This window comes from Benincasa hispida, chromosome 7 (assembly GCF_027475165.1).
Source record: "Benincasa hispida cultivar pf3 chromosome 7, pf3_genome.v1.1, whole genome shotgun sequence".
In the NCBI taxonomy this organism is placed as follows: domain Eukaryota; kingdom Viridiplantae; phylum Streptophyta; class Magnoliopsida; order Cucurbitales; family Cucurbitaceae; genus Benincasa; species Benincasa hispida.
This window is the reverse complement of record NC_143484.1, coordinates 8,085,979-8,158,067: the sequence shown is the minus strand read 5'-3', so window position 1 is coordinate 8,158,067 and position 72,089 is coordinate 8,085,979. Positions and strand designations below refer to the sequence as shown.

The 72,089-nt window shown below is 38.3% G+C and overlaps 1 non-coding gene across 1 annotated transcript; it reads right to left on the bottom strand.

Moving 5' to 3' along the window:
• Positions 1 to 46,938: 46,938 nt before the first annotated feature.
• LOC120068977 (small nucleolar RNA R71) lies at positions 46,939 to 47,045 on the bottom strand. Its single transcript, XR_005479412.1, has one exon. It is a non-coding gene; the product is annotated as a small nucleolar RNA R71 (small nucleolar RNA).
• Between the last annotated feature and the right edge of the window lie 25,044 nt (positions 47,046 to 72,089).

The window sequence follows — 72,089 nt, the reverse complement described above, 5'->3', positions numbered from 1 at the left end:
CTTGTATAAGAGTTCCTTCAATTGGTATCAGAGCCAGGTTTCTAATATTCCAAATTCATTGATGCAAAGAATTGCATTTACATTCTCGGGGGGTAAAAGCTTGTCTACTCTCTATTTAAGCATTAAATCGTTTGTGGATGTGTGGATTAATAGAGTTTCTGGGATGAAGTCTCTGGATTGTTTAAATTCTTTTACATTTCAAGTTAATTGTAAGGGCCCCTGTGTTTTTGGGCATATTAACTGCTATCGAATATGTAATTTCAAGAGATTGAGTCAATGAGTCGTTCGTGAAGAAGCTTCGTAGCAAGGGTTGCTGTTCTTTGAGGATGAAGACGATCAAGCGTTGGTCAGGTCGTGTAAACGATGGGTAGACGATTTTTGAGTATCAGATACTCAAGAGCTGGTTTACGCGCGCGTACTAGATGATCGTGTAGCTCAGCAAGCTTCATCGCTTCGTTACTGATTACACGATCGCGGAGTAAATCGTTTACCTTATCACGTGTTAAGTGATCGTCTAGACGATCGAGCTTCACAGCTTTGTTGTCGCCTAAATGATCGTGTAGCAATCGCGTGTTTTAGTCTTGTGTGCTACATGATCATTTACCCGGACGCGTTTACTACACGATGGGGAGCTTTGCCCAGTGGTTCAAGACCCGATTCGTCTGTGAACCGGTTTGCTCGATGGAAAAATGTAATAGATAGAGTTTTTTCTTTTCGGTTTTGAGGTGGTTCATCCCGGTCCATTAATCTATGATAATATACATATGATGTATGTTTTATTTATATGTCATATGGTATGCCACATAGAAAAATCTCACCTTAGATTATGCACTGGTCATGCATCATCTCTTTATTATAAATGTTATGATTTAGAGAAGCATGATTTAAATTATGCAAGAGCATGCTCATGCATCACATAATATAAGAGTTATATTTATGCATGCATAAAGCATTGGCATGTATCATCTTTATATTATAAGTATTATTGTATAAGGGTGTATGGAAAGCATGTGTGCTTGGTTCGTTACTTGTATGTAAAAGTTATGTATAGTAATGACTGGACATTACATGAAGCATGACACATAGATTAAATTTATAAGAGTTATAAATAACTCATTGTGTGGCAATGTATGGTTTTAGTTGTTTCTTTTATAATGGTTATAAGGAATTTAGAACTAAATCCAATAAGGAAGACATGCGTGCCATCTTAGGTTTAAATCATGGTTTTAAAAAGGTTTTAAAACTTGGTTAAGATAAACTTAAGATCACGGTTCTAATATGATTAGCTACCTTAGGCTTTAATCTTTTAATCAGTTTAATAGGATTAAATTGACTAATAAAAGGTTAAAGTGTAGCAAATCTATCTATAAGGGACCTTTCGTCAAAGGCGGGTTCTACCTAGGCTGGGGTATTTAAGGCGATGGAAACAAACCACCCCTACTTGGGAATCTACCTGGAAAGGTGAATTAGATAGATTTAATGCATGCATGCAAGGTTAAGGATAGTCCATTAAAGAGTTTAACGTGACTATTTGAACTTGCTTTCAAAGACAAAAGTTGTTTTTGAGTAGATTAAAAATGACTTAGACTAAAATCAGTAGTCGAATTGTCTAGGTTAATGAACTCCTAGGTAGAACATTCAGTGGGAGATACTTGGGGCATCTGATGCTTCATTTAAACCTCTCGCATTTCTCCCTTATTGTCCACACTGTGAGATCTATCCTCGACCTCGTGGCACCCTGGGAGTGTCCCCCTAAAGGATGTTGTTTGGGTAGGTCAATATCAAGGTGGATGAAGAGAATGTTCATAGTAAGTGGGAGCGGAAGTGCGACAGCATATCCCACGGTCTCTCTCGTTAAGTTGAATAAAGTTTCTATGCATCGCCTCGAGACACCCTGGGAGTGTTCCCCCTATAGAATTGCAACTTTGCGCGTTTCTTTATTTGATATCCTATATGGGATAATGTTACTTAGTCTCTTGTCCTAACTGATAACTTGTAGAAATACAAGTTATTTATGCTGTTTTATTTAGATATTGCGGCAAAAAGAAAGGAAAGTTACGTTGATAGTATAAAAATTGGCTAAGAAATATGAAAATTATGAAATGTCGTAAACACACCCACTAACACCATTGCGATGGTGAATAGAATGTTTTAGTCACTGTTTTGTAGAAAATAGGTCACCGCATGCGTTCATGGCTCGAAGACAAAATAAACAACGCATCTACGTCACATGCGCTCATCATTCAAGAACGAAGAGATGATCAACGCAATGACGGCGCCTGCGACAATCGATTAAGAGCTTTAGCGATCAACACATTTCAACCGCATGCGGTAATAAAAAACAACACCGCATGCGGCAATAGATCGAAGATGTGAAGAGCAACGCATTCGCGGACGATTCTGCCAAGTGTACAGCTTTTAGTTGTGCATTTCTGACGGATTGATTACGTAACAAAAAGGAATTTTCTATTCCGCCATTTCAGGAACTACCATAACTAGACAGTGAGGACCACAAATTCAAAGAGCCAAAGTCACCTATAAATAGCTTCTTTAAATTCTCTGAAAGATATACTGGTACATAGAGATATACATGATATATACTGGTACATACTGATACTGAGAGAGAGGCTGGTCTGAAGTGACTTTACAGAGTAAATCCGGGTGAGTCTCCGAGCAGAGAATTCTTCCAATTCCCAAAGCTGAAGCTCTATGCAAAGGTCAATTCTACCGGGAAAGCAAGCCTGAGAGGGAAGCTTTCCTCTCCACCACTTCCATATGTCGACAAGCGCAAATCTCCGATCGGGATCTGTTTCAAGACGTTGACACTCTTTTCGTATTTGTTTCTATTCTCTAATTCATCTTTTGTATTCATCTTCTTTAGTCCCTCATTCACAAACATGTATCAAATGCTTAATTTTAGAATTAAATGTTATCATCGTCACCATTATCATCTTTCTGTCTCTTTCCATACGTTTATCATCCATTTTCTCCATGATGTGTTCTTAATCCCCGGGTTAAAAAGCGAGAATTAAGTAAGTGAATTAATCTGTGTCAAGAAATCAATTAAGTTTAGCTAAAGCATGCTTGACGACATCTTCACCTTTGAGAGTAGAAGTGAAGATGTTATTCCGCCTATCGAGAGAAGGTTGGAAGAATGCGTTAACTAAAGCAAGAAGTATTTCCAGAGATGGAAACAACCTTGCGTTCATCACATTCATCTCTGTTTCACTATAGACATATGGGAACGCAACCGATCACCGAGAGGTGTAAGCTAAGGGAAAGCGAAACCTTGGTTGCGTCCTTAACACGATTGTCGAACTTGCAATGTTTTTACTTTTTACTCTTTCTCTTTCTGCCTCATTCATAAGACTTTCCATCGCATTCATCGACACTTTTGTACAACTTCACAGTCAGTCCTCGACCTCAATATCATGTATCTTGTATCATGTATCATAGTAGTTTAGGACTTTACTTTATCAACGCATATTTACTTTACAACGCATTTTTACTTCATCACAATTTATATTTCTGTACAAACCAACATTCTTTATTCATTATTAAAACCAACTGCATGTATCATATAAGTATCACATTAATGACAAAAATCCCCATGTTCGACCTCAGATCATTCTGAGAAACTTGTGTTGAAATTATACTTGGTTTCAGCGCAAGAAAACTTGTGACACACACTACTTCATCGCATACTACGAGCATATCACTATCAACGCATACTCTCGAACGTAGTATCGCAAAAATTATCTTTATCGCAGAACACTTAAGTGCATTTAGAGCATCATTCATTCATTCATCAGCGCAATAGATAGACAACATTCCATTCGTATCCTTACAAGTTTATGGCAACATGAGCTTGTTCATTCATATTCATCATTGTCTATCTCCATAAAGATAAAGAAATATAAATTTTAGTCATCACTAACCTGCTTCTTCCCTACGGTGGGCGCATTAGGGTGGGGTAGAAAACTAGGGGTTACAGTTATGCGGAATTGTTAAGAGTTAACAGTTCTGGACCAAACAAGGTTCAATTCTAAGAGTTGGCTCTACCTAATGGTTGAGAATGTCTCATCCCAGTGAAGGGGCATCTGATCACCCCACCGGTGACGTTTGTCCTGCCTCGTTGGGGCATCATTACAAATTATTAGTCTTATCACTTAGGGTACTTGGTAACTGTTTTGCTGAAACTAATTGGTTAAAATGTGGTTTAGCAAAGACTTATAAAAGTTTGTTCCTTTTTTAGCAACATTTTTCAAAATGGCTACAACCATAATAGCTTGGCTAAGCACTGAAAAACTGACTGGCGACAATTATTCTAGTTGGAAACATATGCTTACGACAATACTAATCATCGAGGATCTGATGTTCGTCTTTATGGAGGAGTGTCCTATTCCAGCTCCAAACGCCGCTCGAAATGTTCGAGAGGTGTACAAGCGATGGATATGGGCGAACAAGAAGGTCCGAGCCTATATCTTGGCCATTTTTAGTGACGTGTTGGCCAAGAAGCATAAGCCCATGGTCTCAACGCGTGAGATCATGGAGCCCCTATGGGGGATGTTCGGACAACTGCCTGGACAACTTAAGTACGAGGCTCTTAAATACATCTTCAACTCCAAAATAGAGGAAGGCACCTCTATTCGTGAACACGTGCCTAATATGATGGTCCACTTGAATGTGCCAGAGATGAATGGGTCTAGAATCGACGAGGGCAATTAGGTGAGCATAATCTTACATTTATTGCCGGAAAGCCTCCTCCACTTTGTTAGCAATGCGATTCTTAACAAAGTGGAATATACCCTTACAACTCTCCTCAATGAGTTGCAGACCTATCAATCCTTACTGAAAAGTAAGGAGAAGAGGGGAGGTGAGGCAAATGTTGCTTCATCTTTAAAGACGTTCCTATTGGGTTTTATGTCCTAAAACTCATGGTTTCTAAACAATAGAACTTATTCTGAAAATTCAATAAGTTGTTATTGAATATATTTTTTTTCCCGAAATTCAATAAACCTAAAGTCCTTTGTTTATTACATGAGTACTTGAACTTTATGTGGAGACATACAAGTGAATCAGGTTCGAGTAAATAGTCAAAATGATCTATAGTATATGAATAAGGCTGGATGCCTTATTCTGATAACACTATTGGCTGTGGCCTACTCTGTAGTTGTTACAAAGAGTTGTAAATTGCTACAAACGATGTGATCCTAATTCGTTCGTGTTGGGACATGAGAAGTGGGGGCGTCTTGTGCAAATGAGTTTTGTACAAGATCGGACCACAAAACTAGTCACTCTTACTTTATAACGTTGTTTACTGTTTAAGACTGACTATTTCAAAGCAATGACCTAGGTAACTTGACCTTAATCATCAGCTAACTATGAACTCCTATTTGTTCGGGATTATCCTTTGATCTACAAATGGTGAGAGTAAACCAACGTCTCTGCTCAATAAGCCTCCCATTTTGGGGATAAGACTAGATGAATAGTTGGGGACATAGGGTGCAAGACGGAATTCACTCCTTTCCGATTAGGGTTAATAGAGAGGTTGTTCCCTTTAAGTGCTGATTCTGGGTCTTGAACAAGAGGCCTTACCCTCTCATTGGTCCGAGAGGGATTCGATTTATTGATTGGATCAAAAATCAATTGTTCATTAGGGGATCAATGGGACTTAAGGAACAAGAGGTAATTTCGGGGGTAAAACAGAGATTCGACCCAACCGTTATTACGAACAACCTGTGAAGGGTTAACTTACTAATCATGGTTATATCGAGTGGACATAATATATCTACAATGAGGGGAGTTCAACTATGGGCTTTAGTGGAATCACCCATTAGTAACGAATGGGGGTTAGTTCGGTCTAATGAGTTTAGCCAATTAATCTTGGATTGTTGGAGCCCATGATCTGTAGGTCCGCGAGGTTCCTCTACTAGCTCGTAAATGGATTAGCTCTAGAGTAGCGTGATAAGTTAATTTGAAATATTCAAATTAGAATAAATGAAATTGGAGAAATAATATTTAAATATGATTTAAATATTTGAAGATGGAATTGTGTAAAAATTAGTTTAATATTTGATATTAAATTAATTAGAATTTTTAAAATTTTTAAAATAATTATTTATTAATTTTATTAAGAAATTAATTTATGAAATTAATGTCGTAAAATTAAAAATATTTTCAATTTTATTAAGTAAAATGATTTATGAAATCAATTTTGAGAAATTGAAAAATAAGAAAATACACAAAATGGAAAATTAGTTTTTTCCATTGTCTTCATCAAGTAGCTCACTAACAACCCACTTCTTAAGTCTTCATTAACTCCAAGCATGAGCTGCATCTCATGCAGTTAATCTTTTTGCATGAGCGTTTACAATATATTGAAGAGATTGGAGTGATTTTGAGGCAATGCAACCTTAAGATTTTCTCTGAAAAATTTGGGTGAAGAAGCTGTTTTTCTGCTGGGTTGCTACTGTGAGTTTGTCTGCTCTTCCCTTAATTCAGCTTGATTCTGAGTCCCACAACTCAATCTAGAGCACTAAGAAGATAGTAGGGAAGATCTTGGGGAAGTTCTACAAAGGTATGTCACGAAACCCATTTTTTTCTACTTAAGCATGCTTTCATTTCTGCCAAAATTAATGAATTAGAGTGCTTATGGATCCTGGTCACTTCCGCTACGTGATGGTATTTTCCAATAGTTCCATTGAGGTTCGACCTCAAGGATGAAGTCTGCACCTTCTACTTTTAACTCTGGAAAGAGGAAGAAGAATAAGGGTGGTAAGGGAAAAGGGAAGGCACTTGCTAACCCGCCACCTGTTGCCTAGAGGAATAGGTGTCCGGTGCCAGTTGCCAAGGGAAAATGTTTCCACTGCAACCAAGACGGACACTAGAAGAGGAATTGTCCTCGCTATCTGAAGGAAAGGAAGGTAGCCAAGGCTAAGGCCAAGGCGAACAAACGTAAATATGATTTACTTGTACTAGAAACTTGTTTAATGGAGAATGATGATTCTGTTGGGATAATTGATTCGGGCGCCACTAATCACATTTGTTCTTCTTTTTAGGGGATTAGATCCTGGCAGCAACTAGAGGCTGGTGAGATGACGATGCGAGTAGGCACCAGACACGTCATCTCAGCTGTGGAAGTGGGAGGAATCTAGTTATCTTTACAAAATTTATTTCTTGTTTTAAAAGATATATTTGTAGTTCCTAAGTTGAAAAGGAACTTGATTTCTGTAAAGTGTCTGTTACAATGTAATATACTATTTCGTTTAGTGTAGAATAAAGTGTTATTCATAAAGATGGAGTTGAGATTGGTATGCTCGGGGTGAGAATCCAAGAATGATGGGTTCTATCTATTTTGGTTAAGAGGGTATTTGTAAGTTTGGAGGAGGAAGACGGTCGAAGAAGATGACTATCGCATAACAAGCTTTTCGATCATGTAGACTATCGCATAGCCAATTAGGCTTCCTATCGCATAGACAAAGAGCCTATCGTATATGCTCTCTGTTTGTCGTGTAGACTATCGCATAGCCTATACCTTGCATTTTCGTAGTTATTTTCTTTCTTATCAATCTTAGGAGAAAATGAAAAAAAAAAAAAAAAAAACTCTTTTTCATTTTATTCCAATTACCATAAAATTGCATAACTACCTACTAAGGTAGTTTTTGAGAAAAAGAGATTATTATTCAAAATAATAAATAATATAAATAAATATGATAACCAACTTATCATGTTATATTTATAACCTATAGTTTTAATATTGCATCGCATACAATATAAACTATAGTTCTTTTTCTCTATTTTATGGAATTTAATATAAATTAACAACTATTTGAATCTCATTCAATATATATTCCTCCAATTAATATATCAAATATATTATATCAATTATATCATCTATAATTGAATTAATTTAATTATATCACTTATTAATTTGAACAATTCAAATTAACCTAAAAACTGATTCTCAACAAAATCTTTTTGAGCTAACAAGGGGACCTTATGAACCTGTAGCTTGAAGCTCCAACAGTATGTGAATAATTAATTAAACTCTTTAATTATATTATCTACCATCCGTTAACTGTTGGACACTCCAGTAAAGACCGATAATTTCACTCTTCGCAGTACATATATATTTATGTGTCTATTTGATATAATCAATCAACAGTACGATGACCCTTTACAGATAGGCCAAAATGTTGTTTTGACCCTGTTGTTACATCTAATTTCTTAAGTACCACTGATTTCTCTAGTCAACAATAAGTCATAGTCCCACTATGACTATGTTCTCTTGGGCTAGGAGAGGGTGTGGCCACTATGTCCAAGACCCGGAATCAACTCTTAAGGGAGCGATTTATCTACTTACCCCTGGATTGGGGAATGAGTGAATTTCGTCTTATGTAGCTGAGTTCCCAACTCCCCAATCAGACGAATCCTTAAAATGGTAGGCTTGTTGAGTTGGCAATCTGGCCACTCTCACCCATACAAATTAAAGGACCACCTTCATGAGCAGGAGTTCACAACCCACTCAAGATTCAAGTCATGTCACCCATGATCATCCTAGTGAAATGTAAATCTTTATTCTTAACGGTGTTATATAAAGAGACTAATCATTTCGTGGTCTGATCTTATACAAACTCTTTGTATAGGATACCCCTGCTCACATGTCTCCACATGAATGATCAGGATCAGATCATTTGTAGCACTTTACAACATTTATAACACCTACAAAGCGGGTCGTATCCGTAGTGTCACCAAGAGGTACCTAACCTTATCCATCTACTACAAACCATTTAGATTATCATTTAAACAAGATCTACTTATATATCTCTACATACTTGTTTAAATTTACATAAAATAACCTCAGATCTTAGTTTATTGGATTGAGTATATGCTTATAAAATAACACTTATTTTATTGATAATGATATGTTTATATAGAGTTTACAAAGATGATATTACAAGGAGATTTAGGACACCATTCCCAACAATTTTAACATCTTATGTTCTATAATGGGATATGGAAGAGGTTGTCACAGTTCATGAGAAACCAACTTCATTTATGTCAGATAGAGACCTTCATTTCACATCTACTTTTTGGAAGACATTATCACATCTCATGAGAAAGCGTAAGGTACTCAGCTAGAGTTTAGTACAGTTTTTCACTTACAGATTAATGGTCAGATTGAGCGTTTGAACCAAACTCTAGAGGATATGTTACATGTTTGCACATTGGTTTTGAAGCAAGTCAGGGTTCCCCTTGTATCTTATGAAGTTTACGTGTAATAATAGATATTAGGATACAATAGACATGACACCATTGAAAGCTCGTTAAGGAAATAGTTTTAGATACCCTATTTATTGATATGAAGTTAGGGAACAAAAATTGTTGGGACCTAAGTTAGTGAGAACTACTAGGTGAGGCTATTAAGAAAAGTAAAGCAAGAATGCAAACAACATAGAGCAAACAAAAAGGTTACGGTGATTCTATATGACGAGATTTAGAATTTGAGGTAGTTAGGTGATACAGTGATCTTGAAATGGCATATATGAAAGTATTATGAGGTTTGGGAAGTAAGAGAAACTAAGTTCAAAATTTATTGGACTATTTGAGATCCAAAGTGAATTGGCCATGTAGCCCTAGGCAAAGTGAATGTGGTGGTAGAAGACAAAAGTAGTTGCACGCAGCCCTAAGCAAGCCATATAAGCCTCCATCTTCTTACTTGGACCCTCCCTCTCCAATCTCACATTTTTCTTCTTCTCTTCTCCCACTCTTATCTCCATAGTTTCGCTGACAGTCTTTTCCATGCAGTTGCATTGATTGTTGGCCACTACTTAAGTCTGTCGTTGATGTTGATGACTCACCGTCGGTAGTTGCACATTTTTTTTCTTACTCTATCTTCTTTCCATCAATATCTCTCTCTCATCTAATTTCGTCGATAGCTAAACATTGCCACACCACTACCTCTAACCAAATTTTTGGGTTGTATTGTGCGCTATTGCCATCAGCTATTGTACCGCCGTGAGCTGTTCTTTGAAGATCTTGATTATTCATGGAATCTTGATTGCCCTAGGTAGAACATTTAGTGGAAGGTACTTGGGGTTTATGATACTTCACTTAAACCTTTTCACGTTTCTCCCTTTGTGTTCACATCGTGAGATCTATCCTTGGCCTCGAGGCACCCTGGGAGTGTCCCCCTAAAGGATGGTGTTTGGGTAGGTCAATACCAAGGTGAATGGAGAGAACGTTCATAGTAAATGAGAGCATGACGTGTGACAACATATCCCACGGTCTCTCTCGTTAGGTTGGATAACGTTTCTGTGCATCGCCTCGAGGCAACCTGGGAGTGTCCCCTTAAAGGATGGCAGTTTTGCATGACTCTTTATCTGATCTCATGTATAGTATAAGGTTGCTTTAGTCTCTTGTCCTAATTTGCTTTTTCCCTAGGTGGGTGCATTAGGGCAGGACTCTAGAGTAAAAAATGAGGGATTACACTTTCGTGAAATTGTCAAAGGTTAACAGTTCTGGACCGAAAAATGGTGACTGTTAGAGTCAGTTACAGGAGTTGTTTCTGTCTAATGGTTGAGAATATCTCATCCCAGTGAAGGGGCACTTGATCACCCCACCAGTGACTTTTGTCCTGCCTCGCTGGGGCATCATTGTGAAATAGATATCTTTTCACTTAGGGTACATGGAAACTATTTGCTAAAACTAAAATTGGTGTTAAAAGTGGTAATGCATAGACTCATTAAGTTTGTTCATGTTTTTTAGCAATGTAAAAATGGCTATAGAAACATTAGCTCTTTTAAGTGCAAATAAGTTGACTAGTGAGAATTACGCTAGTTGGAAACACATGATCACTACTATTTTGATCATTAATGATCTAAGGTTCATCCTTATGGAGAAGTGTCCTCCTATTCCGACTCAGAACGCCACTCGAAATATTTGGGAGACTTATGAGAGATGAACACGGGCAAATGAAAAGGCCCGAGCTTACATCTTGGCCAGTCTAAACGATGTTTTGGCCAAGAAGCATGAGCCTATGGTCTCAACACGTGAGATCATGGAGTCCATGTGGGGAATGCTTGGACAATCGTCTGGACAGCTCAAGCACGAAGCTCTGAAATGCATCTTCAACTCCAAAATGGATGAGGGTATATTTATTCATGAACATGTCTGAACATGATGGTCCACTTCAATGTGGCGGAGATGAATGGGTCACGCATTGTAACGCAAAAACTATACAATGATGCACGCAAGGTACAAATCCATGTGATACTACTTCTAGATATGTGTTAATTAACAATGTTCTTGTAGTATGCTGTGCATTGTCACAAGTTTCCTTGCGTTGAAACCAAGTATAATTTCACTGCAAGTTTCTCGGTGTGATCCGAGGTCGAACACAGGGACTGTTTGAGGTTATTGCGTTATGTTTGTGATACATGCGGCTAGGGGTTTTCAATTAATAAAAGTTATTGTATACAAGAATATAAACATGTGATAAAGTAAAGTAAAGCGGTAAAAATGCGATAATAACATAAATTGCGTTAAAGTAAATTGTGTTAAAGTAAATCTAAGCTAAGATGATACAAGATACAGGATTTATGATACAAGATACTGAGGTCAAGGCTGGCTGTGAAGATTATGCAGAGATCGTGTAATACGGTGACAAGTCTTATGTATGAAGCAGAAACAGAAAAGATAATTAATACAAACATCACAATTGCGTTAAAGACATAAATACGGTTCCGCTTTTCCCTTGGCATACACCTCTCGGTGATCGACCGTGCTCCCACATCTCTGTGGTGAAACAGGAACGAATGTAATGAACGCAAGGTTGCTTCCATCTCCTGAAATACTACTCGCTTTAGTTAATGCATTCTTCTAACCTTCTCTTGACATATCAGAATGGAATCTTCACTTCTGCTCTCACAGGTGAAGATGCCGTCTAACATGCTTTAGCTAAACGTTCTTATTTCTTTAGGACAGAGTAAGTTATTTGTTTAATTCATATTAATTACCAAGGGATTAAGAAGACTTTATGAAGAAAGCGATAAACGGTGGAATGGAAATAGACAGAGAAGAGGATATGAAATCGATCGAGACATTCAATATTCAGCGTTTGATACATGATTTGTGAATGAAGAGATTAAGAAGATGAAATATAGTGATGAATAGAGTTAGAAACAAATACAAATAAACGCCAACGTCTTAGCGTCGATTTGGATGGAAATTTTCTTGCCAATGTGGATGGATCGTGCGGACGGATGAGCTTCCCTCTCAGGCTTGCTCAACCGGTAGCAGGGATCTGAGTATAGAGCTTCACGGCAGGGATCTGGAAGAATAGTACTGAGACTCACCTCTCAGCCTTGTCTCTTTTCTTCTCGGATTTCTTTCGATCAGTACTAAGCTCAGCCTCTCTCTCAATAATTCAGTAGCAATTAGCCCTCGTATCAATTATACCCGTAACAAGTATATTTTCTCTGAATTCTATGGGGGTATTTATGGGTGAAAAGCTTTGACTCTTGGCTGGTGGATCCCTCTTCTTGTTATGAAAATTCCAAAGATGGAGGAATAAATATTCTTTTTGTTATGCAATCAGACCATCAAATCTGCATAATGGTTAATTGTACACGTGTCGCAATCCTCTGCCTTTCCATTACTTAGCCGCATCTTTCGATCCGTTGTTCGCATGCGGTGTTGTTTTTATTACCGCATGTGGTTGAAACTCAGCTCAGGATCGACTGTCGCATTGCATCGTCATTGCCTTAATCGTCTCTTCATTGTTGATTGATGGGCGCAATGTGACAAAGATGCGTTATTCAGTTTCTCATTGAGCCTTGATCGCAAGCGGTGAATTAGTTTCCTGCAAAACAGAGTAAAAATATCCTCTTCTACCATCTTGACAATGTTAGTGGGTGTAATTGCGTTAATTCATAATTATTGTATTTCTGAGCTAATTTTCATACAATCAATGCATATTCCTTCTCTTTTGGCCGCAATATCTAGATAAGGCAGCATAAATAACTTGTATTTCTACAAGTTATCACACCCCCAAATTTAGATATATGCTTGTCCTCAAGCATATCTTCTACTAAGACAATAATGCTAAATTCCTCTCCTATATTTTTGCGTTGATTGGCTGCTCCGAATGTTACACTCAGGCACATTTCTTAACAACGCAATTTCCTTCTATCCTTGCTAATTCTGAACAAAGCCCTAGTTTATTCTTCTATATAACAAAATTCTACTCAAAGATGCTATTCTAGTTTTGAAAACAGAATGTTTATCTCTTCTTTGTCAAAACAACTTGATATGTCTATATGCGGTGGTCAAACTTTGCGTTATTTAACAGAGACTGTTGGTCATGGTTACACTCTTCGTTTTGGTTTGTTCCCACGGGTGTCATGCGAACATCCAACTACGGTTGTGTGCCAATTTCAACTTTAACTCATGATATTCAGAGGAGTTGTCTCTTATACTATTTTATTTCCTCTTTTATTGCGTTGTTCTTGGAAACCCACTTTCGTTTTGAGTTGCTCCTACGGGTGTCAAACGAACATCCAACTACGAGCAGACTCCTTTCACAACTAAACTCTTATCAAGTTGGGAACATTTTTGAGGTTTTCCCTTACACTGACATTGGGGTTTGGCATAAAAAATATATATTTTTTTTCAAACGAAAAATGAACACATTTTCTTAATCATCGCGTATTCTTGATCTTATCTGCTCAGACCTTCCCCACCCCCAAATTTAAAGATAAGCAAGGTCCTCATTGCGTTGTTTGGATAGACTAGACAAACACTTAGAATAAAAATTTCAAAAAGAAGGTTTCAGCAGAACTTTGAAAGATAAAGGGTAAAGTACTGCTAAACTAAGAATTAACTAAGTGTTGGTCAGAATTTACAAAGTACGGGAAATGTTTCTAAGTTGGTCAGAATTTACAAAGTACGGGAAATGTTTCTAAGTATAAACATATATTACATCATGGCAACGCAATGAATAATGCAACAATAAGAGATCAGAACATCGCAAATATTGACAAAGGATGATAAAGAAAAAGGCATAGGTAAAAAAGAGTGAATATGTACTCAATTCTATTGAATATTAACAAAGTATACAAAGATTTAAAAATTAATGCAATACAAAAAGTTTTGCCTATACAAAGAATCAAAGAATTTCATTAACTTTTTAAAATTGATTCAGATGGGTGCATGCTAAAATTTGACACCATGCTTCTAATAATGCAAATACATCTTTGCTGAGGACGGGAAACAACGCATGCACCCCCGCAACACACCCCTTAACTAACACATTTCTGGAGGATACCTCAACATAATGTATTTGGCTAAGGACGGGCAAAGGACATATACGCGTGCAACACACCCCTTGGTTTCAATGCATTTGAGTTGGATGAACGCAAAGCGTGTCTCATTGGTTCAAGATGCGTCCATTATCGCCTTGCATACTTGTTGTTAATTGTTTCATTTTATTTATTTATTTTTATTTTTTTTCATCAACACAAGTTGTTAAGACTTGCGGCAATAATTTTCTCCTTATTTCTCAATCATTCACTAATTAAGGACCAACGCATTAACTACAGAAAAGTTAAAAGAATTAATGACGGTATAAAAATAAATGCAAAGGAAATAAATGAAGAGTTAAATTCATAAAGTCAAAATATGAATTAAATGAAAAAGTAAAGACACAATTCAGGAATTCAATAAGACAGAAATTAAAGAAAGCATTAAACATAGTTGTGAGATATGGATCGGAAGATGCGTTTCTTCGAATGGGCGCAATCCACATCCCTGCAGGCGGTCTGGCTTGCCTGCCCAATGTCCTAGGGACATTGTTCCTTTCCATTGGATCCTGGGGCTTCTGAGTTGCTGGGCAACGTTCCTGGTGCTCTATTTCTCAGCTCAGATGCCAGCTGGCCCACTTGGATCTCCAAGTTTCGAATTGAAGACGCCTGCGCTTGCATTACTGCGTCATTTTTGTCCATGTATTGTTTCAGTAGGGTCTTCAATGAGCTTCCAGAGGTGTTTGATGATGAAGGTTGCTGGTTATGCAATTTCCTTGGTTGCCCCTGGTTCGAGTTATGGTGAAAAGGAGGATTTCCTCGACTACCACTTTGATGGCTGATTGGCCCCCCTTGGTTAGGATTGCCTCCCCACCCGAAGTTAGGATGGCTCTTCCAGCCAGGATTGTAAGTGTTGCTGAAGGGGTTGTTTTGGATGGCGCATACTTGCGGGAGATTTGATGGGCACATTTATGCTACATGAGCCCCTCCATAATTAATGCAACTTATTGCGGCCACTTGAGCCGGTAGAGCGGGTTGCACTGATTGTTGGGAAATGGCTCCTTGATTGATTGCCATCGATTGAAGGATTGAGGTCACCACGGCCATCTGAGCAACCAACGTGGTCATTGTCTCTACAGGGACAATGGCAGTTTCATTCTTTCTTATTTCAGCGCCTCGGCCTCCATAGCCATCATCAATCCAATCATCCATGTTCTGCGATATGCGATCAAGTATAACTTTAGCCTCAGTATACGTTTTGTCCATAAAACCTCCTGCTACGGAGGCATCAACAACAGCCTGCGTCGAGGAGGCACCGGGCATGTTATCTTAGCTATAGCAGTGGGAGGTCTCAAATTGACTTTACATAAGAAATTTATCATTTTGAATGATGTGTATGTTGTTCCCGAGTTAAAGCGGAACTTAATTTCTATAAAGTGTTTGATTGAATGTAAATACACTCTCAACGTTTCGGTGAATAAAGTGTTTATTCTAAAAGATGGTGTTGAGATTTGTTCAGCAAAACTAGAAAACAATTTGTATGTGCTAAGGCCATTAGCAATAAATTCACTCCATAACATAGAGACGTTTAAAACTGTTGTAACTCAAAATAAACAACTTAAGGTTTCTCCAAAAGAAAATGCCTAACTTTGGCACCTTTGATTGAGGCACATCAATCTCAATGGTATTGAGAGGTTGGTGAGGAATGGACTTCTAAGTGAGTTAGAGGAAAATTCTTTACTTGTGTGTGAGTCATGCCTTAAAGGCAAGATGACTAAAAGTCATTTTACTGGAAAAGGTTATCGAGCCAAAGAGCCTCTAGAGTTGGTGCAATCAAATCTTTGTAGTTCGATGAATGTGCAAGCCAAGGAAGGCTATGAGTATTTCATCACTTTTACTAATGATTACTCCCGGTATGTGATAACTTGTAGAAATACAAGTTATTTGTACTGCCTTATCTAGATATTGCGGCCAAATGAAATTAAATATGCGCCAATTGTATGAAAATTAGCTTAGAAATACAATAATTCTGAATTATCGCAATTACACCCACTAACATCGTTAAGATGGAAAAAAAAGGAGATTTCTACTCTGTTTTACAGGAAACCAAGTCACCCCTTGTGATCAAGGCTCAAGAAGAACTGACCAACGCATCTTTGTCACATTGCACCCATCAATCCACACTGAAAAGACGATTAACGCAATGACGGCGCAATGCAACAATCGATCCAGAGCTGACTTTCAACCGCATGCGATAATAAAAACAACACCGTATGCAAACACTCGATCGAAAGATGCAGCTGAGCAATGCAAAAGCGGAGGATTGTAACACGTGTACAACTAACAGTTGTGCAGATTCAACGGTCTGATTGCATAACAGAAGGAATAATATCCCTCCATCTTCAAAATTTCCCTAACAACAAATGGGGACCATAAGGCCAGAGTCAAAGATCTTCACCTATAAATACCCTATAGCATTCACAGAAAAAAAGGTTACTCGATACAGGGCTAATTGCTGCTATTATATTGAGAAAAAGGCTGAGTTGAGTGTTAAACTGAAGAAATTCGGGAAGAAGAAGAGGCAAGGCCGAGAGGTGAGTTTCAGTGTTCATTTGCCAGATCCCCATTGCGAAGCTCTTTTACTCAGATCCTTGCTACCGGTTGAGCAAGCCTGATAGGGAAGCTCATCCATCCGACCAATCCATTCAATCCGGCAAGCAGATCTCCATCCAAATCGGTGCCAAGACGTTGACACTATTTGTATCTGTTCTATCTCTTTTCATCATTGTAGTTCATCTTCTTTATCTCTACATTCACACACCATGTATCAGACGCAAAATAGATATATTGAATGTCTTGATCGCTTTCATCACCACTTTTCTGTCTATTTCCGTTCCTCCGTTTATCGCTTTCTTCATGATGTATTCTTAATTCCCTGGTAGTTAATATGAATTAAACGAGTACATAATCTGTGCTAAAGAGATAAATTGTGTTTAGCTGAGGCATGCTAGATGACATTTTCACCTGTGAGAGCAGAAGTAAAGATGTCATTCTGATCTATCGAGAAAAGGTCAGAAGAATGCGTTTAGAGTGAGTAGTACTTCCAGACAAGGAAGCAACCTTGCGTTTATTACGTTCGTCTCTGTTTCACCACGACATGTGGGAACACGGCCGATCACTGAAAGGTGTATGCTAAAAAAAAAATGGAACCGTACTTATCACTTCAACGCAATTAAGAACTTGCGATGGTTATATTAGTTATAAGTTCTGTTTCATACATAAGACTTGCTGCCGCATTACATGATCTTTGTAGAATCTTCACAGCTAGCCTTGACCTCAGTATCTTGTATCATAAAGCCTGTATCTTGTACCATTTTAGCTTAGGTTTACTGTACTTTATTTTATTATCGCATTTTTACTGCTTTCCTTTATTTTATCGCAATTCTTATATACTTGCACAGACTATACTTTTATAAATTGAAAAACTTGGTCGCATGTATCATAAACGTAACGCAATAACCATAAACAGTCCCTGTGTTCGACCTTGGATCCCACCGAGAAACTTGCGATGGAATTATACTTGGTTTCAATGTAAGGAAACTTGTGACAACGCATAGAATCCTACTAGAACATCCATGAATAACACATATCTAGAAGTAGTAATGCATGAATTGAGTCAAGTCTGGGCATTATTGTATATCAATCGGCTTGAACCGTGCGTGCATCGTATAGCATAACTCCAACGTTATAGTATGGGTATGTTTACTTGATGCAACGGAAGTCAGAATCCTTTGAAAAGTTCAAAGAGTTCAAGGCTGAAATTGAAAATGTATTGGATTAAAACACCTCGATCAGATCGGGGTGGAGAGTTTTTGGATTATGAGTTCTAGAACTATATGATAGAGCATGGAATCGTTTCCCAACTCTCAGCGTCTGGTATACCTCAGCAAAATGGTGTATCGAAGAGGAGAAACAAAACCACATTGGACATGGTTCGATCGATGATGAGTTACGCTTCCTTACCAGACTTGTTTTCGTTGGGAATGTTCTAGAACTCACAGTTCGTGTTAAACATTATTGAGTATTTTATTCAATAAAGTTGTTGATTTGCATTTTATTATGAAAATCCATTAAATATATCCATGGATATAGTATGAATACTTTAACTTTATGTGGTGACATAAATAGGATCAAGTTAATAGCATATAGCCTAAATGGTCTAATAAGTATATGGATGAAATTGGGTATCTCATCCTGGTAACACTATTGGATGCGACCCATTTTGTATAGGTAATCCAAATGATGTGATCCACATATCATTCATGTAGAGACATGTTAGTGGGGGCATCCTATGTAATGAGTTTGCATATAGACTGGACCACGAAATAGTCACTTTTCTTTACAAAGACCGTTTACTGTTAAAACTAACTTTTTCATATTTAAAGTAACCTAGGATAATTCGATCTTAATCCTGAAGCTATAAACTCCTGTTTATTTAGGATTATCCTTTGATCTACATGGGTGAGAGTAGTCCAACAACACTGCTTAATAAGCCTTCCATTTTGGGGATAAGACCGAATAAATAATTGGGGACATAACCTTGCAAGATGGAGTTCACTCCTACCCATTTGAGAGTTAACAGATAGGTTGTTCTCTTAAGTACTGATTCTAGGTCTTGAACAATCAGGGTCCCGCCTTCTCATGATAGAGAAAGGACATGATTCATAAGTAGTATTATGAATCGAATTGTTAATTAGAGGTCAATGGGAACTTAAGGAACGAGATATATTTACAGGGGTAAAACGATAATCTTGACCTAACTGTGATTACGAACAATTGTGAAGGATTGATTTACTGATTATGGTTTATATGGACAGAAATATATCTACTGTTAAGAGAGTGCAACTATCGAGCTATAGTGGTGTGTCTTGATAGTTAACGGATGGTAATTAATTCGATTAAAGAGTTTTAACGAATTAATTACAGATCGTTGGAGCCCATGATATGTAGGTCCATTAGGTCCCTCTATTAGCTCATTAAATTGGAATAAGAAATTGAGTATTGATGTATGAATTTAGGGTTTTCGATTGATTGTATATGATACAATTATAAACGTTTAATTTAATTGAAATTAAACGAAATTGGAAAATCAATTAATATTTAAATTATGATTTAAATATAAAATTGATTTATTGGTGATATTAATATTTAGATATTAAATTAATTAAAAATAGTTTTATTTAAATTAACTATTTTAAATTATTGCTATAAAATTAATTTAAATAAAATCATTTTATGAAATCATTTTATGTTAATGGGTTTTTCCAATTTTAGGAAAACCCCATTAACATGTATATATTGGAGAATCACCAACATCCATTACTAGTCTTCAAGTTGGAGCTGCCCAACATGCAACTTGATAAAATTGCATGGTTTTTACCTATATATAGAAGCTTCATGCATGAAGACCAGTGAGAGATTGAATGAAATAGAAATAGTTCTACATTGTTAACCCTGCTCTCGTTCCTCATCAACTCAATTTGATTCAAGTATTTCCACCACACATTCCAGCTTGAGCATAATAGAAAAGATCTTGGTGGTAGTCCTCTCGGTGATTCAAGCAAGATCTTGGTATTTTTCACCTGATTTTGTGGAGGAATCTTCAAAGGTAATATGTGTTTCAAACCCTCTTTTAAATATCATATGTACAACATGCTTAAAACTCAAATTAAATGTAGTTTAAGTGCTTATTGATTCTGTAGTCTTCTGCTGCATGATATATCATTTCTACAATTGGTATTAGAGCATGATTTAAGTGCTTAACTATTGCTAATTTGAGTTTGGTGGGTGTTTTTCCATGAACTACATGAAATAGTATACTGATATGGCTTTTTTCTAATGTTTTGGCATTTTAATCCTTTCAATTATGTGGTTTCTCTTGTAATTAGCTCTTGTTTGATGGGCCTTAATATATGTTTAAGAGTCTGTAATTCATATGGAGTCATTAGAAGTTGAAATTAGGCTGTAATTGAAGAAAGAAGTGAAGAAGGTCGAGTTGCGATCCCAGTTTTTCAGTATCTGTACAAATCTCGTTGTTGAAGTTCCAGCAAGATTTCCCTTTCCAGCGAGAGTGAGATTTCTCTTGCCAACAAGAGCGAGATGTTGATGTAAGTTCTAGTGAGATTTCATTTCATACGAGATTCTGATAGAATTTTCAAGCGAGATTTCAAGTTCAAATGAGATTTCTAGATCGAACGAGATTTTATTGGAATTTCGAGCGAGAGATCGAATTGAGCGAGATTTTGAATCAAGTTCAACGAGATTTCGAGCATGGAGCGAGAGATCGAGTTTGGGCGAAAGTTGAACCGAGCGACACCAGAGCTAGTGAGAGTGGCCGGTTCAATTGGTTTGTCTCTTGAGATCTTGTTCGGTTCGGCCTCAAATATTTTGGCCGGTTCGGTTCAAAAGAAGTTTAATATTATTATAAATATAAATGATAACCAACTTATCATACTATTTATAACCTTTAGTTTTAATATTTCATCTCATGAAACATATAAACCATAGTTCTTTTTCTATTCCATGGTACTGAATGTAAATCTCATTTACATCAATCCTCCACTAGATGTATCTTATACATCATATGATTATATCATATATAATCAAAATACCTCTTGTCAATTTGAACATTTCAAATCAACACCAAGAACTGATCTTTCAACATGAATCCAAGCTACTAAGGGGACCTCATGGACCTGTAGATCCGAAGCTCCAACGGTACGTGAATAACTGACTAAACTCTTTAGTTTTGGGATCCACCATTCGTTAACTGCCAGGCACCCCACTAAAGACCAACAGTTGAACTCTCTTCACTACAGATATATTATGTGTCCATCTTAACCAATGAGCAGTGTGAAAACCCTTCATAGATCGCTCATAAATATAGCTAGGCTAATAACCGTTATGCCCCTATAGTTACATCTGTCTCCTTAAGTACCACTAATCCTTCTAATGGACATAAGTTATAGTCCTACTATGACTGAATCTTCTCTTCCAAAGAGAAGCCGTGGCCAATATGTTCAAGCCCCGAAATCAGCCCTTAAGGGAGAAATCTCTCTACTTATCCCTGCTTCGGGAAAGGAGTGAATTTCATATTGTGAATTGAGTTCCCAGATCTCAGATCAGACAAGTCCCCAAAAAGGTAGGCATGTTGAGTTGGCAATCTGGCCACTTTCACCCATACTAATCAAAGGACCGCCTTCAAAGGCAGAAGTTCACAAAACACTCAGGATTGAGATCGTGTCACCTATGGTTGTTAAGGTGAGATGCAAGTCTCAAATATCAACAGCGTTATACACAGAGTCTAGTCATCTCGTGGTCCAGGCCTTATACAAACTCTTTATATAGGACACCCTCCCTCCACGTCTCCACGAATGGTCAAGATCTATCATCTGTATTAGTTTAACACACTTGCAAACCTCTAAAAAGTGGGCCGTATCCGTAGTGTCAACAGGATCAGGTATCCCACCTTAATCCTCATAGTACAGACCGATTTAGGTTATCACTTAAGGCATGATCAACTTGTATATCACATATATATGCTTAAGTTCACATAAGATAACCAAGGAGCTTTGTTTATTGGATATGAGTAAATGCCAAACTTAAATAACACTTATTTTATTCATTGAACAATGTGTATCTTTACAAAACAACGAGACTCCGGGAGAATTAGGACACCAATCCCAACAATCTCCCACTTGTCCTAATGACTCGGGAGACTAATGTACAATATACAATATACTAAGGCATACCCCAGTATCATCTCCCACTTGCCCTAGACAAGATGTTGCATGTCCCACAGATCCAGACTCTCCAGGTGACCCTCGAACACTTTAGCCGTGAGGGCCTTTGTAAAGGGATCAACAACGTTGTGCTCCGATACGATCTGCTCGACTATCACATCACCGCGACACACAATCTCCCTAATCAGGTGATATTTCCGTTCTATAGGCTTACCTCGACGATGACTCTGAGGCTCCTTCGAATTTGCCACAGCCCCGCTGTTATCACAATAAAGAGTGATAGGCAAATCCATATTTGGAACATCTTCCAAATCTAAGGAACTTCCTCAGCCAAACAGCCTCTTTAGCTGCTTCACAAGCCGCTACGTATTCGGCTTCCATAGTGGAGTCCTCGATGCATCCTTGCTTGATGCTTCGCCAAACTACAACCCCTCCATTTAGAGTAAACACTGACCCCGATGTCGATTTGCGAGAATCTCGATGGGTCTGAAATTCAGAGTCCGTGTATCCTATAAGGATCAAATCCTTATCTCTATACACAAGCATGTAATCCCTCGTTCTCCGAAGATACTTGAGGATCGTCTTGATCGTCGTCCAGTGATCAAATCCTGGATTGGATTGATACCGACTGACAATCCTTACTGCATAGCAAATATCGGGTCTGGTACACAACATTGCATACATCAAGCTTCCTACAACAGAAGCTTAGGGAATCTGTCTCATCTCCTTAACCTCTTGAGGTGTCTTAGGACATTGATCCTTAGACAGAACGATTCCATGCCTGAAAGGTAACAAACCCCTCTTGGAATCCTGCATCCTGTACCTGATCAACATTTGATCAATGTACGATGCCTGAGATAGGGCTAACCATTTGTTCTTGCAATCCCTAATGATCTGGATCCCGAAACATACTGTGCCTCACTCAAATCTTTCATTTGGAACTGGGTAGCTAGCCAACTCTTAATGTCAGTTAGATATCCTACATCATTCCCAATGAGTAGGATATCATCCACATACAGTACCAGGAAAGCTACTGAGCTGTTGATGATCTTCTTGTAAACACAAGGCTCATCAACATTCTGGTCAAAGCCAAACAACTTGACAGCAGTGTCAAATTTGATGTTCCAAGATCGAGATGCTTGTTTCAGCCCATAAATGGACCTATTAAGCTTGCAAACTCTTTGCTCTTGATCTGGAACTACGAACCTCTCTAGTTGAGTCATATAGATGGTCTTCTCAAGATTACCATTCAGAAAGGAAGTCTTGACGTCCATTTGCCATATTTCATAATCATAAAATGTGGCTATGGATAGGTGAATCCTGATAGACTTAAGCATGACAACAGGTGAGATAGTTTCCTCATAGTCAACTCCCTCAACCTGGGTATAACCCTTTGCCACAAGCCTAGCCTTAAAGGTTTGCACCTTTCCATCTACACCTCTCTTTTGCTTATAGATCCACTTACACCCAATAGGTTTGATTTAAGGAATGATCCATTTGTATATCACATATACATGCTTAAGTTCACATAAGATAACCAAGAAGCTTTGTTTATTGGATATGAGTAAATGCCAGAATTAAATAACACTTATTTTATTCATTGAACAATGTGTATCATTATAAAACAACGAGACTCTGGGAGAATTAGGACACCAATCCCAACAATATCCCACTTGTCCTAATGACTTGGGAGACTAATGTACAATACAATATAAAAATGTACAATATACAATATACTAGGGGATACCCCAGTATCATCTTCCACTCGCCCTAGACAAGATGTCGCATGTCCCGCAGACCTAGACTCTCTAGGTGACCCTCGTACCCTTTGCCACGATCCTAGCCTTAAAGGTTTGCACCTTTCCATCTACACCTCTCTTTCACTTATAGATCCACTTACACCCAATAGGTTTGACCCCATCAGGTGGATCAACAAGCTTCCAGACGTTATTGAAGTATATAGACTCCATTTCCTAGTTCATGGCCTTAACCCATTCATCTTCGTTAACATCCTCCATTGCTTTCTTAAAAGACAATGAATCCTTGACCCCATCATTTGTAATGACGTTTTGGGCTTCAGTTAAACCCATGTAGCGATCTGATGGATTTATAACCCTCCCACTACGTCGAGGCAGTCTCAGCTCTTGAGCTTGTTAACTAGACGTTCTAACCTCAACAACTCTTATTGATCTGTCGGCCTGTTCAACAACTCTTCTTGAACCCTCAACAGTCTCAATCTCACTTGAGATCTCATGTAAAATGAGCTTACTTCGTGGCTTATAATCCCTCATATGATCTTCTTCCAAGAAGATAACATTAGTAAAAACAAACACTTTTTTCTCACTTAGATCATAGAAGTATCCTCCTTTCGTTTCCTTGGAGTAGTCCACAAAGAAGCAAACCTTTGAACACGGTTCCAACTTCTTTGGGTTAGTCGCTAGCACATGTTCCGGACAGCCCCAAATCCTGAAGTGGTGTAAACTACCTTACGGCCTCTCCATAACTCAATAGGTGTTTTAGAAACACTTTTCGAGGGAACGTTGTTCAGGATATAACATGCAGTCTACATTGCATAACCTTAAAACAAGTTTGGAAGATGAGCATAACTCATAATAGACCGAACCATGTCCAATAAGGTCCTATTTCTCCTTTCAAATACACCATTCTGTTGAGATGTACCTGGGGCCGAGAGTTGGGACGCAATCCCATGTTCTATCATATAGTTCTGGAATTGGAGGTCCATATACTATCCACCACGATCAGATCGTAGTGTTTTTATCTTCTTACCTAAAAAGTTTTCATCTTCAGCCTTATACTCCTTGAACTTGTCAAGGGCTTCAGACTTACGTTGCATTAGGAAGAGATACCCAAACCTTCAATAATCATCTACGAAAGAGATGAAATATTCATACCCACCTCGAGCTCTAACATTCATCGGACCACAGAGGTCTGAATATACAAGCTCCAAAGCTTCCTTGGCTCTGTAACCTTTTCCAATAAAAGGTCGTTTGGTCATCTTGCCTTCAAGGCATCATTCACATACCGACAAGGAATTTTTTTCTAAACTCTTTAGAAGTCCACTTTTCACCAACTTCTCAATCCTATGATGTGACCTAACCTTAGATGCCAAAGATGGGCGTTTTCTTTTGGAGAATCCTTTGGTCTTTTAGGTTTTGTTGTCGTACTGAACATTTTAATATTAAACAAGGCTTTTATGACTAACGGCCTTAGTACATATAAGTTATTTTCCATTGAACCAGAACCAATCTCCATTCCATTCTTGAAAATAAACATTTTATTCTGAGAAAAAGAGACGGTATAGCCTTGTTCAATGAGAGAAGAAATCGAGATTAAGTTCCTCTTAATATGAGGAACAACAAAAACATTATCCAGTAACAAATAATGTTTCTTGTCAATAAATAACTTCAGCCTGCCTACAGCAACAGCTGAAATAACCTCACCATTACCGACTCGAAGAGTCATCGCTCCTTGTGGCAACATTTGCCAGGAACTAAATCCTTGGTAAGAGGAACTGACATGATTGGTAGAACTTGATTCAAGGATCCAGGCAGAATCATCATTCTCTACCAGACATGTCTCCAAGACCAATAAATCATATTTATAGTCTTGTCTCCTCTTTTGGAGAGTAATGGGATGGAGGTTGTTTGCCACGAAATTCGTTTCACACGATTCTTTCCACTGTAAGTAATTAGTCATTTTTAAAAGCTTTAAACGGAAATACTAACGAGTTGCTGAAAAGAAAAACACATTGACCTATGTTAGGTTTTAAGAAAATACTCGTTGTAAAACAAAACAACATCCAATAAGGTTTTAGCAAAACTAACATGAACCCCGTGTGACATCTAGTTTTGCAATGATGCTTCAAAGGTTTATTACTAAAGTCGTCGAAGGGAGGTCAGTTATCCCTCCTCTGAATTGAGAAGTTCTCAACCAGTCATTAATACCAGAACAACTCTTGCTCCTACAACGACTAGCAATCATTGATTTGGCCAAGAGATCATTAACTTACTTTACAATCTCCCGCAAGTGTGACCCGCCATTTTAAGCCCTAGAGGTCCATCCCAAAAGGCCAATCCTAAGGGAAAAAATCCGATTGGGGAAAAACCTAAAGCGACCCTATCCATTTCTGGAGTTTACCTTGATATTGACCAACTGCACAAAACCCTTCCTAAGGGGGCCGCTATCAGGGCGACACGAGAGCGTACAAAATGATCTCACATTGTGAACTAATGATAGAGACCATAGGATGTGTTGACACACACCCTTCACCCACTTACTATAAATACTCTCTCCGTCCACCTTGATATTGACTCATGCAAACACCATCCGAAGGGGGATGCATCCTAGGGCATTTCGAGGCCAAGCATGAATCTCACAGTGTGAACATACAGGGAGAAACGTGAGTGGAATCATAGACATATTTGATACGCCTCCTCCTCCCACTGAGTATTTTATAACCTAGGGTTTAGCTTACTTAGAAAAAACACGACTAAGGATTTTAACTAAGTGACTTTTAGGTTTTCTCAAGAGTAACATTTACCTTGGATAGTTGAACAACTTTTGATCATCATCCATTAAACTCTTTAATGGAGTCTTTGACCAAAACATCGCATGCTTGTTGAAAATCTATCTAATTCACCTTTCCAGGTAGGTGTGTTACATTTCCATCAACTTAAGAACCCCAGCCTAGCCAGAACCCGCCTTAGACAAAAGGTCCCTTATAGATAAGTTTACAACAAATTTAATCTTTTATGTCAACCAATTTAATCCTATTAAACCGATTTTAAAAGATTAATCTAGATTACTAAACTCTTTAGAACCACTTGAACTTAGGTCTATCTCAATCCAATTTTAAAACCCTTTTAAAAAACTTGAGTTCACCCTAAGTCTGCATGCAACTCTGAATTATTGATTTTAGGTCTAATTTCCTTTATAACACTTATAAACGAAAACAACCACAATGTTAAGCTAACACATGCAAGGCATTCATAATGCTTATAAATGGCCTAAGTGTCATGCTCAATGCATTGTCCATTCATTGCTACTTCTTTTATATAACACTTATACAAAATCTGCAATGAAACAAGCAAAACATGCTTCCATTCACCCTTAGACTATAACGTTTATAAGAAAAGGATGATGCATGATAATGCTCAATGCATGCAAAATATAACTCTTATATTTCATGATGCATGCACATGCTTTCAAGTAATTTCTTCATGCAAGATTATAACATTTATAATACATGATGCATGAATAATTGCACAACCTAAGGTGGGTTTTTAATTATATGACAAACACTTTGATATATAAGTACCATACATCACATGTATAAGCAATCAAAGTTGATGAACCGGGTAAAATTTCCTTAAAACACAAAAGAAAAGCTAACTATTACAAAGACAAGGAGTCTCCGGTTCAAACATGAGAATCGGGTCTTGAATTGCTCGGCAAAGCATCGCTTCTCCAACCATCCATCGTGCTAAGCACCACGCGATCGTCTACACGAAAAACAAACTCTTTGCTCTATCGCTTACCAGTGCTCCCAGAGTTAAATGATCGTTTAGCATTTACTATACGATCGTCTAGAAAAATCCAAACGATCGTTTAGTTATTACTACACGATCGTGTACCTTTACTGAGTGATGAAACCTGAAGTACAAAATTACTTAGCGTGCTACGCACGACGCCTGCATTCCGCGATCGTCTAAGTGACTACGATGCCGCGAAGCACCATCGCCTAAGCGATCACTTAGCCAATGTCTCCATATTTCAGATGCACGATCGCATAGGTAGTAACTAAGTGATGAAGCTTGCTAACTACGCGATCGTCTAACACGTGCCTTCTACTAAATGACGAGCATCGCATGCTCCCATTACGATCGCCTACCTCCAGTGCCTACGCGATCGCGCAACCAATGACACGCGATATGGTAAACGATTTACCCTATCGCTTAGCATTAACTAAACGATTGATTAGAAAACACTACACGATCGTCTAGAACGAAAAATGTAAACGATCTCTTAGTAAAATCCCTACAATCGTTTACCTGAGGCGACATGATCCGATCAACGCTTGATCTTCTTCTTCGTTGAGAACTGCATCGCCATGTGCCGAAGCCTCATCACGAATGAATCAACGAACTCAAATTTTTCGAATTACAGACTCGATTGCAAAGTTAATTTTGCTTAAAAACATAGGGGCCCTAATAATTTACACTTTGTAATACCGAAAGCTTTAACAAAAAGGCAATTTAAACCCGAAACATTCATCAAATCCATCCACAAATGCAGAAACCCACCGCGACTTTAAAAAACGTTCAATTCAGATCTGTAATTTGGAATATCAAAGAAACTGGCTCTGATACCAATTGCAGGAAATCGGAATCACGATTTCCATGAGCAGTGGAAGTAAGACTATTCAAAATTACAATCATGAATAAACAAATCATTTATAGTCGACTTCAATACAAGCAGTTATACAATTTACAGAGAAATTACAGCATGAAACAACAAATGTACAGAGGGAAAAACTGTACTAACAATGGCAGAAGCGTCTCCACGCTCTATCTACATGACCACAACACCGCATGAACACTGTATGAATACTTCATGCTCGTCCTCAATGATCTCCTCGGTCACGATCTCCTCTGCAACACGAAGGGGCACCTCTGCAACACCACGAACGACCTCCAGAAAACCTCGACGGTGTCGAGTTGATTCTGACACCACCAATAAGGCGACCTTGGTATTCTCGATGTGATAATCTAGAGGGTGGGCTCTGTTCAGACTTGGTGTGAGGCAGACGAATGGAGGAAACAACGATAGCGTACATGACTGGGCAAGTGGGAGAAGTCGTAGACCTATCACATAGGTCGATGCCCAATCATTTAGATAAAACTATGTGATCATCTAGCAAAAGCTATGTGATTGTTTAGCTCTATCATCTAGCTCGATCTGTCGCGTACATACTCTACACGATCGTTTACCTTGGGCCAGCGACCATCTAGCAAAGCTATGCGATCGTTTAGTAAACACTGCACGATCGTTTAACTCGCACATGCACGATCGTTTAGCTCGTCCAGCCGTCATTTAGTAAATCTATATTCACTTGACGACTTCCATGAGTTTCTTTTCACCGGATATAAAACTCAAATACTTTTTTAAACTTTTTGTGAAAACTTCTTCTTTCAAAATTAGGAAACCACTTTCCTTTATACTCACGGTTACCATGATCCAATAACCACCCACTACATTTGGTTATTTAAAAGAAAAAAGTATTAATTATATAATAGTTAATATTATTTTAAATATAAATGATAACCAACTTATCATACTATATTTATAACCTATAGTTTTAATATTTCATCTCATGAAACATATAAACCATAGTTCTTTTTCTATTCCATGGTACTTAATGTAAATCTCATTTACATCAATCCTCCACTAGATGTATCTTATACATCATAATGATTATATCATATATAATCAAAATACCTCTTGTCAATTTGAACATTTCAAATCAACACCAAGAACTGATCCTTCAACATGAATCCAAGCTACCAAGGGGACCTCATGGACCTATAGATCCGAAGCTCCAACGATACGTGAACAACTGACTAAACTCTTTAGTCATGGGATCCATCATCCGTTAACTGCTAAGCACTCCACTAAAGATCGACAGCTGAACTCTCCTTACCATAGATATATTATGTGTCCATCTTAACCAATGAGTAGTGCGATAACCCTTCACAGATCGCTCGTAAGTACAGCTGAGCCAATAACCGTTATGGCCCTGTACCACTGATCCCTCTAATGAACATAAGTCATAGTCCTACTATGACTGAATCTTCTCTTCCAAAGAGAAGCTATGGCCACTATGTTCAAGCCCGGAATCAGCCCTTCAGGGAGCAATCTCTCTATTTATCCCTACTTTGGGAGAGGAGTGAATTCCATATTGTGAATTGAGTTCCCAAATCCCAGATCAGACAAGTCCCCAAAAAGGTAGGCATGTTGAGTTAGCAATCTGGCCACTTTCACTCATACTAATCAAAGGACCACCCTCAAAGGCAGGAGTTCACAAAACACTGAGGATTGAGGTCGTGTCACCTATGGTCGTTAAGGTGAGATGCAAGTCTCTAGTATCAACGACGTTATATACAGAGTCTAGTCATCTCGTTGTCCAAGTCTATACAAACTCTTTGTATAGGACACCCCCGCTCCACGTCTCCACACGAATGGTCAAGATCTACCATCTGTAGTAGTTTACAACACTTGCAAACCTCTACAAAGCGAGTCGTATCCATAGTGTTACTAGGATCAGGTATCCCACCTTAATCCTTATACTATGACCAATTTAGGTTATCACTTAAGGCATGATCCACTTGTATATCACATATACATGCTTAAGTTCACATAAGATAACCAAGGAGCTTTGTTTATTGGATATGAGTAAATGCAAGAATTAAATAACACTTATTTTATTCATTGAACAATGTGTATCTTTACAAAACAACGAGATTCTGGGAGAATTAGAACACCAATCCCAACATATCTGATGTACTTAATAAGAAACATAAGGTAATGCCCACCGCCTGTGAGATAATGGCATCATTCCAAGAGATGTTGGGGCAACCGTCATCCTCTATTTGACATGAAGCCATTAAGTATGTCTACTTACTCGCATGAAAGATGGAACCAACGTTAGTGAACATGTTCTCGATATGATGGTCCATTTTAATGTTGCTAAGGCTCATGAGGCGATGAAAGATGAAACAAGTCAAGTAAGTATGATATTGGAATCTCTCCTGGAGAGTTATCTACCATTCAAAACCAATGCTGTTATGAACAAAATTACTTATAATTTGACCACGTTATTGAATAAGTTACAGATATATCAGTCTATGATGAAACTTAAGGAGAAAGAAGTAAATGTTATTTCTAAACCTAAGAAGTTTTTTAAGGAGTCGGGATCTGGAACAAGTCCCACTGAAAACGAAAAAGTTTGTTCCTTCTTCTTCGAAAGACAAATCCGTACAAATGAAGAAAAAGGATAAAGGGAATAAGAAAACCACTGCTAAGAAAAACAAAAACAAAACTCCCAAAGGAAAATGTTTCCATTGTGGAGAAGATGGGCATTGGAAGTGTAACTGTCCAAAGTATTTAGCTGAAAAGAAAGCGGAAAAGGTGAAGCAAGGTAAATCAGATTTACTAGTAGTTGAAACATGTCTAGTGGAGAATACACACCTTACCTGGATATTAGATTTAGACGCTGCTAATCATGTTTACAGTTTTCTACAGGAAAATAGTTCTTGGAGAGAACTTTCTAGACAGGAAATGACTTTCAAGGTGGGAACGGGTGAAGTCATTTCAGCTCATTTAATGGGAGATGTCAAGCTATTTTTTGGAGTCTTTTATTTTACTTAGGAATGCATATTATGTACCTAAGATGAAAAGAAACTTAATCTTCATTGTCTGACTGCTAGAAAATATGTATAGAATATCTTTTGAATCTAATGAAGTGTTTGTTTTTTCAAGAGGTGTTCATATTTGTTCTGCAAGACTCGAAAATAACTTGTACATATTAAAACCAACTAAAGCAAAGGCCATTCTAAATATAGAGATGTTTAAAACGACTTAGACTCAAAATCAGAAACGAAAAATATCTCTTAACGCCTATCTATGGCACCTCAAACTTAATCACATTAATCTCAACAGGATTGAGAGATTAGTAAAAAACGGTCATATAAATCAGTTAAAAGATAGTTCTTTACCTCCATGTGAATCATGTCTTGAGGGAAAATGACAAAAAGTTCTTTTTCTAACAAAGGTCTTCGTGCCAAAGAGCCTCTCGAACTTATACATCCAGACCTATGTGGTCCGATGAATGTAAAAGCATGAGGAGGCTATCAGTATTTCGCCAGTTTTATTGATTATTACTCTAGATATGACTACATTTACTTAATCAGTCATAAGTCTAAAACTCTTTAAAAGTTCAAAGAATATAAGACCGAGATAGAAAATTTGTTAAGTAAAAGAATTAAAACATTTCGATCTGATCGAGGTGGTGAGTATATGGATTTTATTAGGAAACTTATTCTTATTAATACTTCGATTACATAACCGGCTGGCACAACAACTAAACGAAAACTGAGTTCTTTATTAAACGATAGCATTAAACAGGACTAAACGATCACTTACAATTTCTTCTCGATCGTTTATCAAATACTAAACGATCGTTTACAAGTTCTACACAGTCTGTAAGAATTACTAGACGATCGCTTACAAATTATTCCGCGATCGCTTACAAACTCCTACACGATCGCTTACAATCTATTACACAATCGCTTACTGATTATAACATGATCATCTACCACTACTACACGATCATCGGCCTCCGCTACACGATCACTTAAAAGAAGTAAATGATAGACAACACACGACGATAGGAACTACACGATGGATCGCTTGAGCTCCCACTTCCAGAATCAGTTTCCTAAATTTTACCTTGAGGACAAGGTAAAGATGGAGGGGGGAGGTAATGATAGGCATCTTACTCAAAGAATGAGGAGTAAAAGGTTAGAAGGAGTGTTGGCGTCAGTGGTTGAGTCCGTTAGGGAGGTTAAGAACTGCAACTAAAATTTTGTTCAGAAGTTGATCGTTTAAAAGAAGGAAGAAACAGAAAGGTGGGCACGGAAGATTTGATTGAGTTACGGTAGTTCTGAACATTTCAGTATTATGGAGGGAATTAATGGCTAACGACCTTAGCACATATAAATTTGATTCCAGATTTACTGTGCAAATAAAAACACCATATTTATGAATAAACGGTTTATTCATATCAAAAGAGACAGTATATTTACATTGTAATAAACACTTTATAGAAATAAGGTTCTTTTTTAGTTCAGGAACAATATATACATCATTTAAAATAAGAAACCTATTTTGTAAAGCTAACTGGAGTCCTCCCACTGCCACAGCTGAGACGATGTGCCCAGTGCCTACTCGCATCATCATCTCATCAGCCTCCAGTTGTCGCCAAGATCTAATCCCCTGAAAAGAAGAACAAACATGATTAGTGGCACTTGAATCAATTATCTAGGTAGAATCATCATTCTCAACTAAACAAGTTTCAAGCACAAGTAAATCACATTTACCTTTATCGGCCTTGGCCTTAGCCTTGGCTGCTTTCTTCTCTTTTAGATACCGAGGACAATTCCTCTTTCAGTGTTCATCTTGGTTGCAGTGGAAATACTTTCCCTTAGCAACTTGTGGACGCCTCCTTGGGGCGACAGGCGATGGGTTAGCAAGTGCCTTCCCTTTTCCCTTACCACCCTTCTTCCTCTTCCCCCTTTTCAGAGTTAGAAGTAGAAGGTGCAAACTTCGTTCCTGAGGTCGAACCTCTATGGAACGTCCTGGAGGATGAAGTAACATTTTCCTCACCCTTCTACCTCTCCTTACTTTTCAGTAAAGATTGGTATGTCTGCAACTCATCGAGGAGAGTTGTAAGGTTATAATTCACTTTGATAAGAACCACATTACTAACAAAGTGCAGGAAGTTCTTCGACAAAGAATGCAGGATTATGCTAACCTAGCTACCCTCATCGATGATAGACCCATTCAACTCCGCCACATTAAAGTGGACCAACATGTTAAGCACATGTTCATGAAAAAAGGTGCCTTCTTGCATTTTGGAGTTGAATATGTATTTAAGAGCCTCATGCATAAGCTATTCAGACGGTTGTCCAAAAATTCCCCACAGGGACTCCATGATCTCATGCGCTGAGACCATAGGCTCATGTTTCTTGGCCAAGACTTCAGAAAGACTTACCAAGATGTAGGCTCGGGCCTTCTCATTCACCCTTGTCCATCGCTTGTATGGCTCCCGAACATTTCGAGCGACATTTGGAGCTGGAATAAGAGGACAAGCCTTCGTGAGAGCGAACATGAGATCCTCGATGATTAGGATCGTCGTGATCATGTGTTTCCATGTTGTGAAATTATTGCCAGTAAGTTTTTCAGCTCTTAACAAAGCTAACGTGGTTGTTGCCATTTTTGAAAATGTTGCTGAAAATACGAACAAAACTTTATTAGATTTTGCTAAACCACTTTTAAACCAATCAGTTTTGCAAAACAGTTTCAAGTACCCTAAGTTATAGACTTCTATTTTGCAATGATGCCTCAGTGAGGCAAGACAAACGCCACCGGTGGGGTGATCAGTTGCCTCTTTGCTGGGATGAGACATTCTCAACCATTAGGCAGAACCAACTCTTGGAACGGAACCTAACAGCCACCATTTTTTGGTCCAAAATCATTAACTTTTAACTATTCCGCGTAAGTGTAACCCCTCACTTTCGGAGCCAGAGTCCCACCCTAATGCGCTCACATAGGGAAAAGACAGATTAGAACAAGAGACTAAGTTACCTTATCCTCTTATAGGAGATCAAATAAAGAAACGCGCAAAAATTCCATCCTTTAAGGGGACACTTCTAAGGTACCTCGAGGCAATACGCAGTAACTTTATTCAACCTAACGAGGGAGACTGAGGAATATGTTGTCGCACTTCCCGCTCCCACTTACTATGAACATTCTCTTCATCCACCTTGATATTGACCTACCCAAAAACCATCCATTGGGGGGACACGCTAAAGGTGCTACGAGGCCAGGGATAGATCTCACGGTGTGGACTATTTAAGAGAAACGTGAAAGGTTTAAGTGAAGCATCTTATGCCCCAAGAACCTCCCACTGAATGTTCTGCCTAGGGATTGATTAACCTAGACAATCCGGCTACTGATTTTAGTCTAAGTCATCTTTTTAAACTCTGCTCATAAACAACGTTTGTCTATGAAATATGAATAAGTTCAAGCAGTCACATTTAAACACTTTAATGGATTGTCCTTAACTTGCATGTATGCATCAAATCTATCTAATTCACCTTTCCAGGTAAGTTTCCAGGTAGGGGTGTTACGTTTCTGTCAACTTAAACACCCCAGCCTAGACAGAACCCGCCTTAGACAAAAAGTCCCTTATAAATAAATTTGCTACACTTTAACCTTTTATTAGCCAATTCAATCCTATTAAATTGATTAAAAGATTAAAACCTTAGGGTTGCTAATCGTATTAGAACCGTGATCTTAGGTCTATGTGATCCAAGTTTTAAACATTTTAAAACCATGAATTAAACCTAAGTGAGCATATATGTCTTTCTTATTTCTTTTAGTTCTAATTTCTCTTTAACTTTTAAAAAGAAACAACTAAAATCATTGCGCACAACTAGGCATTTATAACATTTATACGATAACCTATGTGTCATGCTTCATGCAATGTCCGATTATTACTATATATAACTTTTATATAATGCGTAACAACCAAGCAAACATGCTATCATTCACCCTTATACTATAACATTTATAATATAAAGATGATGCATGCCAATGTTTTTTTATGCATGCATAAATATAACTCTTATATTATATGATGCATGAGCATGCTCTTACATAATTAAAATCATGCTTCTCTAAATTATAACAATTATAATAAAGAGAGGATGCATGACCATTGCATAATCTAAGAAGGGATTTACTATATGTGCATACCATATGACATATAAAGACATACATCGCATGTAATAATCAAAGGATTAATGGACCGAGATGAGCCTTTATAAAAAAATTGAATGAAAAAACCCTATCTATTACATTTTTCATCGAGCAAACCGGTTCACAGGCAAACCGGGTCTTGAACCGCCAGGAGGACTTCATCATGTAGCAAACTTTGCAGGTAGACGATCGTTCAACGCGCACTAGACGATAGGAACATAAGTAAACGATCACGTAGACGACTACTAAGCTGTGAAGCTTGATCGTCTATGCGATTGTGTAGTGCGACGACAGGTAAACGATTTACCTTAAGTTACTAAACGATCATTTAGTCAGTTACTAAGTGATGAAGCTTGCTGACCTAAATGATCGTCTAGCGCGCGCTTTAAACGATATGCGAGCGTCTCATCGTCTACACGATGCGTGCAACCAGGTAAACGATTTACCTTGCGATACTAAGCGATCGTTTAGTCAGTTACCAAGCGATGAAGCTTGTTGACCTAAATGATCGTCTAGCGCGCCCACACGTTAAGCGATCCGTGAGCATCTCATCGTCTACACAACACAATACTCAGTAATCGCGTACTCGATCGTCAACCCGATGCGACCAACTCTTGATTGCATTTACCATCATTTAATCGATGTGTTATCAGTGATCGCGTACTTCTTCATCTTTACAATGCAATGGACAGCGATCGCGTAGAACTTCTTCTGCACGATGCTTTCAACCCTAGATCGCCTCCTTCCTTGAAGAGCCGCAACGCTTTCCCAGACTCGATGACGATTATTAATGCCCAAAAATGCAGGGGCCTTTAAAAATAACCGCAAATGTAAAAGGATCTTAAAGAAACTGAGGCTAATCATCCCAAAAACATCTATTAATCCAACACATCCACAGTAGATTTAACAATTAAACAGCGTAGAAATGCACCCACCATGAATGTATATTTCATTTTGTTGCAATAGATGAAATCAGAGTATCAGAACCTAGCTTTGATACTAATTGAAGGATCTCATACTGAGAGTTCGATGAGCACGTTCAGATCGCTCCGATCTCACCATGACCGAAATATAACAATATACATTCATCACATACAGTTATGCAAATAAGTCTAATGATCGGCATGCTATGAACAACAAAAACATAAGGGAAAGAGTTCTGTACCAGTTGAACGTGGACCTTGTGGGAGCGTCTCATCCCAAAAACATCTTCAAACTTCAGAACCCCAACACAGTGGAACCCTCCAATAAATCTACCAACGCCCAGTGGGAACGTCGTTTGCAATAGCACGATCAACGCAAACACGAACGCCGCAACGGGGACGAAACCACCACTAATGAGCCCCGGGTATTCTCGGAGTGAAAACCCAAAGGATGGGCTTTGGTGAATTTGGTAGAGGAGAGAGGAAAAACAAGTCGTGTAGAAGATAAGCAAGTGGGAGAGTAAACAATGCTATCGTATAGCAGAAGTGCTTATCGCATAGAGGAGCTACACGATCGTGAGGAAATGTTGAATGATCGTTTAGGAAATGGTGTATGATCATTTAGTTAAATCGCGAGGTGGACGATCGTTTAGGCGGAGAAGCAACTATCGTATTGGCTCTCGAGTGATTGTTTCACGAAATCTTTTGGGCGGAAGAATTAATATCGATTGCACGATGTAAAAATGAAAACGTTTTTCACTTTTAACTCATCGGTTACCATAACCGATGCTGCCCACTAACCCACGTCCGAACGTGGAAAAAGGATTAATTATCATATAATTAATCAATTGATTAATTAATAAATATAATCATATTGTATTTATATCCTATAGTTTGATATCATATATCTATTATAATATTTTCTCCTCTACTTCATATAAATCATATTTATATCCAATTTCCTCCAAAATAATGTACCTCATACATTTGCCAATTATATCATATATAATCGAACTTTCTCTTGTTAATTTGAACATTTCAAATTAACCCAAATACTGGTTCTCGACTTTGTCTAAGCTACCCAGGGGACCTAATGGACCTGTGGCTCGAAGCTTCAATGGTATGTGAATAACTAACTAAACTCTTTAGTCACGAGATCCGCCATCCGTTAACTGTCAAACATTCCACTAAAGACCAACAGTTGAACTCTTCTTACCACAGATATATTTCTCTGTCCATCTGATATAACCAATTATTAGTACGATGACCCTTCATAGATGCTCGTAACTACAGTTGGGCCAATTTACCGTTTTGCCCCTGTAATTACATCTCACTCCTTAAGTACCACTGATTCCTCTAATGAATAATACAACATAATCCAACTATGTGTGAACACCTCTCGGGCCAAGAGAAGGTGTTTGATGCCACATCGTTCAAGCCCTGGAATCAGCCCTTAAGGGAGCCATCTATCTACTTACCCCTGCCTCGGGGAAGGAGTGAATTCCATCTTGTGTAGCTGAGTTCCCAGCTCTCAAATCAGAAAAATCCCCAAAATGGTAGGTTTGAATCGGCCACTTGGCCATTCACACCCATACAAATCAAAGGACCACCCTCAATGGCAGGAGTTCTCAACTCACTCAGGATTGAGGTCATGTTACCTATGGTCATCCTAGTGAAGTGAAGTCTCTGTCATGAACGGTGTTATATAACGAGACGTTACACTTCGTGGTCAGGTTTTATACAAACTCTTTGTATAGGACGCCCCCGCTCGCATGTCCCCAATACAAATGATTAGGATCAGACCATCTGTGACAAGGCACAACACTTGTGACCATTCCACAAAGTGGGCCGCGTCCGTAGCGTTACCAGGATAAGGTTTCCCTCCTATATCCATATACTACAGACCATTTTGGTTATCACTCAAGACATGATCCACTTGTATGTCACCACATACATGCTTGAGTCACATTTAGATAACCAGGGATTTTATGTTTATTGGTTTGTGGTAAAGCAAATAAAACAAGTAAATGAGTAGAATACAAGATGTGAAGTAAATATCATATATTAAAAACACAGCGTTCGTACATACTGTTTACAAACTATAGGACACGAGACTTTAGGGCATCAACCCCAACATTAAGCTCCCTTTATACTTCAACACGCCTTGCTGTATAGAAAAATCCTGCACCCTGTCCTCTTTCTTTAGTACACGGTCTTTAATCTTTGTAACCGAACATCGAGCTCAACTTCCTTCTGAATCACAACTATATCAATCAAAGTAGGAGCTAATATTTGAGCTAGCTGAGCCTCTATCTCCACCCTGGATAAGGCATTTGTGGCACCGTTCTCCTATCCTGGTTAGCATATCACTTCAAAGTCATAGCCAAGTAACTTAGCTATTGATGGTTGATTTATCATGCGATGTAAGGATGTGTGGATGCGATGATAATGCAAGTTTTCCTAACAAAGCCCAAGTATAAGCGGTCTTAGGGTCCTGGTAAGTCCAGGGTCGAACGTAGGGATTACTAAATAGATATACGATGGACTCTCTGATCCTATTGCGATGGTGATAAAGAAGTAGATGGTGAATTAACTTAGATTTTCTAATGCGATGGAATCAAATGCGAAGCGATGAAAGGGTGGTGTTGTAACAAGTATGCGATGAAGGGGTTAAGAAGATATTTTAGATAGCATTTCTTAAGATTTTGTACAAGTCATGCGATCATGCTACACACAAATATTAAGCACTACATTTCTCAATGAATAGTGCCACATTTTCTATTTCTAGGATGCATGCAATGTGTATGGAATGTAGCAGATAGAACTTATTTCTAAGTCTCTACTCTTGCTTATGCGATCTAATTTGACTCTCTCAAGCCTAGATTTTGTCTTTAGACTACTCTCTCAAGTACTCCAACTAATGAATGAAGCATACATAAGACAAGATGATCGCATAAAGTGCACAGCTTACGTCATGCCAGTTAAGTACTTCTCAACCCATTCACAAATTTAGTTACTCATGCTTGGTGTGGAGAGACTGAACATAAATTGAAATGAAGTTTGCATTTTTGCAAATAAAGTGTTAAGTACAAAACAATAAATGGAATAAGAAGTATCAAGCCAGGTAAGCAATGTCTTACTTCCTCTGGCTCTTTACACTACTATTATCACTTCAATTCTTTCCCAAGTTTTTAACTCTTGCTTTCGTAAGGGTTTAGTGTCTCTTCCCCGTGCTGTTTCCAGCAGTCTCTCAACCTCTCCGAAAATTAATTCCTTCTCAAGAATTCCCTTCCCTCAGCTTCGCCTCGCCTCCTCGTGTGCTTTTTCTGGTTTGGTAGCATTAAGTATTTATAGACTTCTAGGCAAATAAGTTCTTCTCACTAATGATTGCGTGGATGGGTAGCATTAATTTCCATACCCTGTTGCGCCATCTAATAGTCACCAAAAGTTCAATGTATTTGCAATGCTATGGTCTTTCGGCCATCGACTGTATTTCTGAATTGATCGTTATCAGCTTTACGTCCCATCATGTTTCATTATGTTGTCGCCTTTATGTAAGATCTTTACACGATCATCTGTGAGGTACCCTTGGACCGCAAACTCAAACGCGCCATCGCATTGTGCCCTTGGAACACAAACTCAAGCACGCCATCACATTATACCTGCACAGAATAATGTAATTTAACTGTTTTTATGCGATGAGCATTAGCAATCGCAATTTTCTTTTAGTTTGTTGCATTCAATCGTAATATTGTCTATTTTACCATCGTTTTCTCCCATTGTTTTAATAATTTGAACATTAATAACTTGCATTTCTACCATTTATCAGCTACCCACTTCTGATACTATAGCTATATCGTCCTCTATTCCAGTAGAAATTTCAAAGCCTTCTGATCAGTCTTGATAACAAAACGTCGTCCTAACAAATAAGGACGCCACCTCTGCATGGCCATGACAACCGCTAACAATTTCCTCTCATACACAAGCTTCGCATGATCCCGCAAGGATAGAGTATGGCTGTAAAAAGCGATCGGTCGCTTCTGTTGCACCAACACCACGCCTATGCCATATCCAGATGCATCTGTCTTCACCTCAAATGGTATACTAAAATCAGGGAGCGCCAATACAGGTAACATCATCATGGTTGTTTTGAGCTTCTCAAAAGCAAACTAAGCATCCTCTGTGTTGGGGTTGATTCCCTAAAGTCTCGTGTCCTATAGTTTGTAAACAGTTTGTATGAACGCTTGTGTTGTTAATATATGATATTTACTTCACATCTTGTATTTTGCTTAGTTACTTGTTTTATTTTCTTTACCACAAACCAATAAACATAAAATCCTTGGTTATCTGTATGTAACTCAAGCATGCATATGGTGACATACAAGTGGATCATGTCTTGAGCGATAACCAAAATGGTCTGTAGTATATGGATATAGGAGGGAAACCTTATCCTGGTAACGCTACGAATGCGGCTCGCTTTATGGAATGGTCATAAGTATTGTGACTTGTCATAGATGGTCTGATCCTGATCATTCGTGTTGGGAACATGCGAGCGGAAGCGTCCTATACAAAGAGTTTGTATAAAACCTGACCGCGAAGTGTTAACGTCTCGTTATATAACACTATTCATGACAGAGACTTCATCTCACTAGAATGACCATAGGTAACATGACCTCAATCCTGAGTGAGTTGGGAACTCCTGCCATTGAGGGCGATCCTTTGATTTGTATGGGTGCGAGTGGCTTGGTCACCGATTCAAATCTACCATTTTAGAGATTCGTCTGATTTGGGAGCTGGGAACTCAGCTACACAAGATGGAATTCACTCCTTCCCCGAGGCAGGGTAAGTAGATAGATAGCTCCTTTAAGGGCTGATTCCGGGGCTTGAACGATGTGGCGCCACACATCTTCTCTTGGCCCGAGAGGTGTTCACACATAGTTGGACTATGCTGTATTATTCATTAGAGGAATCAGTGGTACTTAAAGAGTGAGATGTAACTACAGGGGCATAATGGTAATTTGGCCCAGTTGTACTTACGAGCATCTGTGAAGGATCATCGTACTCATGATTGGTTATATCCAATGGACACAAAAATATATCTGTGGTAAGAAGAGTTCTGCTGTTGGTCTTTAGTGGAATGTCTGATAGTTAATGGATTGTAGATCTCGTGGCTAAAGAGTTTAGTCAGCTATTCACGGACCATTGGAGCTTCGAGCCACAGGTCCATCAGGACCCCTGGGTAGCTTGGATAAAGTCGAGAACCAATATTTGGGTTAATTTGAAATGTTCAAATTGATAAGAAAGAGTTCGATTATATATGATATAATTAGACTGATTAATTATATATGATATAATTGGCTAAATGTATGAGATACATTATTTTGGAGGAAATTAGATATAAATATAATTTATATCAAATAGAGGAGAAAATACTATAGTAGATATGTGATATCAAACTATAGAGTAAAAAAATAATATGACTATATTTATTAATTAATTAATTGGTTAATTATATGATAGTTAAGCCAATTTTCACGTTTGGACGTAGGTTAGTGGGAATGATTCGGTTATTGTAACCGATGAAATAAAAATGAAATCGTTTCATTTTTGAAGACCTCGTTCATCAATCGTCCAAAAGAATAAAAAGTGTGCGTTGGTAGAAAGCAAAACAATCGCTTAAGTGTTTTTGAGAGCCTATACGATAGCACACTTTGCCCAAATGATCGTCTACCTCATGTCTAAATGATCGCACATTATTTCCTACACAATCGGATAGCTTCTCTAAATGGTTATTTCTGCTATGCGATAGCATTTTCTTCCCTCCCACTTGCTTATCACCTACACGATTCGTGTTTCCTCCTTCCTCTACCAAATTCACCAAAGCCCCTGATGGCCTCGGCATTCCCCTGCGTCCCTTGCGACCTGGCTACGTCATCCTCACTTGCCTTGAATGCTTCTAGAAGTAAAAATTGTCCCCACAAACTAACATGGGTCCTTTCAGCATGCTTTATCCTTACTCACATGCATCTTAGGAAAATTCCTAGGAGGTCACCTAACATAGGATTGCTCCAAGTTAAACACGCTTAACTTTGGAGTTCTTATGATTGAGCCACCGAAAAGGAAGGTGCACCTTGTTTGTATAGGTAGTAACTTTCATTTCTTTTAAGCCTTTCTTAACCATACTTTCATGTCCTCAGGATCCCTCTCATTCGGATGTGATATCGGTTCATTCATGTACCCCTTCTGAACTCGGGTCGTTATACTTTCCCTTGTTATTTATCCTGTTCTTAGCATGCCGATAACTAAGTTTTGTTTGCATAACTGTATGTGTTGAATGTATATATTTTCATTTCAGTCACTGTGAGATCGGAGCGATCCGAACACGCTCATGGAACTCTTAGATATGAGATCCTTCACTCTGTCCATCGGAATGTCCCACCCTTCAAAATTTGTGTGAAAGTCGCTGCTATACTGCCATAATTTTGTACAAACCTTCGATAGTAACCAGATAAGCCCAAGAATCCCCGTACCTCCTTCGTTCTCTTAGGACCAGCCACTCCAACACTGCTCTCGTACCTTCTCCGGATCAACCTCCATGCCCCGTTGAGAAATAATATGCCCTAAATACCCTATCTCTTACAAACTGACATTTCTTCTGATTAGGGTAGAGTTCGTTCTCCCTTAAGACTGCCATTACTACTTCTAAATGCTGCAAGTGTTCTTTGAAGTTTCAACTATCCACCAATATATCATCAAAAAATACTAACACAAAGTGGCGCAAATACGGTCTGAATATATGGTTCATCAATGCTTGAAAAGTAGAAAGTGCATTAGTTAAACCGAAAGGCATTACCAGAAATTCAAAGTGTCCCTCATGTGTCCAGAATGCTGTCTTTTCCACATCCCTCTTATTCATTCAGATTTGATGATATCCGAACTTCAAATCCAGCTTTGAGAAGTAGGCAGCTCCATGTATCTCATCGAAAAGCTCTTCTATTACAGGGATCGGAAATTTATCCAAAATAGTAGCAGTGTTAAGGGCACGATAATCTACACAAAACCTCCATCCTCTATTCTTCTTTTTAACCAACAGAACAGGACTTAAATATGAACTGGTACTCGGCTGAATGATGCTCGAGTCCAGGATTTCCTCCACTAGTTTCTCCATCTCAACTTTCTGATAGTATGCATACCGATATGGTTGAACATTTATGGGATTGGTTCCTTCCTTCAAGTGAATGTGATGCTCAATATTCCAACGAGGAGGTAACTCTCCAGGCCATTCAAATACATCTTGAAATTTGTTGAGCACATTTGACAAAGACTCCGGTACTGATTCAACTACTCTGTATTCCTCATGCTCATCTGTTATCTCGTCTCCCTTCAACAGTCTACATTCAACCAAGAATCCTTGATCTTCTGTCTCCCACGTTTTTACCATACATTTTAGACTGATCCTCACCTTCGTCAGACTTGGATCCCCCTGCAGTGCTATCTTCCACCCCTCACGAGTGAACGTCATTGTGAGATTTCACCAGTCAACCTCTGTTTTTCCCAAGGAATGTAACCACTGCATTCCTAAAATCACATCCACACTCCCCAACTCCAGTGGTAAGAAACTATCACTCACTTTCCAATCACCCAGCTTCATTTTTGCATTTTACAGACTCCCTTTCCATGCACCACAGTTCCTGATCCCAGAACAACTCCATTATTGGTTGTATTCGTGACATCCAACTACAGACAATTCACTAGACCTTCTGTTATGAAGTTATGTGTAGCACACAATTTATTAGCACCACGATGGATTCTTCTCTAATGTCCCCTTTAATCTTCATTGTTCATGGATTAGTTAATCCCACAACCGAATTCACAGACAGTTCAGAAATTGGCGAAAGTTCTTCGCTCAATGTCAACATATTCAGCTCTAACATCTCTTCTCTAACTTCATCATCTTCACACAATTCCCATTCTTCACCAGACGCTTGAACTACAAGTAATCTTAGTTCTCTCAATTCCTGCCCTTTGCAATGATGCCCAATAGTGTACTTCTCATCACACTAGAAACAGAGTCCTTTTTCTCTCTTCGACTAAAATTCAGCATCCGTTAATCTCCTTGCTGGAGTGTCTCTCCGATTATTGTTGTTTTTGTTCCCCCATAAGGTAATGGTCCTCATCGAAAAGGACTCTCCAGTTTTCCTTCATTCTTTCAGTCCACCCCCCGCCTACCGATTTATTCACATTATCAATGTTGAATTTACGAAGTGTTTGAGTTTTGGAACTTACCTCCATATGTTCACGCTCGTCACTCTTTGACCCACGCGTTTTCTCTATCTTCAACACATTGGGCTAACGACATCATTTGCGCCAATCTGGTAGGATCCCAACATTCAACTTTCGCCTTTATCCATGGTGCCAATCCGTTCATGAATGTCTCCTCTAAAACTTCATTCGGCAGATGAGGCAACCGCGCTACTAACTTATCGAACACATTTCGATATGCCTCCATAATTGTTTCTTGTTTAATAGCCAATAATCTTCCACAAATCGATCCCTCCCTTAAAGATCGAAATCGGACTAACATTCTTTTCTTTAAGTCTTTCTAGTCTTTAAACGGTTCTCTGCCCTCTTTTGACCGGTACTAGTCTAGTGCGGCACCGTCGAAGCTTACAACTGCCACGGTCATCTTCTCCGATTTAGTCAACTTATGAATTTGAAAATATTGATTTGCTCTGAATAGCCAAGCATCTGGATGGCTTCCGCTAAACACCGACATTTCAACTTTCTTGAATTTACTACGGTCGCCAAACGCTTCTTCCCCGATTGCTTTCACCGAACTATTTGTTCCATAGACATTATTGGTATTCGATCCTTTCTCTTCCTCTACCACCTTTGCTTTGCCCTTGGCCATTTCTGTAACGTAGGAAATGAGCATCTGTTGGTGTTTCTCCACCTGCATTCCCAATTGCTCGATGCTTTTCGCTAACGATGCCAGATTCTCCTCTATAGTTGGCAACTTCTGCATTTCGACTTTAAGTCTAGAGATCTCTTGGTCGAGCAACTCAAGTTTCTCTTCAAAGCATTTCTGAGCCATGCTTTCCCAGGTGATTGCTCTGAGACCAATTTGTTAGGAAACTGATTCTTATTAATACTTTGATTATGTAACCAGCCAGCACAACAGCTAAACGAAGACTGAGTTCTTTATTAAACGATAGTGTCAAACAGGACTAAACGATCACTTACAATTGCTTCTTGATCGTTTATCAAATACTAAACGATCGTTTAGAAGTTCTACATGGTCGCTAAGAATTACTAGACGATCGCTTACAAAATAATCCACAATCGCTTACAAACTCCTACACAATCGAAGACGCACCTAGCTTATTCAGTTAGCGCAATAAAAAAAAAAGCAATTCGCCGCAAAGAAGGATGCGTTCATAAATAATGTGGGCGACAACGCAAATTTGGGGGTTGTATCTTTCCTTGACTTCGTTATTTCCAAATGTTGCTCTATCGCATCGCATTTTAATTTTGAAAATTTTATTGTCGCATCCTTTTTAGTCGGCGCAATCATTTAACACTTATTAATTTAGTAAGTCACTGCATTATTTCTCCTTGCCAATTATGATTTCAATGATGAAATGCATGCCTCTATTTTTACGTATATACTAGAGTCAACTAAATTTTAGGACAGTCAACTCATGAAATATTTCTAGAAGTTAGGGGACTTCGGCAATACTTTATGCTAACGGTAATTTTTTTATTTTCTTTGCAGCTTTCAATCTCTGACGAATTACGACCCAAAGATTGAAAGAACGTTTCGACGAAGATTTAGAACCAACCGCCAACAACAACAATATAGAACTCCAAGAATGGCGGAATAACCAGAAGAGAGGGTCACAAACGCAAATAATATAATGGCCGACCCCATCTTCCTGGCGAATGATCGCAATAAACCCATTCGGGACTAGGCATCGCCCAACCTATATGATTTCTTCCCAGGAATCATGAGGCCAGCGCTAGACAGATCAAGGTTTAAAATGAAATCGGTTATGTTACAGATATTTAAATGGTCGGACAGTTTGGTGGAAGGCGTGGCGAGTATCTGCACGCCCATCTCTAGAGTTTTATTGAAATCTGCAACACTTTTGTGTTCCCAAATATCTTTACCGAGGAGGTTTGACTAACGTTGTTCTCATTTCCTTATGCAATCAAGCACGGAAATAGGCTTATTCTCTCGAACCAGGGGAGATAACATCGTGGGAACAAGTAGTGGAAAAGTTCAACGCAAGAAGGAGAAAGTTAATTACGAATTTTGAACAGGAAATTGACGAATCGCTCATTGATGCTTGGGCGAGGTTTAAGAGGCTAGTAAGAGATTGCCTGCATAACAGCTTACAAGACTGCTTATAGATGGAGGTTTTCTACCAAGGATTAAACCCTGCATCGCAGACGGCTGCAAATGCGGCAGCAGCTTGTGGTCTGCTTGATAAAACTTGCGATGAGGCGGAAAATATACTTGATCGCATTTCAAAAAATCACGAGGACTGGAGAGAAAGCGATCAAAGATTAAGAATTAAAGACAGTGATGCAAACAACGGGGCCATCACATCCCTTTAGAACCAAATGACTGTGATGATGAGTTTGAGGCATCTCAATTAATAGCACGGGAATGCAAAAAGGGGTCAACGCAATTGCTCAAATGACCACAAGTTGTGTCATCTGTGGAGAAGCACATCCGATGGAAGAATGCCCAAGAAATCCGCGGTCAGTATGCTTCATAAAGAATAACCCTTTCTCTGATACATACAACCCCCGGTGGAGAAACCACCCTAACTTCTCGTGGAAAAATCAACAGCAAAATTTTTAATCAGTGGCGCAAAAAGAAGGGCCACCGGGAGTTTTCCCGCGTACCAACGGTCAAACGCAAAATCAAGCCAGCAGTTCGCAGGCACCGCAATCTTCATCCTTAGAGAGCTTGCTGAAGCAGTATATTGAGAAGAATGAATTAGTGCTTCAGAATCAAGCAACGTCCATCCGAAATCTTGAAATTAAGTTAGGACAGATTGCGGGCGAACTCAAAATAGACCACAAGGAGTGTTGTCGAGCTCAACTGAGCTCCCTCGCAACGTTGGGGATATAGGAAAGAAGCAATGCTTAGCAGTCTCTTTGCTAAGTGAAAAAATGATAGTGGAAGTAGGGGAAGAACCCATCACGACCAACTTGAATGCGGTGAAAATCGAGGACCCGTTGACATATGATTCAGAAGAGTCCGAGAAGATGAACCCAAAAGTTGCGTCCACCTTCAAGCCTCTAGAACACGAGATATAAGAAGTCCAGCTACCATCTTTCCTGCAAAGATTGAAAAAGAAACAGAATGATGAAGGAAAGATCATTACAATGGAAGTAATGCAAAATACGACGATTCCACAAAAAATGTGCGACCTAGGAATCTTCACGATACCATGCTCAATTGGAAGGGTCAAAATTGGTCAAACACTATGCGATCTTGGGGCGAGTATAAACGTAATGCCACTATCAATCTTCAAACGATTGAATATGGGCAAACTCATGCCCATGACGGAGACCATCCTAGTTGTGGACTGATCCTGAATACATCCCGAGGGAGAGGTGAAAGATGCCACAATTTTAATTGACAAATTCAACTTGCCGACAGACTTCATCATTCTAGACTATAAAGCAGAAGACGATGCGCACATCATATTGGGGCGACCATTCCTCTCGACCGGTCGCACTCAAATTGATGTGCACAAGGGGGAGATCATGATGAACATTAACGAGGAAAATCTCTGGATTAAGGCAATCAAGATCCCAAAAGACCGAGAAAAGAAGAGAAAACTGTCGTGGATGTAAAAAGTCCAAATTGAAATAAGCAGTCCCTGCGTTACTATGTGACTCAAACTCATCAGGGACGCAATCCTTTTGGACTATTTTTTTTTAATATATCAATGCTTCATGAACTTTCATTACCTTTCTTTTAACTATTATCGTATATTTGTCTTTATTATAAAAAAGGGGGAAGAATGTGATCGTGTTGAACGATCGTAGTAAATGATTTTGTTAACTTCATTTTTTTATTTGACCCTCTCAATGTTTTCTTTGCAAACGATTGTGGTGAAAAATTGTGGAGGCGCTACACACGAAAGATGCACCTAGCTTATTCCGTCACTGCAATCGAAGAAAGCAGTTCGCTGCAAAGAAGGATGTGTTCACAAATAATGTGGGCGACAACGCAAATTTGGGGGTTGTATCTTTCCTTGACTTCATTATTTCCAAATGTTGTTCTATCGCATCGCATTTTAATTTTGAAAATTTTATCATCGCATCCTCTTTAGTCGGCGCAATCATTTAACATTGATTAATTTAGTAAGTCACCGCATTATTTCTCCTTGCCAATTATGATTTCAATGATGAAACGCATGCCTCTATTTTTTCATATATACTAGAGTCAACTAAATTTTAGGACAGTCAACTCATGAAATATTTCTAGAAGTTAGTGGTCTGCTAACTTTCTTTCAAACTGACTTTGTACGAAACTTTCTAAGAGCATCATATGACTTCTTTCAATCTTTAAGCAATGAGGACATTGCTATATTTTAAATTTGGGGGTGCGGTATTCATTTTCGACCTTACTATTTTTAGGTTCTACAAAAAAAAAAACGTTGCGATCGGATCCTATTCGTAGTTGGATGTTCACATGACACCTGTGGGGGCAAGCCAAAACAAAGGCAGGAATCGTGATCAACACATAAATAAATGATCGCAACTCCGCTACCAAATGGGCATGAGTTTAGACTAAGAAAGAGCGCCTTGCTCGTAGTTGGATGTCCGCATAACACACGTAGGGGCAAGCCAAAACGAAGGCTAGGTACTTGGATCAGCGCAAGGTCATATAGAAAAAATATATATATATGTGTCTAAAATATGCAAGGATAAAAATCATTTCAAAATACCCCAATGAATTTATTTTTTATAAAATAAATCATGCGATGCCCTGGAATCTAGTAAAGTTTTTTTTAAGGTTAAACTTGCGGTCCCTAAATATTAAAAATATTTTAAGAGGCCTGGATAAAAATTAAGGAGATTTTGGTGCATAGGATTTGAATAAGGGTCCCTTGAGAAATCTAGGAAAGAGAAGGCGATCGACTTTCTAAAGAAAATCTTTAGCTTATGCTTGAGGACAAGCATTGTTTTAAATTTGGGGGTGTGATAACGGGCAAAAATGCACGTTATTACAGCACAAAGTTATAAAACAATGCAGGATTGCGATGGTAAAAATATACAATATTGCGTCCAAAAGCATTAAGTTCACAACATTGCGATCGCATGCAGCCATCGCATTAAAACAGCTAACTTATGTATTTTTGTGCAGAAAATGCATTGGCGCAAGGCGAAAATATGATTCGAAGAAATTAACGTCCGAGCGCCTTAAGAGATTGCGATCGCAAGGCTATGCGATCATTTGCGCTCGCGAAAAATCTTCTCAAGAAGGTGGCCGCATCAAGCCGGCGCATCAAGGTTCAGTTGCGGTTCTTAACCTCCCTAACGAACTCAACCGCTGACGTCGACGCTCCTTCCAACCTTTTACTCTTCCTTTTTTGAGTAAGATGCCTATCATTGTTAGGTACTTAAGCACCTTAGAGAACCACACCCCAAAAGCTAGCTATTCGGGTGGGAGAGCCAAGCCACTTAAGTACCACATTGGTCATCCCATTCTAACCAATGTGGGACAAAGGAATCCCATACTACCTGGTTCCTAACAGATTTACAATTTCAGAACTATCTAGCAGAACATGGAATTCAATCCCAGCTCACGATACCTGAAACACCACAGCAAAACGTTGTTGTAGAAAGGAGAAATCGAACCTTGTTAGACATGGTCTGATCAATGATGAGTTATGCTCAGTTACCTAAATCCTTTTGGGGGTATGCAGTACAAATTGCAGTATTTATTCTAAACATTGTTCCTTCAAAAAGTGTTTCAGAAACACCGTATGAATTATGGAAAGGACGCAAAACTAGTTTATGTCATTTTCATATTTGGGGTTGTCCAGCACACGTGCTGGTACAAAATCCTAAGAAACTGGAAACACGTTCGAAATTATGCCTTTTATAGGATACCCTAAAGAAACAAAAGGAGGATTGTTCTATGATCCCCAAGAAGACAAAGTATTTGTATCGACAAACACTACATTCTTGGAAGAAGAACATATAAAAAATCATCTACCGTGCAATAAACTAATATTGCAAGAAATGACCAAATATGCTACAGAACATCAACAAGAGTTGTTGATCAAGCTGGTCCATCAACAACTGTTGTTGTCCCATCACGTCCATCTCAAAAGTTGAGTATGCTTCAACGTAGTGGGAGGGTTATTCAACAATCTGAACGTTATATGGGTTTAACAAAAACTCAAGACATCATACAGGATGATGGTTTAGAGGATCCATTAACCTTTAAAAAGGCAATGGAAGATATTGATAGGGAATAATGGATAAAAGCCATGAACGTTGAAATGGAGTCTATGTACTTCAACTCTGTCTGGGAACTTGTAGATCAACCATATGGGGTTAAACCCATAGGTTGCAAATGGATCTACAAGAGAAAACGAGACCAAACTGGCAAGGTGCAAACCTATAAAGCCAAACTCGTGGTGAAAGGTTTTACCCAAAGATAAGGGGTTGATTATGAAGGAACTTTTTCTCCCGTTGCCATGGTAAAATCAATTAGAATACTTCTATCCATTGCCACATATTATGACTAATATGGCAAATGGATGTCAAGCCAACTTTTTTGAACGGCTATCTTGATGAAAGTATTTTTATGTCTCAACCAGAAGGGTTCATCGAATAAGGATAGGAACAAAAAGTTTCTAAGCTTAAACGATCCATTTATGGGTTAAAACAAGCATCAAGATCCTGGAATATAAGGTTTGATATTGTGATCAAATCTTATGGCTTTGAACAGAATGTTGACGAACCTTGTGTATACAAGAAGATAAACAACAAGACTGTAGCATTCTTAGTTCTTTATGTTGATGATATCTTGCTCATTGGGAATGAGACAAGCTTCCTTGCTGATGTGAAGAGATGGTTACCAACACAATTCCAAATGAAAGATTTGGGTGATACTCAATACGTTCTAGGTATACAAATATTTCGAAAACTAAAGAATAGAACTCTAGCACTATCTCAGGCATCTTATATTGACAAGATGTTGTCAAAATATAATATGCAAAATTCCAAAAGAGGTATGTTACCTTTTAGACATGGAATTCATTTGTCAAAGGAACAATGTCCTAAGACACCTCAAGATGTTGAGGAAATGACAAGAACTCCATACGCATCTACAATTGGGAGTTTGATGTACGCAATGTTATGTACACGCCCTGACATATGCTTTGCAGTTGGAATCATCAGCAGGTTCCAATCCAATCCAGGACACAGTCATTGGACTACTGTCAAAAACATCCTCAAGTATCTAAGGACAACGAGGGACTATATGCTTGTGTATGGACCTAAGGATTTGATCCTTACAAGATATATTGATTCTGATTTCCAGACTGATGTAGATTCAATGAAATCTACTTCGGGGTCTGTTTTCACTCTTAATGGAGGAGCTATAGTTTGGAGAAGCATTAAGCAAAGTTGTATCGCTGACTTCACAATGGAAGTATAATACATGGCCTTATGTGAAGCTGCTAAAAAAGAAGTATGGCTACACAAATTCTTGGATGATTTGGAAGTAGTTCTAGATATGCACCTACCTATCACACTGTATTTTGACAATAGTGGCGTTGTTGCCAACTCGAGGGGACGTGATAGTCACGAAGATCGCTTCGGAGCATAACGTTGCTGACTCGTTTACGGAGGCTCTCACGGCTACAGTTTTTTAGGGTCATTTGCAGAGCATAGGTCTATAGGATCGCCCGCGGCTGAACTAGAGCCAGTGGGAGATTTTTGTACTGGGCCTTAGTGCCTTAGTTTATTTTTTTGTACTTATTGTTATCTTGTACACCCAGTCACTTTAGGACAAGTGGGAGATTGTTGGGGTTGATGCCCTAAACTCTCGTAGGGTCCTATAGTTTGTAAACACCTGTATGAACAAATGCTTGTGATGTAATAATATGAGATATTTTCTTCACTGTTGTCTATGAAATATGAGATATTTTATTTACATTTACCACAAACCAATAAAATAAGATCCCTGGTTGTCGTTGTTATTGGGGTTGTTGCCCTAAAGTCTCGTGTCCAGTAGTTTGTAAACAGTTTGTACGAACTCTTGTGATGTATAACATATGATATTTACTTCACTTCTTGATTTTGCTCATTTGAATGTTTATTTGCTTTACCACAAACCAATAAACTAAAATTCCTGATTGTCTTTATGTAACTTAAGATGTATGTGGTGACATACAAGTGGATCATGTCTTAAGTGATAACCAAAATGGTCTGTAGTATATGGATATAAGAGGGAAACCTTATCTTGGTAACCCTACGGATGCGACCCGTTTTGTGGAATAGTTACAAGTGTTGTAACTTGTCATAGATGGTCTGATCCTGATCATTCATATATAGGACATGCGAGTGGAGGTGTCCTACATAAAGAGTTTGTATAAGACCTGACCATGAAGTGTTAACATCTCGTTATATAACACCGTTCATGGTAGAGACTTCACTTCACTAGGATGACCATAGGTAACATGACCTCAATCCTGAGTGAGTTGGGAACTCCTGCCATTGAGGGCAGTCCTTTAATTTGCATGGGTGCGAGTGTCCAGTTCGCCGACTCAAACCTACCACTTTAGGGATTCATTTGATTTTGGAGCTAGGAACTCAGCTACACAAGATGGAATTCACTCCTTCCCCAACGCAGGGGTAAGTAGATAGATAGCTCCCTTAACGGCTGATTCCAAGGCTTGAACAATGTGGTGCCACACACCTTCTCTTGGCCTGAGAAGTGTTCACACATAGTTGGACTATGTTGTATTGTTCATTAGAGGAATCAGTGATACTTAAGGAGTGAGTTGTAACTACAGGGGAAAATGGTAGATTGGCCGAGTTGTACTTACGAGCATATGTGAAGGGTTATCATACTCGTGATTGGTTATATCCAATGGACACAGTAATATATCTATGATAAGAAGAGTTCAGTTGTGGGTCTTTAGTGGAATGCTTGGCAATTAACGGATGGTGGATCTCATGGCCAAAGAGTTTAGTCAACTATTCATGTACCGTTGGAGCTTTGAGCCATAGGTCCATAAGGTCCCATTGGTAGCTTGGATAAAGTTGAGAATCAGTTTTTGGGTCAGTTTGAAATGTTCAAATTGACAAGAGGGAGTTCGATTATATATGATATAATTGAACTGATTAATTATATATGATATAATTGACTAAATGTATGAGATACATTATTTTGGAGGAAATTGGATATAAATATGATTTATATCAAGTAGAGGAGAAAACACTATATTAGATATATGATATCAAACTATAGATTAAGAATATCATATTATTATATTCATTATTTAATTAATTAGGCGGTTATGAGATAATTGGCTGAGTATTTCCTCGAAATCGTGCGAAAGTGGGAAGTTCGAATTCAATTCTTGTAACTAAAGAATAAAATGAAAATTGATTTCATTTTGTAAATGACGCAAGAAAAATCGCTCATGGTGTGAAAGTAAACGATCGCATAGCGTTGAGAGCTTATACGATAGTGCCCGTCTTCCTAAAAGATCGCACACCCGCGCACTAAACGATTGCCCGTGATATCTACACGATCACTTAACGCACCGAGCGGAACTAAACGATCGCTTAGATAAACCTACACAATCATGTACCTTTTCCTAAACGATAAGCACCTGACTATACGATAGTCTTCTACTATCTCCCACTTGCTTGTTCGTTCAACACGATCGCTTTTCCTCCTCCCCTCTACCAATTCCATCAAAGTCCACCCTTTGGATTCTTACTCCGAGAATACTAAGGACTTCGAGTGGTGGTGTCGTCCCCGGTTGCTGTTGGTTCGTGCGCTATCGATCATGTAGACGATCGTGGTGCTGTTAGGCGACTGTTTGCTGGACGATAAGGACTGTAGAGGAGTTCGCTTCCACTGGATCGAGTTTGATTGAAGATTGTCTTCAACTAGTAAGTCTCTCAGTCTTTTGTATTTTATTTGTTAAAGCATGTCAGTAATTAGTGTTACAATGCATATCTATTTGTCAAAATGTATGTGTGGTTATTCTGTCACAATGAAATTGGAAAGATCTGCTTCCACTCATGGATACTCTTGTTTAAAGAGTTCCTTCAATTGGTATCAGAGCCAGGTTTCTGATATTCCAATTTCATTACTGCAAAGAATTTCATATACATTCACGACGGGGGCATATCTACTCTCTGTTTAATTGTTAAATTATTTTTGGATGTGTGGATTAATGGAGTATTCTTGGATGAAACCTCGGTTTGATTAATTCTTTTACATTTTCGATTAATTGTAAAGGCCCCTGCATTTTTGGGCATAATTAATTGTTATCGAGTCTGTAATTCAAAGTTAGTTTGAGTTTTGAGTCGTTCATGAAGAAGTTTTGAGCAAGAGTTGTGGTTCTTCGAGGAAGAAGACGATCAAGAGTTGATCGTTCGAGAGTCGTTTAATGTGTGCGCGCACTAGATAATCATTTAGCTCAACAAGCTTCATCTTTTAGTACCTGATTAAATGATCGTGGAGTAACGCACGGTAAATTGTTTACCTCTTCGTATGTTAAGTGATTGTCTAGATGATCAGGCTTCGCAGCCTCGTTGTCGTCTAAGCGATCGTTTAGCATTTTTGCGCTATCATCTAGTGTGCTCTAAGCGATCGTTTACCTATGGCGTTTACTAAACCATGGAGCTTCCCCGATGGTTCAAGACCCAGTTCGCCTGTGAACCGATTTGCTCGATGAAAACTGAAATAGATAGAATTTTTTCATTCTGGTTTTGTAAAGGTTCATCCCGGTCCATTAATCTTTGGTTTATTACATGAGATGTATGTTTATTATATGTCATATGGTATGCACATATAGTAAATCCCACCTTAGGTTATGCATTGGTCATGCATCATCCCTTTCTTATAAATGTTATAATTTAGAGAAGCATGATTTAATTATATAAGAGTATGCTCATGCATCATATAATATAAGAGTTATATTTATGCATGCATAAAAAGCATTGACATGCATCATCTTTATATTATAATTGTTATAGTATAAGGGTGTATAGAAAGCATGTTTGTTTGGTTATTACATGTATATAAAAGTTATGTATAGTAATGACTGGACATTACATGAAGCATAACACATAGGTTACTTTATAAGCGTTATAAACACCTAGTTATGTGCAATGTATTTTAGTTGTTTCTTTTTAAAGGTTAAAGAGAAATTAGAACTAAAAGCAATAAGAAAGACATGCATGCTAACTTAGGTTTAATTCATGGTTTTAAAATCTTTAAAACTTGGATGACATAGACCTAAGATCACGGTTCTAATATGATTAGCAACCCTTAGACTTTAATCTTTTAATCAGATTAATAGGATTAAATTGACTAATAATAGGTTAAAGTGTAGCAAATCTATCTATAAGGACCTTTTTCTAAGGCGGGTTCTGGCTAGGCTGGGATATTTAAGTTGACAGAAACGTAACACCCCTACCAAGGAACCTACCTGGAAAGGTGAATTAGATAGATTTGATGCATGTGTGCAAGTTAAGGACGGTCCATTAAAGTGTTTAAATGTGACTACTTGAACTTGTTTCTTTTATAGAAAAAAATTGTTTATGAGCGGACTTAAAAAGATGACTTTACTAAAATCAGTAGCCAGAATGTCTAGGTTAATGAACCCCTAGGTAGAACATTCAGTGGGAGATACTTGGGGCATATGATGCTTCATTTAAACCTTTCACGTTTCTCCTTTATGGTTTACACCATGAGATCTACCCTCGGCCTCGTGGCACCCTAGGAGTGTCCCTCTAAAGGATGGTGTTTGGGTAGGTCAATATCAAGGTGGATGGAGAGAGTGTTCATAGTAAGTGGGAGCGGGAAGTGCGAAAGCATATCCCATGGTCTCCCTCGTTGGATTGAATAAAGTTACTGCGTATAGCCTCGAGGCACCCTGGGAGTGTCCCCCTCTAGGATGGCAGTTTTGCGCGTTTCTTTATTTGATCACTTGGAAGAGGATAAGGTTACTTAGTCTCTTGTCCTAATCTGCTTCTTCCCTACGATGGGCTCATTAGGGCGGGACTCTGGCACCGAAAGCGAGGGGTCACACTTACATGGAATTGTTAAAGGTTAACAATTCTGGACCAAATAAATGGTGGTTGTTAGGTTCAGTTCCAAGAGTTGGTTCTGCCTAATGGTTGAGAATGTCTCATCCCAGTGAAGGGGCATCTGATCACCCCACCAGTGATGTTTGTCCTACCTCGCTAGGGCATCATTGCCAAATAGAAGTCTTTACACTTAGGGTACTTGAAACTGTTTTGCAAAATTAATTGGTTAAAATGTGGTTTAGCAAAATCTAATAAAAGTTTTGTTCGTTTTTCAGTAACAAGTTTTGAAAAATGGCCACAGCCACAATTGCTTTGCTTAGCGCCAAGAAATTAACTGGCGATAATTTTTCGACTTGGAACCACATGATCATGACGATACTAATCATCGAGGATCTCATATTTGCCCTTACAGAGCCTGTCCTCCTATTCCAACTCCAAATGTCGCTCGAAATGTTCGGGAGGCATACGAGCAATGGACACAGGCAAATGAGAAGGCCTGAGCCTATATCTTGGCAAGTTTTAATGATGTCTTGGCCAAGAATCATGAGCCCATGGTCTCAACACGTGAGATCATGGAGTCCCTGCAAGGGATGTTTGGAAAACCGTCTGAATAACTCAAGCACGAGGCTCTTAAGTATATATTCAACTCCAAAATGGAAGAAGGCACCTCTATTCGTGAACATGTGTTTAACATGATGGTCCACTTCAATGTGGCGGTGTTGAATGGGTCTACCATCGATGAGGGCAGCCAAGTTAGCATAATCCTACATTCTTTGCCGGAGAGCTTCCTACACTTTGTTAGTAATGTGATTCTTAACAAAGTGAAATATACCCTTACAACTCTCCTCAACGAGTTGCAGACCTACCAATCTTCACTAAAAAGTAAGGAGAGGAAGAAGGCTAAGGCAAATGTTGTTTTCTAGGACATTCCATAAAGGTTCGACCTCAGGAACGAAGTCTGCACCTTTTACTTCTAACTCTGCAAAGGGAAAGAAGAAGAATAGTGGTAAGGGGAAAGGGAAGGCGCCTGCTAACCTGTCGTTTGTCACCTCAAGAATGCGTCTGCTGCCGGTTGGAAAGGGAAAATGTTTCCACTGCAGCCAGGATGGACACTGGAAGAGGAAATGTCCTCACTGGCTAAAGGAAAGAAAGGTCACCAAGGCAGATAGAGGTAAATATGATTTACTTGTACTTGAAACTTGTTTAGTGGAGAATGATGATTCTGCCTGGATAATTGATTCGGTGCCACTAATCACGTTTATTCTTCTTTTCAAGGGATTAGATCCTAGCGACAGTTAGAGGCTGGTGAGATGACGATGCGAGTAGGCACTGGGCACGTCATCTCAGTTGTGGCAGTGGGAGGGATCCAATTAACTTTACATAATAGGTTTCTAATTTTGAATGATGTATATATTATTCTTGAACTTCAGAGGAACCTTATTTCTATAAAGTGCTTGCTACAACGTAAATACACTATTTCATTTAATGTGGATAAAATGTTTATTCATAAAGATGGTGTTATTATTTGTACAGCGTCTCTAGAAAGTAATTGTATGTGCTAAGATCGTTAGCCATTAGTTCCCTCCATAACACATAATTGTTTAAAACTATTGTAACTCATTCTAAACGTCAACGAATTTCTCCAAAAGAAAATGTTCAACTTTGGCACCTTCGATTAGGGCACATCAATCTCAATAGGATTGAGAGATTGGTGAAGAATGGACTTCTAAGTGAGTTAGAAGAAAATTCTTTATCGGTGTGTGAATCTTGCCTTGAGAATAAGATGACTAAACGACTTTTTACTGGAAAAGGTTATCGAGCCAAAGAGCCTCTTGAGTTAGTACATTCTGACCTTTATGGTTCTATGAATATGCGAGCCCGAGGTGGCTATGAGTATTTTATCAATTTTACTGATGATTACTCTAGGTATGGCCATGTTTATCTTATGCAACGGAAGTCTGAATCCTTTGAAAAGTTTAAAGAGTTCAAGGCTAAAGTTGAAAATGTATTGGATAGATAGATTAAAACACTTCGATCGGATCGAGGTGAAGAGTTTTTGGACTTGCAATTCCAGGACTATTTGATAGAACATGGAATCATTTCCTAACTCTCAGCGTCGGGTACACCTCAGCAAAATGGTGTAGCGAAAAGGAGAAATAGAACCTTGTTGGACATGGTTCGTTCGATGATGATTTACGCTTCCTTGCTAGACTCATTTTGGGGTTTCGCAGTGGAGACTACGGTATACATACTTAATTGTGTTCCCTCCAAGAGTGTTGTGAGAATACCTTTGGAGTTGTGGAACGGGCATAAAGCTATTTTACGTCACTTCCACATTTGGGGTTTCACTACACATGTGCTTGAGGCAAATCCCAAAAAGATGGAACCACGGTCAAGGTTATGCCTCTTTGTAGGCTACTCCAAAGGTACACGAGGGGGTTATTTTTATGATCCATCGAAAAATAGGGTGTTTGTTTCCACGAACGCTACTTTCCTGGAGAAGGATCATATTAGGGACACAGTCCACGAAGTAAAGTCATGTTGCAAGAGCTTTCCAATGAATGTCACCGGTAGCAGATGGAGTCGATGGCGACGTTGAGGATCCGTTCACTATCTGGGTTTCACAGAAATCCTTGCTATGGTAGCAGATGGCAATGTTGAGGATCCGTTGACTTATCAGAAGGCAATGGAGGATGTTGACTGGGATGAATGGGTTAAGGCCATGGATATCAAGATGGAGTCAATTACTTCAGCTCAGTATTGGATCTTGTAGATCAGCCTGACTTGGTCCATTTATGGGCTGAAACAGGTCAAGAGCAAAAAGTTTACAAGCTGAATTGGTCCATTTATGGGCTGAAACAGGTGTCTAGATCTTGGAACATACAGTTTGATACTGTGATCAAGTCGTATGGCTTTGACCAGAACGTTGATGAACCTTGTGTCTACAAGAAGATCGTCCACGCTTTAGTAGTTTTCTTAATGTTGTGTAGACGATATATTACTCATTGGGAATGATGTAGGTCTACTGAATGCAGTTGACAACTGGCTAGCGACCCAATTCCAAATGAAAGATTTGTGAGAGGCTCAGTTTGTTTTGGGTATACAGATCTTTCGGGATCGTAAAAACAAAGTCCTAGCACCGTCTCAGGCATCGTACATTGACAAGATGTTGCTCAAGTACTTGATGCAGGACTCCAAGAGGGGCCTACTACCATTCAGAAATGAAGTCACTTTATCTAAGGACATGTGTCCTAAGATGCCTCAAGAGGTTGAGGAGATGAGACGGGTCCCATATGCATCTGCCGTTGGCAGTTTGATGTACGCGATGCTCTATACTAGATCAGACATCTGCTACGTTATGGGCATAGTCAGTAGATATCAGTCTAACCCAGGTTAGGGTCACTAGACAGCAGTGAAGAACATCCTCAAGTATCTTCAGAGAACGAGGGACTACATGCTCGTGTATGGATCTAAGGATTTGATCCTTACTGAGTACATAGATTCTGACTTTCAGATTGATAGAGACTCTCATAAGTCCACTTCAAGATCAATCTTATTCTTAACGAAGGAGTTGTAGTGTGGAAAAGCACTAAGTAGGGTGCATCGCTGACTCCACTATGAAGGCAGAGTACGTAGCGGCTTGCGAAGCTACTAAGGAGGTCGTCTGGCTCAGGAAGTTTTTGACAGAACTGGAAGTTGTTCCAGATATGTCTAGGCCAATCACCCTCTATTGTGACAATAGTGGGGCTGTGGTGAACTCCAAGGAGCCTAAGAGTTACAAGCGCGATAAACACATAGAGCGAAAATATCACCTGATATGCGAAATAGTACATTGAGGGGACTTAATCGTCACAAAGATCGCTTCGGAGCACAATGTTGCTGACCCATTTACAAAGGCTTTCATGGCTATGATGTTTGAGGGTCACCTTCAAAGCATGGGTCTACAGGACCCCCCGCAGCTGGACTAGGGCAAGTGGGAGATTTCTTGTACTGGGCTTTTATGCCCTAGTTTATTGTCTTGTACTTGTTTTTTGTACACCCCACTTTGCTTTAGGATAAGTGGGAGATTGTTGGGGTTGATGCCCTAAAGTCTCGTAGCCTGTAGTTTGTAAACAATTTGTATGAACGCTTGTGATGTATAATATATGATATTTACTTCACTTCTTGATTTTGCTCATCTGAGTGTTTTATTTTCTTTGCCATAAACCAATAAACTAAAATCCCTGGTTGTCTTTATGTAATTTAAGATGTATGTGGTGACATACAAGTGGATCATGTCTTAAGTAATAACCAAAATGGTCTGTAGTATATGGATATATAAGGGAAACCTTATCCTGGTAACGCTACGAATGTGGTCCACTTTGTGGAATAGTTACAAGTGTTGTAACTTGTCACAGATGGTCTAATCCTGATCATTCATGTAGGGAACATGTGAGCGGGGGCATCCTATACAAAGAGTTTGTATAAGACCTGACCACGAAGTGTTAACATCTCGTTATATAACACCATGCATGACAAAGACTTCACTTCACTAGGATGACCATAGGTAACATGACCTCAATCCTAAATGAGTTAGGAACTTTTGCCATTGAGGACGGTCCTTTGATTTGCATGGGTGCGAGTGGCCAGGCCGCCGACTCAAACCTACCACTTTGAGGATTCGTCTAATTTGGGAGCTGGAAACTTAGCTACACAAGATGGAATTCACTTCTTCCCCGAAGCAAGGGTAAGTAGATAGATAGCTCTCTTAAGGGCTAATTCCAGGGCTTGAACGATGTGGTTCTACACACCTTCTCATGGCCCGAGAGGTGTTCACACATAGTTGGACTAGGTTGTATTGTTCATTAGAGGATCAGTGGTACTTAAGGAGTGAGATGTAACTATAGGGACAAAACGGTAAATTGGCCCAACTATTGTTACGAAGGGTTATCGTACTCATGATTGGTTATATCCCATGGACATAAAAATATATCTGTGGTGAGAAGAGTTCAGTTGTCGGTCTTTAGTGGAATGCCTGGCAGTTAACGGATGGTGGATCTCGTGGCCAAAGAGTTTAGTCGGCTTTTCACATACCGTTGGAGCTTCGAGCCATAGGTTCATAAGGTCCCCTTGGTAGCTTGAATACAAGTTAAGAATCAGTTTTTGGGTCAGTTTGAAATGTTCAAACTGACAAGAGCGATTATATATGATATAATTGAACTGGTTAATTATATATGATATCTTTGACTAAATGTATGAGATACATTATTTTGGAGGAAATTGGATATAAATATGATTTATATCAAGTAGAGGAGAAAATACTATAGTTGATATATGATATCAAACTATAGGTTAAGAATATAATATGATTATATTCATTATATTACTAATTAGGCAGTTATGAGATAATTGGCCAAAGTTTTCTCCGGATTCGTATGAAAGTGGGAAGTTGAATTCAGTTCTTGTAACTGAAGAATAAAATGAAAATTGTTTTCATTTTTCAAGAGATCAATAAATTCGCTCACGGTGTGAAAGCTTTTGATCACTTAGTGTTGAGAGCCTATACGATAGGGCCCGCTTTCCTAAACGATCGCACACCTGCGTAATTAAACGATCGCCCGCGATTTCTTAAACGATCGCTTGCCTTTGCTAGATGATCGCTTAGCGCGACGAATGTAACTAAACGGTCGCCTAGTATTTACAACACGATCGTGTACCCCGCTTTAAACGATCGAGCACACCTGATTATACGATAGCCTTCCCTTTTCTCCCACTTGCTTATTCGTAGTACATGATCACTTTTCCTCCTCCCCTCTACCAATTCCATCAAAGTCCACCCTTTGGATTCTCACTCCGAGAATATTGGGGGCTTCGAGTGGTGGTGTCGTCCCTGGTTGCTTGTTGTTTGTGCGCTGCTAATCATGTAGACGACCGTGGTGCTGCTAGGTGATTACTTGCTGGACAAGAAAGAGTGAGAGGAACTCGTTCACGTTGGACCGAGTTCTTGTGAAAACTGTCTTCAAGTAGTAAGTCTCTCGGTCTTTTATATTTATCTTTTAAAGCATGCCAGTAATTAGTGTTTTCAATGCATATCTATATGTTAGAATGTATGTGTGGAAATTCTGTCATGATGAAATTGGAAAGATCGCTTCCGCTCATAGGCACTCTAATATAAGAGTTCCTTCAATTGTAACTTAAGCATGTATATGGAGACATACAAGTGAATCATGCCTTAAGTGATAACCTAAATGTTTTGTAGTATATGGATAAATGAGGGAAATCTTATCCTTGTGACATTACGGATACGGCCCGCTATATAGATATTACAAGTGTTGTAAAGTACTACAGATGGTCTGATCCTGATCATTCATGTAGAGATATGAGCAGGGGTGTCCTATACAAAGGAGTTTGTATAAGACCAGACCAGACCAAGAAATGTTTAGTCTCGTTATATAACGTCCTTCATGACAGAGACTTTCATCTCACTAGGATGACCATAGGTAACATGAACTTAATCCTGAGTGAGTTGGAAACTCCTACCTATGAGGTGGTCCTTTGATTTGCATGGGTGTAAATGGCCAGATTGTCAACTCAAACCTACCACTTTAGGGATTTTTCTGATTGGAGAGCTAGAAACTCAGCTACACAAGATGGAATTCACTCCTTCACCGAAGCAGGGATGAGTAGATAGATTGCTCCCCTAAGGGCTAATTCCGAGGCTTGAACGATGTGGCGCCACACAACTTCTCATGGCCCGAGAGGTGTCAACTCATAGTAGAACAATGGTGTATTATTCATTAGAGGAATTAGTGGTACTTAAGGAATTAGATGTAACTACAGGGGCAAAACGGTAAATTGGCCCACTTGTACTTACAAGCAATCTGGGAAAGGTTAATGTACTGTTGACTGGTTATAACCGATGCACATAAATATATTTATAGTGAGAAGAGTGCAGCTGTCGGTCTTTAATGGCGTGCTCGACAGTTAACAGATGGTGGATCTCGTGATTAAAGAGTTTAGTCAGCTATTCACGTACTGTTGGAGCTTCAAGCTACAGGTCCAGAAGGTCCCCTTGGTAGCTCAATGGATTCTAGTTGAGAATTAGTTTTTGGGTTAGTTTGAAGTATTCAAATTAACAAGAGGGAGTTTGATTATATATAATATAATTAAAAATGTTCAATTATATGTGATATAATTGATATGATATATGAGATACATTAATTGGAGGATTTTGATATAAATATGATTCAAATTGAATAAAGGAGAAAGGAACTATGGTTTAAATGTTACATATGATATGCTATTAAAACTATAGGTTATAAATATAATATGATAAGTTAGTTATTATATTTATTTATAATTAAAATAATTATATGATAATTGTGGGTGGTTTCTCCTTTAACTGTGCATGAAAGTGGGAGGTTATGTTCAGTCTTCATAACTGAAGGATAAAATGAAAAATGTTTTCATTTTTTAAAGTGAATCGCTTCATTAAAACAATTACCAATCGTTTAACTTATTAGAGACTATACGATAGCCTTATAAGCGAGAGCCTAAACGATCGTGTAAAGCACCTTTGACTAAAATATCGTGTAAAGTTTTACTAAATGATCACGTGCGTAACGAGATTCTCTAAACAATTGTGTAAATGATCAAGCCAGCTTTTCTAAACAATCATGTACCTATTGAGTTTTAATAAACGATCAAGCACACAAAATCTATGTGATGGACAGTTTCTTCTCCCACTTGCTTGGCCGTATAGTTCGATCATTGCCTATGTCCAACCCTCTACCAAATCCAACAGAGCCCACACCTCCTGGATTGCACTCCAAGAATACCAAGGTTGCCGAATGGTGGTGTCTAAGAGGGTGTTTATTCATGGAGAAGTTTGTTTGTGATCCAAGCAACAGTAAGAGATTGTTGTCCAAGAGCCTCACCCAAATCTATCTACTTACCCATGCTTCGGAAAAGGAGTTAATTCCATCTTGTGTAGCTGAGTTCCTAGCTCTCCAATCAGATGAATCGCCAAAGTGGTAGTTTTGAGTTGGCAATCTGCCCATTCGCACCCACGCAAATCAAAGGACCGCCCTCATAGGTAAGAGTTCCCAACTCACTCAGGATTAAGGTCATGTTACTTATGGTCATCCTAGTGAAATGAAAGTCTCTGTCATGAACGGTGTTATATAACAAGACTAAACATTTCGTGGTCTGGCCTTATACATACTCCTTTGTATAGGACACTCCCGCTCGCATGTCTCCACATGAATGATCAGGGTCAAACCATCTGTAGTACTTTACAACATTTGTAACATCTACAAAGCGGGTCATATCTGTAGTGTCACCAGGATAAGATTTCCCTCCTTTATCCATATACTACAGACCATTTAGGTTATCATTTAAGGCATGATTTACTTGTATGTCTGCTTAAGTTACAACGACAACCAGGGATCTTAGTTTATTGGTTTGTGGTAAATGCACATTAAATATCTCATATTTCATAGACAACAATGAAGAAAATATATCATATTATTACATCACAAGCGTTTGTTCATACATGTGTTTACAAACTACAGAACCCTATGAAAGTTTAGGGCATCAACCCCAACAATTTGATAGAACAAGGAATCCAATCTCAACTCACAGCCCTGGCACACCTCAACAAAATGGTGTGGCAGAAAAGAGGAACAGAACCTTGTTGGACATGGTTCGTTCCATGATGAGTGATGCTCAATTACCAAATTCTTACGTAATTGAAACTACAGTGTATATTTTGAACATGGTTCTCTCGAAAAGTGTTTTTAAAACACCTTATGAGCTCTGGAGAGGACGCAAAGGAAATTTATGCCACTTCAGAATTTGGGGTTGCCCAACACATGTGTTGGTGCAAAATCCTAGTAAGTTGGAACGTCGTTCAAAAGTATGCCTATTTATAGGGTACCCAAAAGAAACGAAAGATGGTTTATTTTATGATCCTCAAGAAGACAAGATATTTATATCGACAAATGCAACCTTCCTAGAGGAAGAACACATGAAAAATCACTAACCTCGCAGTAAGTAATAGAAGAAATGTCAAGAGAAACGAAAAATACATTAATAAGAGCTGTTAACAGAAAAGGTCCATCAAGAGTTGTTGATGATACTGGTATTTCATATCATTCTCAAGAGTTGAGAATGCCTCGTTGTAGTGGGAAGGTTGTGCAATAGCCTGACTGGTACATGGGTTTAACTGAAACTCGAGTCATCATACCAGGTGATGGCTTAGAGGATCCATTGTCTTTCAAACAAGCAATGAATGGTGTGGATAAAAACCAATGGATTGAAGCCATGGACCTTTGAATGAAATCTATGTATTTCAATTCTGTCTAGGATCCTGTAGATCAACCTAAAGGGATAAAACCCATCGTCAAATGGATCTACAAGAGAAAACAAGACCAAGCTGGTAACGTACAGACCTACGAAGCTAGACTTATGGCAAAAGGATTTACCCAAAGAGAAGGGGTAGACTATGAAGAAATCTTCTCTCCAGTTATCATGATAAAGTTAATTAGAATACTCTTGTCCATAGCTATATTTTATGATTATGAAATATGAAAAATGGATGTTAAGACAGCCTTTCTGAATGGCTATCTTGAAGAGAGTATCTATATGTCTCATCCAGAGGGTTTATTGAACAGGGTCAAGAGCAAAAGGTTTGAAAACTTAATTGATCCATTTATGGGTTGAAACAAGCACCTAGATCCTGGAATATGAGATTTGACACTACGATCAAATCTTATGGCTTTGAACAAAAAGTTGACAAACCTCATGTTTACAAGAAAATTGTTAACAAAACTATCATTTTGTTGGTGTTGTATATTGTGAAGGATCTCTTATCAAAGAGTACCTATGAGCGGAAGCAAGATCATTCCAAGTTTATTGTGATAGAAATACAAGCATTCACAAACATACACAGTAGTTAAGCATTTCAGAACAAATTACGACATGCTATTAATAATAAATACAAAAGACCGAGAGACTCACCTTTGAAGAACTCTTCTTTTATCTTTCTCTCGCTCACGTCAAGAACAACACCTTTTGCTGTCACTGCAACGCTAAGCCAATCATCTACCAAATCTCATTGTCGCTCAGCAAACGAACAGACATCTCCATGAATAAGCAGCAACTAGGACACCACCACTCAGTGACTTTGGTATTCTCAGAGTGGTGCTTGATCGTTTAATAAAAGGTATAGGATCGTTTAGAAAAATTAGGTTGATTGTTTAGACGATCGTTTAGGTAATCTGGCTCTCGCGCGTGATAGCTTAATAAAAGCTACAAGATCGTTTAGGAAACTGCGCGTGTACACGATCGTTTAGGAAAGCTTAAGCTGTCGTGTAGGCTCTCGTTAGCTAAACGATAGACAGTGTACAATCGAGATGCGATTATCTGATTCTCTTGCAAAAATGAAAACTAATTCCATTTTATCCTTCAGTTATGAAAATTGAATGCAACCTCCCACTTTCACGCACAGTTATGGAGAAAACCACCAACAATTATCTCATAATTGTTTAATTATAAATAAATATAATAACTAACTTATCATATTATATTTATAATCTATAATTTTAATATCACAGCATATGCAACATTTAAACCATAGTCTTTTTCTCCTCCACTAGATATAAATCATATTTATATCATTTTCCTCCAATTAGTGTATCTCATACATCATGTCAACTATATCATATATAATTGACCAGTTTAATCACATCATATATAATCAGACTCCCTCTTGTCAATTTGAACATTTCAAACTGACCCAAAAACTGATTCTCAACTTGAATCCATTGAGTTACTAAGGGGACCTTATGAACCTGTGGCTTGAAGCTATAATGATACATGAATAGCTGACTAAACTCTTTAGCTACGATCCACCATCCGTTAACTACTAGGCACTCCACTAAAGACTGATAGTAGCATTCTTCTCATCACAGATATATTTCTGTGTCCATCGGATATAACCAGTCAACAGTACGATAACCCTTCACAGATGCTCGTAAGTACAACTATGCCAATTTACCGTTTTGCGCTTATAGTTACATCTAAGTCCTTAAGTACCACCGACCCCTCTAATGAACAATATAACATAGTCCTACTATGTGTGGACACCTCTCAGGCCATGAGAAGGTGTGTGACGCCTCATCGTTCAAGCCTCGAAATCAGCCCTTAAGGAAGCAATCTATCTACTTACCCCTATTTCGAGGAAGGAGTGAATTCCATCTTGTGTAGTTGAGTTCCCAGCTCCCAAATCAGAAAAATTCCCAAAGTGGTAGGTTTGAGTCGACAATCTGGCCACTCTCACCCATGCAAATCAAAGGACCGCCCTTAAAAACAAGAGTTCCCAACTCATTCAGGATTAAGGTCATGTTACCTATGGTCATCCTAGTGAAGTGAAGTCTTTGTCATGCACGACGTTATATAACGAGACTATAACACTTCGTGGTTCGGTCTTATACAAACTCCTTTGTATAGGATGCCTCCACTCACATGTCTTCACATGAATGATCAGGATCAAACCATCTGTAGTACGTCACAACACTTGTAATAATTTACAAAACGGGTCGCATCCATAGTCTCACCAGGATAAGGTTTCCCTCATTTATCCATATACTACAGATCATTTTGGTTATCACTTAAGGCATGATCCACCTGTATGTCTCCACATACATGCTTAAGTTACAATGACAACCAGGGATTTTAGTTTATTGGTTTGTGGTAAAGCAATTAAAACATCCCATGTTTCATAGACAACAGTGAAAAAAAATCATATATTGTTATATCGCAAGCGTTTGTTCAATACAGTGTTTACAAACTACAGAACCCAACGAGAGTTTAGGGCATTATCCCCAACATGTTGATGATATTCTACTCATTGGGAATGAAGTAGAATTTCTAGCTAACGTTAAGAGATGGTTGGCTACACAATTCCAAATGAAAGATTTGGGAGAAGCACAGTATGTTCTTGGGATCCAAATAGTTCGGAATCGCAAGAACAGAACATTAGCACTATCTAGAGCATCTTATATAGACAAGATGTTGTCTAGATATAAAATGCAAAATTCCAAGAAATGAGCATTACCTTTCAAACATGGAGTTCACTTGTCTAAAGAATAAAGTCCTTAGACACCTCAAGAGGTTGAGGATATGAAACGAATTCCATATGCATCAACGGTAGGGAGCTTGATGTATGCCATGTTGTGTACACATCCCAATATATGCTATGTAGTTGGAATAGTCAGCAAATTTCAGTCCAATCCTAGATATGATCATTGGACTGACGTTAAGAACATTCTCAAGTATCTTCGGAGAATGAGAAATTATATGCCTGTTTATGGTATTAAGGATCTGATCCTTATTAGATACACTGATTCTGACTTTCAAACCGATATAGATTCAAGAAAATCAACTTCAGGGTCAATATTCGCTCTGAATGGAGGAGTATTTGTGTGGAGAAGCATCAAACAAAGTTGTATTGCAGACTCCACAATGGAAGCTGAGTATGTAGCTGCAAGTGAAGCAGTGAAAGAAGCAGTATGGCTCAGAAAGTTCTTGACTAACCTAGAAGTAGTTCCTAATATGCACCTGTCTGTCACCCTCTATTGTGACAACAGTGGAGCAGTTGCAAATTCAAAGGAACCTCGAACCCATAAATGAGGAAAGCACATCGAGTGGAAGTACCATCTCATCAAGGAGATAGTACATAGAGGAGATGTGATCGTCATGCAAATAGCCTCACAAGACAACTTAGCTGATCCATTTACAAAGGCCCTTTCGGCTAAAGTGTTCGAGGGTCACCTAATAGGACTAGGTCTACGAGATATTTATCACTAGGGAAAGTGGGAGAATATATGAGTATTTAATGCCCTAGTATATTGTATTTATACTTTTTGTTCTCTCAGTGTAACTCAACATTGTATATATTTGTATATATTGATCCACCGGAGTTTTAGTCCAAGTGGGAGTACTGTTGGGTTTTATGTCCTAAAACTCGCAGTTTGTAAAAGTTAAACATATTCTATTATCAATAAAAGATGTTATTTAACATTTCTTCATCTTCAATAAATGTATTGAATCTATTTCATAGATTCTAAATCCAATAAACTAAGATCCATGGCTATTATATGAATACTTGAACTGTATGTAGAGACATAAAGATAGATTGAGTTCGAGTAAATAGCCAAAACGGTTTATAGTACATGATTAAGGTTGGGTACCTTATTCTGGTACCACTATTGGATGCAGCCTACTCTGTAGTTGTTACAAGTTGTTGTAAGAATACTACAAACGAAGTGATCCAGATTCATTCATGTATTGACATGAGGAGTAGGCACATTGACCCAGTCGGTGTTGCGAACAACCTGTGATGGGTCAGCTTACTAGTAATTGTTATATCATGTGGACACAAATATATCTATAGTGCGAAGAATGCAACTATCGAGGTATAGTGGTGTGATTCGATAGTTAACAAATACCAATTAATTCGGTCTAAAGAGTTTAGCCAATTAATCTTAATCGTTGGAGCTCATAATCTATAGATCCATAAGGTCCCTCTACTAGTTATTAAAACATAAACACCTTGAATTATTAAATTGAGTGAATTTGAAATGATATCAATTTGAATTGTTCAAATTGAAATTAGGGTTTTGAGTTTGAATTAGTTCAAAATCAAATTAGGGTTTGCTTAATTATATTCGATATAATTAACATTTAATTTGTTAAAATTAGATGAAATTGGAGATTTTATAATATTTAAATATTGATTTAAATGTTAATTACATGAATAGGATTTATGTTTAAAGTAGGTGTGTGATCAATTTAATATTTGATATTAAGTTAAATATGTTTAATTAATTAAAAATAAATTTCCAATTTTAAATTCAATTTAGGAAATTGAATGATTTAGATTTAACTAATTATGAATTAATTAAATTAAAGTATTAATTTATTATGAATTAATTGGATTGAATTTGAATTTAAAAAGGAAAAAATTGGAAATTGGAACCCAAAAGCGGGGTTTTCCCACTTTTGAAGCAAGAGGAGGTGTTTCTCCTCCATGCTCACACAAATTCCACTTCAAAAGTGTAGCAGCTACTGGCCAAATGGATTATTGATGTTGCTTGCATGCTACTGAAGAACAAAACACCTCCATTTCTCTGAGATGAAGTAATGGGACAGAGATTGAAAGCTGGAAAAATTGGTTTCTGGTTCATCTTCTTCTTTCTCTTCAAACCCACAACAAACATTCACCAAATTCACTCGAATCTGAGTTCCACCACTCAAATTCAAGGCTGTGAATAGTAGAGAAGATCTCTTAGTGATTCACTGTCGATTTGGAGCTGATTTAGAGTGAAGAGCAGCTTGGAATTGGAAGATTCATCAAAAGGTATGTTTATTTCAAACCCTCTTGTGAAAGCATGCTTTTAGAACTCAAATTAAATATAATTAGAGTGCTTATTAATTTTATTTGCTTCTGTTGCATACTAGTATATTCTTTCACTAATCCATAGATCCATTAGGTCCCCTTGCTAGCTCACTAAAGGTAAAACAAGGATCGGCTAAATTTTGGAATAATTTGAATTGTTCAAATTATTTAAGGGAATTTTATATTAATATGGATTAATGTAAAATATAATATATTATGATAAATTATAGTATATAAATAATTATAAATATGGTTTATAACTAAAACTATATAATATGATAAAATAATATTTTAAATAAGATTCAAATGTTAATTTTAATATGAGTTGGATTTATATTAAAATTATAGATCAAGAAAGAGATATGCATTTTATATGATTTAAATGCACAATAAATATAAATATATATATATATATATGATATTTATTAATTATTTAATTATTTATTTTATATATACATACATTAAATTTGATTTAATTTATATTTAATTTAAGTTAATATTAATATTAAATAAATAATAAATAGTGAGATAACTCCCATGCAGTTATGTAGGAAGCGGTTAGTGGGTGAGGGGATAACTCCCCTCACGTAATGTTATTCTTAAAAAATGAAAAGAGTTTTTTAAAAAAAAAAAATGGAACACGGATCACATCTACATCCTCTGCGACCTGGCTATGTCATCC